Source organism: Sander lucioperca, chromosome 9, assembly GCF_008315115.2.
Source record: "Sander lucioperca isolate FBNREF2018 chromosome 9, SLUC_FBN_1.2, whole genome shotgun sequence".
Taxonomy (NCBI): Eukaryota; Metazoa; Chordata; class Actinopteri; order Perciformes; family Percidae; genus Sander; species Sander lucioperca.
This window is the reverse complement of record NC_050181.1, coordinates 21655130-21727218: the sequence shown is the minus strand read 5'-3', so window position 1 is coordinate 21727218 and position 72089 is coordinate 21655130. Positions and strand designations below refer to the sequence as shown.

Genomic DNA, 72089 nt, shown 5'->3' with positions numbered 1-72089 from the left:
ACGGAGAACTTTCCTCTGAAAACGCAAACGGAGAACTTTCCTCTGAAAACACAAACGGAGAACTTTCCTCTGAAAACGCAAGTGGAGAACTCTCCTCTGAAAACGCAAACGGAGAACTCTCCTCTGAAAACGCAAGCGGAGAACTCTCCTCTGAAAACGCAAACGGAGAACTCTCCTCTGAAAACGCAAACGGAGAACTCTCCTCTGAAAACGATTCTTTCTAAAAACTCCGGCCAGAGTGGAGATTTTGGAAAACTTCGTCTGCACGTTTGCATGTAAACTGAGAAAAATGGAGGTTTCATCTTTGTTCAAAAGAGAAAGAGGAAATGATTTGTTGCGGTTGTTGCTATTTTCGGGATTCTGATTGGCTAACGTGGGCTTGAGCTTCTCGTAAAAGCAGCTACACACCGGGCTGATAATCGGCCGTTGGACAGTCTGGCGAGGTCAGTGACTCGAGTCTGTTCGGTGTGTTCGTGCCGTCGTCCGTTGGAGGAGCTGTCGGCCTTCATTTTGGCCGACCTGACGTGCTCAGTCAGAGAAAGGACAATCAGAGACAGGACAGTCAGAGACAGGGCAGTCGGAGACAGGGCAGTCGGAGACAGGACAGTCAGAGACAGGACAGTCAGAGACAGGACAGTAGGAGACAGGGCAGTAGGAGACAGGACAGTCAGAGACAGGGCAGTCGGAGACAGGACAGTCGGAGACAGGGCAGTCGGAGACAGGACAGTCGGAGACAGGGTAGTCGGAGACAGGGCAGTCGGAGACAGGACAGTCGGAGACAGGACAGTCAGAGACAGGGTAGTCGGGACTCACCCAGAAATGGCAAACGGATGAGTCTCTCAAAATCTGATGAAAATCTTTTAAACTGACCTTTGTTGATCTGAAATGAAGACAGATTCAGCAACTGCACGGCCTATTTCTCGCTTAAAATGTTTTCAGAAACACGTTTCAGTGAACTATTTTAGTCCAATATGAGATCATAATCTGAATGAGTCGCCAGTAATGGCAGTTCGAAAAATCCCAAATCTGGAAGCAGCAGCCAGATCATCAGCTGCTGGTTTTCATATTTTGGGTGACAGTACAGATTAGCGCCGTCTGCTGTTATGAAGACGTATTACGTCTGGTCTCTTCGGTGTTCTGAGGAACTTTTTGGACCAACTCGGGGAGACTGATCAGTCACACTGGCTTTTCTGCTGACGGTCGGCCATATGGTTGGTGTGTAAATGCCTTTACACTGCCACCTATAGGTTTGGCGTGCTATTGACGGCATATATATATATATATATATATATATATATATATATATATATATATATATATATATATATATATATATATATATATTAGTGGATAGACACGGGAACTGAGCCGCGGGCCAGGTTCGGACAGATATTTAGAAATGATGTTGGGGTTCGGGTCGGGCTCGGTCACATCAGTGTGATATGGCATTGAACTTTTTACATTTAAAAAAGCTTATTATGTAGGTTTGCGCCTGTGTTAACGTGCGCTTGTTGCCCCGTGTGCGCTGATACAACTCATCTGTTGACATTTCCGAATGCCTTTCTACAAACATATAGACGTGTTATTAGTATGAGAAAAAAAATTTATTTTAACTGTGTCGGGCTCGGGTCGGGCTCAGACAGAAATATCTTAATGCCTGTCGGACGTGGGCCGGGCTCGGACAGAAAAATGTGGCCCAATCCGCACTCCAGGACTCTCAGGAAGCACAACCTGGACTCCAACCTGCTGCTGATCTTCTACCACTCGTCCATGGAGAGCCTGCTAACGTACTGTATCACAGTATGGTACGGCAGCTGCACCGTGACAGACAGGGAGAGGCTTCAGAGGGTAGTAAAGGCAGCATGGAAGATCATTGGCTGCCCTCTCCCCTCCCTGATGGACATCTACACCTCCTGCTGCCTCAGCAGAGCAGAACACATCACCAAGGACAGCTCCCACCCTGCTCTGATCAGTTAGACCTGCTGCCCTCAGGGAGGAGCTACAGCTGCATCAGAACAAGGACCAACACATTCAACAACAGTTTCTTCCCAAAAGCCATAACCACTTAGAACTCACACATGCACTGACTTCACTTCACAGTCTACCCCCAACCCCCGGACTTTCTTCTACCCACCTACTGGCCAATATTAATATTTAATATTTAATACTTTTGATAATATTGATAATTCTGTACAGTTTCATTACTGTGCAATATCATTACTTTACACTGTATATAAAACCATATCTATCTTTATATGTTTTATATATGTACATTAGGGCTTTGACTTTTGCCCAAAAATCATATTCGAAGTTTGTTTGTTTATGAATATTAATATTCGAATATATTCAAATATTTATTAATAATATTTTGACCATTAAATGCCTTCAGTAAGGCTTATATTGGTATCAAACTTATGTTCTGTCCACCAGGGGGCAGTGTATCAGTCAGTAGACGTGCAATGATGTTGTCAGAAGAAGAACACACTGCCACCACTGGTTTTTATTTTTAAATTAAAAGTCAGACCCTGGATTAAACACAAACAATATGCTTTCAACAGGAAGGTCGGATATTTCACCGTAGCCTACGTAAGTGGTCTGATGGGATACTTTTGCGCTGGTGTGTGCGTCGAGCCGCGCGTGTGTGTGTGTGTGTGTGTGTGTGTGTGTGTGTGTTGTGAGAGAGTGACGGTGATTACCGGTAGCTTCAGAGCGAGTAGCGACTCTATAATTTTAGTGAGAGAAACTAAGTGTCTCCTCTGTTCTTTCTGACCACGGTGGGACATCTGGAGCAGGAGAAGTTAACCCTCTCCTTGATTTCATGTTGTTATAGAGAAGGAGAACCAGGAGAAGTTAACCCTCTCCTTGATTTTACGTTGTTTATGGAGAAGGAGAACCAGGAAATGAGTCGGGGGGGAAATGCGCTACCAAGCCATGGCCGAGCGACGTGCGTCGCCGCGACGTCTAGTTACATTTTGAAATGCGTGAAAAAGCCTCGAAATCTGAATTGAAAACAAGGTTTACAAGCAAACACATTTACAAAAAAATAATGCCCATAACAGGTTCGAAATTCGAATATTAAGGGCTGCCTAATATTCGTTTGAATATCAATTTTTTTTTTAATATTCGAATTATATTCGAATATCGAAGTTCGGCGTCAAAGCCCTAATGTACATAGCGTCTCAGAATTGTCCAACTTTTCTTCTTTTGCACTACTTATTTTATTACATTGTTGACACTGGAAAGGAGTTGCTTTTAATCTTGTTGTACATGTGTATAATGACAATAAATGGCATTATATTCTATTCTATTCTATTCTATCTACCGCTCTGGTGTGATAATGTGGGGCTGGAATGATTCAGAACATTTTTATAATTGTAACGAGTAACGATGCAGCACATAAAAAATGTATCGGAGTAAAAGTATTAAACTCATTGAAAATATGTACTGAAGTAAAAGTGGAAGTAGGAGAAAAAAATAATACTCCAGTAGAGTACAGATACAGCCTTTTAGTACTTAAGTACAGTAGTGAAGTAGTTCTACTTCGTTCCTACTGTATACATCTCTGGGTACTGATAGAAGTCACCTTCACTTATTATGTTACCAGATCATACATTGATGTCCCAATTGGTTCATGTTATAAACTTTGCATTTTCTTTAATGTAGAATTTATTCAGAATTATAACCTTTCTTTTGGAGACAGCTCTCATCAGCTGCTGCTCTTTTCCTGTTTTTATCAAACATGACTTCTTTATCTCATCATCAGAGGAAAGTTTGCATCATCAGCTCTCTATCCAGTAGTCAACATCCTTTACACCAGTCTCAAACCACAGAGGTTGACGTGTCTTCACACTCACACTCACACTCACCCCTTCTCTCTTATCTCTGATATGTGTATGAAGACACGTCAGGATGTTGTAAAGGATGTTGACTACTGGATAGAGAGCAGATGCTGCAAACTTTCCTCTGATGATGAGATAAAGAAGTCATGTTTGTTAAAAACAGGAAAAGATCAGCTGCTGATGAGGGTTGGTGTAGAGAGTATATGAGCTGAGTGGTGTCAGTATTTGTCGACCTCGGAGCAGAATGGCTGCAGTCACAGAGCTCTCCTTCCTGCTGTTTGCTCTCATCAACAACATCCATGCACAAGAACTGATCATCATCCAAAAGGAATGGACCTCTTACACCTTCAACCTCCCCAACAACACCAACTCCTGCCTGATCTCCAGATCTGTTGGTGAGGAGAAGCTGGTCCTGTGGAACACCTCTGACCTCTGGTCCAACAGGCCCTCAGTACCTGAACACCTGAAACTACGACTTGACAACTCGGTGGAAACTTCTTCTTACACCATCCTCAACCTGACCCATTCAGACTCCGGCCCGTACCGAGAGGAGTGTTGGACTGAGGGCAACGTGACGCATGAGAACAACATCACTATTACTGTTTGTACTTCAAAAGGTTTGAGAGTTATCACAGCGAGACTTGGAGAAACAGTGGACCTGCCATGTGAGGGAGCAGCTGATAATCTGGATGTCCAGTGGCTCAAACAGGACTCTAGATATGAGCAGGTAACATGGAGCAGAGTTTTTGGGGACAATACGACATCAGTGATGGACAATGTTAGAGGAAGATACCAAGTGGTGACAAACACATCAGCTCTTCGTGTTTCCAACCTCACAGCAACAGACTTTACACGGTACAACTGTCTGGTGATGAACCAACAGCAGTGTGTTAGCAGTCACACTGTACGGTTGGAACTACAGTTGGAGATGATCTACCGCTCAGTGGGAGAGACCGCTGTGTTGCCGTGCACTATCACTGACTCCACTGATGAACAGCCCCCACGTTGGTCTAATGGGTTCTCCACTGACCTAGAACTACTAAACCAGACTGATCCTTCAGTAAACCAAAACTACTCGCTGGTGTTTTCATCTCTGATGTTAAATCACTCTATGAGAGAGCAACATTATGTGCTGATGGTGTGTCCCAAATTTGGCCCCCCTGCTGTAGAGCTCTTCTCAGAGGGAGAAGAAGTCACTCTCAGATGCACAGATAGGGGAGAGGGTACGGCCCATCTTTGGTTTATCAAGTCAAACCGAACAGAGGGAAGAATCTTTGGTGTAACGTTTGATCAGAGAATGAGCAGAGTGAGCTGGTACTATAATAAAGGTATCCTGGTTATCTCTAATATCTCAGTGGGAGACGCAGGAGAGTACTGGTGTGTAGTTACTGACCGAGATAACCAGTGTCTGTCAACAGTCAGAACTGTGTTAGTGTACATGGAGCCCTTTGGGATTTACTCCACCTTCTTCAAAGTGCGATGCTCAGTGCTCAGTGTCCTGCTGCTGATGCTCTGTGCTGCTGTAGTCGCTGTGAACCTGAGGACACGGAGAGGAGCGCAGCTTTCAGCTCACACACACACTTAATATGCATATATGATCATTTCATCATTGGCTTTAATACAGCCTGGTATACACTGGCTTTAATACAGCCTGGTATACACTGGCTTTAATACAGCCTGGTATACACTGGCTTTAATACAGCCTGGTATACACTGGCTTTAAAACAAGGGATGGGACACATTCATGCAGAGAAAATATTTAAAGTAGAACACAAAGACAGACAGAGAGATTACAGAAACAACAAACAGAAATGATGGGAAATAAGATATAAATACCCAATAATTATTATTATAATAATATAAAATAAGTTTTAAATGTTAGAAGTGAACTTTTGATCCTGACAGGGTGCAGATGTTCCCTTATCATTTGTATTAGTATGTTGTATATATATATATATATATATAGATTATATTATATTGTATATATATTGAGCTAGTTGATCTTTTCTTGATGTTGTTGTGGATGTGTGTGATCGTAGGGATCACTGCATCTGGCTGCACCCTGACCCACAGGAGGGTGTGTGTGTGTGTGTGTGTGTGTGTGTGTGTGTGTGTGTGTGTGTGTGTGTGTGTGTGTGTGTGTGTGTGTGTGTGTGTGTGTGTGTGTGTGTGTGTGTGTGTGTGTGTGTGTGTGTGTGTGTGTGTGTGTGTGTGTGTGTGTGTGTGTGTGTGTGTGTTCCAGATGTTGTATTTTAAATCTAAAGATTATGTGATGTTGTATATTATATATGAAGGAATATGAATTGTCTTTAATGCATTTATAATAGTTGTATCTTGCAGTGTTGTCAGTGTTATAAACGTGTTATTATATCTTGGTCTATATCTATAATCTATCATCTGTATAATAAACATTATTAATGAACTATACAACTTGTTCTGATTGTGATTTCTGATTAATTATTAATAGCAACATATCTCTGGGTCTGTAAAATATTTCTTATGTTAACTTATTACTTAGAGTAATATAAATTAAATATAAATATGTGCAGTGTATTAGCAGTTACCTTATAAGAGCAGCATAAATATGGATATGTAATATGATCAATGTATGAACAACATGTACAGATATGTGCAATGTAGCAGTAACATTATAATAGTAGTAAGAATATTATAGATATATGCAGTCTATTAACAGACTATCTTATAAGAAAAACAGAATAAATATGGGTATTCAGTATGAACCATATAGACAGATATGTACAGTATGTACAGCTATGTGCAGTGTGGTAACAGTACCATCGTAGTGCAGAAACAGTAACATTATAAGAGTATAGTGAGAATAAGTGTATGTGCAGGATGAATAGTATGAAGAGCAGTAGAATATGGCTATGTATAAGTATAGTTACAGTATGTACATTTGTTATTTATTTGGCAGTTTGCAGATGATCTGTATCTGTGTTTTATTATAAAGTTAATGAAATAAAAGGTGTTGTACTTTGTCTCAGCTACAGCTCTGAGTCTCTCCCTCTGCTCCCGTTTACCTCACCACTGATCTCACTTCATGTCCCGCCCACAGCACTATCTGGTTGGTAGATGGTAGACGTGTATCAGCCAATCACCACTCACCACTGACTCTCACTTCATGTCCCGCCCACAGCACTATCTGGTTGGTAGATGGTAGACGTGTATCAGCCAATCACCACTCACCACTGATCTCACTTCATGTCCCGCCCACAGCACTATCTGGTTGGTAGATGGTAGACGTGTATCAGCCAATCAGCACTCATCATGACATGCAGCAGCCTCATGCAGACTCAGGGCGAGTCCCCCCCCCCCTCCTTTAATGATTAAATCTAGAGCGCTCCTTTAACCCTTGAAAATCAACTCTTTTTTCAGTACATTTTTCAATGCTTTTTTTCAACATTTTTGACAGGGTTTTTTTAAACGTTTTTGTCGTCTTTTAAAACATTGTTAGTGCTTATTGTTTGCTGCTTTTTTCAAAGCTTAATTCTGCTGTTTTTCTAGGCTTTCAATGCCTTTAGTCGCTTTTTTCAATGTTTTTGGTGCTTTTGTCACTTTTATGTCATTATAACCGTGGATTTCCACAGGATGCAGAACGTCTGCGACCGGCTCCGCTGTGGAACGGCTGCGTGCTCCGCCGTCCGTCAATACCCACCAGGTCCAGATTCGTTGCGTAACGGCTGCGGCCAGCCGACCACGAGATCTCGCAAGTTTACGTATGTTTGCGCGATATAACAGGATGTAGTTTCTATAAACAGAACCACAAAACCAACAACATTTAGTTTCCATCCAGAGGAGTGGAGGGGAAACTACTCTGAGCTGTGTTTTCAAGGTGTAGTGCAGGAAATATGATCCGCCGTGAGCACGCTGGATTTTACTTTGAAAATTACCCGGATGTTTTATTTTGTTTCTGTGCTCGACTTCCTGTCCCTCACTATCTGCCGTGTGCTGAGTTGCTGCGGAGCTCTCCGGCGTCCGGCAACAATAGCAGCTCTGGGATCTGCTCCGGAGGGCTGGGACCGCCGGAGCTGGGACGGAGTCGGGACGCAGACGTTCTGCAGTCAGTGGAAATACACACACTGACTTTAATGGAAACATAATGACTCCGCCGACGTTCCGCATCCAGTGGAAATTGCCGGTAAGGGGCTTTCTGACCGGAGGGATTGTTGCAGTTCTTAGAACTAAACGTTCCTAGAACACTTTCTTCGTCGTGTTCCGACAGGAAAAATTTGGGGATTTTTAAGTTCCTCTGGCCTCAGTAGCGTACTTTTTTAGCTCCTACTTCAGAGCAGGGTCTTTTCCCTTTTCCTAGGTGTACTTGATTGGTCGAACTTATAAGTCCCGCCCACTGCCAACTCAGAACTTGCAGACAGAGCAGCAACCAACAACGGGACATTTTTAACAATATTCACCATCTTATTCATCATTAAATTCACTTCTGACAACGTTTTAGGCGAGAAATTAACTGTTTAGATTTCGAATATAGGCAGTGTTGCGAAAATTGATGCCGAATTGACAATTAGCTTCAAAGTTTTCGTAGTTGAGAAGCTCCATGAAGTGAGGCGACACTGCACACACACAGCAGGCGCCTGCCCCGGCCTCTAGCTCGCCGCTGGGCCAGTCATGCTCAGAGACCTCGCTGTGAGCTGGAGGTCTCTCAGACCACACACACACACACACACACACACACACACACACACACACACACACACACACACATCCACAGCGCAGCAGGCAGAGGCGGGGTCTGTTCCGAGTATAATAAAGCCCTGTCTGTGTTGAGTAAAACATTACGTGAATTACTACGAGAATGGACGTGCATTTAATAAAGGAAAAGTGCACAAGTATTAGCATCATTTGTTGTTGTTGTATGTGACGCTAAGGTCTAGTGACGATGCTATAAAGACCGTTGCCGTGCTTGCGTCGCTCCCTTACCCCTCCTACCAGTCCCTATGGCAACTTGGCCAGTGGGAATGCAAACGTGAAAAAAGGACAGGACAGCTCCCACCCTGCTCTGATCAGTTAGACCTGCTGCCCTCAGGGAGGAGCTACAGCTGCATCAGAACAAGGACCAACACATTCAACAACAGTTTCTTCCCAAAAGCCATAACCACTTAGAACTCACACATGCACTGACTTCACTTCACAGTCTACCCCCAACCCCCGGACTTTCTTCTACCCACCTACTGGGCAACATTAATATTTAATATTGAATACTTTTGATAATATTGATAATTCTGTACAATTTCATTACGGTGCAATATCATTACTTTACACTGAATATAAAACCATATCTATCTTTATATGTTTTATATATGTACATAGCGTCTCAGAATTGTCCAACTTTTCTTCTTTTGCACTACTTATTTTATTACATTGTTGACACTGGAAAGGAGTTGCTTTTAATCTTGTTGTACATGTGTATAATGACAATAAATGGCATTATATTCTATTCTATTCTATTCTATTCTATCTACCGCTCTGGCGTGATAATGTGGGGCTGGAATGATTCAGAACATTTTTATAATTGTAACGAGTAACGATGCAGCACATAAAAAATGTATCGGAGTAAAAGTATTAAACTCATTGAAAATATGTACTGAAGTAAAAGTGGAAGTAGGAGAAAAAAATAATACTCCAGTAGAGTACAGATACAGCCTTTTAGTACTTAAGTACAGTAGTGAAGTAGTTCTACTTCGTTCCTACTGTATACATCTCTGGGTACTGATAGAAGTCACCTTCACTTATTATGTTACCAGATCATACATTGATGTCCCAATTGGTTCATGTTATAAACTTTGCATTTTCTTTAATGTAGAATTTATTCAGAATTATAACCTTTCTTTTGGAGACAGCTCTCATCAGCTGCTGCTCTTTATCTCATCATCAGAGGAAAGTTTGACACATCAGCTCTCTATCCAGTAGTCAACATCCTTTATACCAGTCTCAAACCACAGAGGTTGACGTGTCTTCACACTCACACTCACACTCTCCCCTTCTCTCTTATCTCTGATGTGTGTATGAAGACACGTCAGGATGTTGTAAAGGATGTTGACTACTGGATAGAGAGCAGATGCTGCAAACTTTCCTCTGATGATGAGATAAAGAAGTCATGTTTGTTAAAAACAGGAAAAGATCAGCTGCTGATGAGGGTTGGTGTAGAGAGTATATGAGCTGAGTGGTGTCAGTATTTGTCGACCTCGGAGCAGAATGGCTGCAGTCACAGAGCTCTCCTTCCTGCTGTTTGCTCTCATCAACAACATCCATGCACAAGAACAGATCATCATCCAAAAGGAAAGGACCAATTACACCTTCAACCTCCCCAACAACACCAACTCCTGCCTGATCTCCAGATCTGTTGGTGAGGAGAAGCTGGTCCTGTGGAACACCTCTGACCTCTGGTCCAACAGGCCCTCAGTACCTGAACACCTGAAACTACGACTTGACAACTCGGTGGAAACTTCTTCTTACACCATCCTCAACCTGACCCATTCAGACTCCGGCCTGTACCGAGAGGAGTGTTGGACTGAGGGCAACGTGACGCATGAGAACAACTTCACTATTACTGTTTGTACTTCAATTGGTTGGAGATTTATCAGAGTGAGACTTGGAGAACCAGTGGACCTGCCATGTGAGGGAGCAGCTGATAATCTGGATGTCCAGTGGCTCAAACGGAACTTTAGATATGAGCAAGAACCATGGAGCAGAGTTTTTGGGGACAATACGACATCAGTGATGGACAATGTTAGAGGAAGATACCAAGTGGTGACAAACACATCAGCTCTTCATGTTTCCAACGTCACAGCAACAGAATTTACACGGTACAACTGTCTGGTGATGAACCAACAGCAGTGTGTTAGTAGTAGCACTGTACAATTGTTCCTACAGTATGAGGTGATCTACCGCTCAGTGGGAGAGACCGCTGTGTTGCCGTGCACTATCACTGACTCCACTGATGAACAGCCGCCACGTTGGTCTAAAGGGTTCTCCACTGACCTAGAACTACTAAACCAGACTGATCCTTCAGTAGACCAAAACTACTCGCTAGTGTTTTCATCTCTGATGTTAAATCACTCAGGTCTGTACTACTGTGAAGCCTCTACGAGGATGCAACATCATGTGCTGATGGTGTGTCCCAAATTTGGCCCCCCTGCTGTAGAGCTCTTCTCAGAGGGAGAAGAAGTCACTCTCAGAAGCACAGATTGGGGAGAGGGTACGGTGCATGTTTGGTTTATCAAGTCAAACCGAACAGAGGGAAGAATCTATAGTGTAGAGTCTGATCAGAGAATGAGCAGAGTGAGCTGGTACGAAAATAATGGGAGTCTGGTTATCTCTAATATCTCAGTGGGAGACGCAGGAGAGTACTGGTGTGTAGTTTATGACCCAGATGGTAACCAGTGTCTGTCAACAGTCAGAACTGTGTTAGTGTACATGGAGCCCTTTGGGATTTACTCCACCTTCTTCAAAGTGCGATGCTCAGTGCTCAGTGTCCTGCTGCTGATGCTCTGTGCTGCTGTAGTCGCTGTGAACCTGAGGACACGGAGAGGAGCGCAGCTTTCAGCTCACACACACACTTAATATGATATATGATCATTTCATCACTGGCTTTAATACAGCCTGGTATACACTGGCTTTAATACAGCCTGGTATACACTGGCTTTAAAACAAGGGATGGGACACATTCATGCAGAGAAAATATTTAAAGTAGAACACAAAGACAGACAGAGAGATTACAGAAACAACAAACAGAAATGATGGGAAATAAGACATAAATACCCAATAATTATTATTATAATAATATAAAATAAGTTTTAAATGTTAGAAGTGAACTTTTGATCCTGACAGGGTGCAGATGTTCCCTTATCATTTGTATTAGTATGTTGTATATATATATATATATATTATATTATATTGTATATATATATTGAGCTAGTTGATCTTTTCTTGATGTTGTTATGGATGTGTGTGATCGTAGGGATCACTGCTTCGGGCTGCACCCTGACCCACAGGAGGGTGTGTGTGTGTGTGTGTGTGTGTGTGTGTGTGTGTGTGTGTGTGTGTGTGTGTTCCAGATGTTGTATTTTAAATCTAGAGATTATGTGATGTTGTATATTATATTTGAAGGAATATGAATTGTCTTTAATGCATTTATAATAGTTGTATCTTGCAGTGTTGTCAGTGTTATAAACATGTAATTATATCTTGGTCTATATCTATAATCTATCATCTGTATAATAAACATTATTAATGAACTATACAACTTGTTCTGATTGTGATTTCTGATTAATTATTAATAGCAACATATCTCTGGGTCTGTAAAATGTTTCTTATGTTAACTTATTACTTAGAGTAATATAAATTAAATATAAATATGTGCAGTGTATTAGCAGTTACCTTATAAGAGCAGCATACATATGGATATGTAATATGATCAATGTATGAACAACATGTACAGATATGTGCAATGTAGCAGTAACATTATAATAGTAGTAAGAATATTATAGATATATGCAGTCTATTAACAGACTATCTTATAAGAAAAACAGAATAAATATGGGTATTCAGTATGAACCATATAGACAGATATGTACAGTATGTACAGCTATGTGCAGTGTGGTAACAGTACCATCGTAGTGCAGAAACAGTAACATTATAAGAGTATAGTGAGAATAAGTGTATGTGCAGGATGAATAGTATGAAGAGCAGTAGAATATGGCTATGTATAAGTGTAGTTACAGTATGTACATTTGTTATTTATTTGGCAGTTTGCAGATGATCTGTATCTGTGTTTTATTATAAAGTTAATGAAATAAAAGGTGTTGTACTTTGTCTCAGCTACAGCTCTGAGTCTCTCCCTCTGCTCCCATTTACCTCACCACTGATCTCACTTCATGTCCCGCCCACAGCACTATCTGGTTGGTAGATGGTAGACGTGTATCAGCCAATCAGCACTCATCATGACATGCAGCAGCCTCATGCAGACTCAGGGCGAGTCCCCCCCCCTCCTTTAATGATTAAATCTAGAGCGCTCCTTTAACCCTTGTTTTGTCCTCCCAGGTCAAAAAATCAAAAAAATCAGAAAATCAACTCTTTTTTCGGCACATTTTTCGATGTTTATTTTCAACATTTTTTGACGTTGTTTTTTTGTCGTCTTTTAAAACAATGTTAGTGCTTGTTTGACGCTTTTTTCAATGCTTAATTCTCCTGTTTTTCTAGGCTTTCAATGCCTTTAGTCGCTTTTTTCAATGTTTTTGTCACTTTTATGTCATCTTAGTCATCATTCTCTGTTTTATTAAACATTTTAATTGCAAAGAGCGCTGCGTTGAACCATCCGTGTTATTCTTGGGCATTTTTGTTGAAAGAAACCCACATTTCTGATATAGAGAACTTTGAAAAGGGGTCAGACTTGACCCGAGGACACCAGATGTACATCAACGGGGAGTGTGTAGAGCAGGGGCGGAGCCAGACAATATAAACATTCGGGGCTTAGCCCAAACCTAGGGGGGTCCGGGGGCATGCTTCCCCGGTGGAGATTTTTTTCCCAATTACGTCAGCTAAATGCACTATTTTTCAGGATGTTTGAGATAATAGAATGCCTAAAATTCTATACACTATCTGGGAAAATGATGATAGTTACTCAGTAAAAAAAAAAAAATCACCCAGTAGAGCCTCCAACCTATTTTGTATTTAATTGTTCTCCAGCTGTAGTGAATCCAAAACACCAACTCTGTTAAGGATGACTCATTTTCACCCCTGGCAACTAAAAAGAGGAAACCATTATCTGACTATTTTGAAGTTAGCCTAAAATTGGAATTTGGTGTAAACATCATTACTAATCTTAAGAGTTAAGTTCTGTTTAGTTTGTGCTTAGCTGATAAATTCTCCATCAGAATCCATGAAATGGAAAAAAGAACAGTTAAAGCTTTAACTGCACAACAAGGTTCATCGTGTATTTTTAAACAATACACAAGTATTAATAATGTAATATAATAAAACAATAAAAATCTGTTTTAAAACAAGAACAATTTATTAATTCATGCATTTCAATTTATTTTAGGCCAGGTGAGGATGAAGGCCAGGTGAGGATGGAGGCCAGGTGAGGATGGAGGCCAGGTGAGGATGGAGGCCAGGTGAGGATGGAGGCCAGGTGAGGAGGGTAGTGATGGTGTCGAGAGGAAGAAGAGCGGCAGCACTTCTGATAATCCTGCAAGAAATGATAAGCACAAATCAATCAGAGGCAAAACATACAACTAACAATCAAACAAACCTAACCTACCACCTTTTTAGGGGACATTTTTTGGCCTATGGTATCTACCTTATTATTCACCGAAGAGTGGCACGGACATTTGTAAATGGAATGTGTCTGGCGTCCGATGTCATCTGCTTACAGTTATTTCTAGCTGTACAAAAAAGCTTGTTATGCTTCTTGATATTGGAAACTGGTATTTTTCTACCCTACCCTATTATTTTGATGTATTGAATTTGTCATAATTGTAAACACTAGTTTGTAGCACAAATACTTTTATCATTAATAGCACTTTGTTATTCATCTCGTTATTTCCCTATGAACCGGAAGTCTCTCACATTCACAGAAAATAGCTTACTTAGCTTCAAAGTTGAAAAATAAGGTGGATATATAAAGCCCTTATCATCAAGATTAAAACAATAAAAGGCTTTAAAAATATTTTACTTTTTATCAATCAATCAATCAACTTTACTCAAGACACAACGGACGATAGAAACAACACAATACAGATATATACATATATATAAATATAAAACAATACAAAACATTTAAGAATGGTGCCGGTGAGGCATCATTTATAAGAACATATACAGGCTTCGAGTTCAATGTTTCCAAAAGCAAGATGTGTACCTTGTGTCACTCTTAGAAACATCAACTATGGACACAATGATCATATTCTTAGACCCTGTCAGTCTGCACATGAATCTATACATAACATTTCTTAAAACAGCGTTAAAAGTGGGCACATTGTTAGACACAAACAGTTCACTGGCACTACTCCACCTAGGGATTTTAAGCACAATTCTCAGTGCATCATTGTAAGCCACTTGAAGTTTTTTAATTTTCGACTCACTAAAATTACACCACAGGTGGGCAGTATACAGTGAAGTACAATAGGTAAAAAAGGTTTTTATGTAATGAATGTAGAACATATTAAATATTTACTATTTAAATTAAAGTATGGGGGGGAAAAAAATCACTTTTCCCGTGATATTGATGCATCTGTACTTGGAATTGTTGTCATCAGGAGGAGGAAATAAACTCTCATGTCTTTCTGATCTTCTTTATCACTATATTTCTCAATTAGTCTCCCTTCTTATCCCACTAATGTGCCGAGATTAGCTGTAAAACATGCCCTGAGATAACTTTCAGGTTAAGCATTTGATACAAGCTGTGTATGTCACGATTCTCTAGGGCTGAACCCAGAAGCAGACCAGGACAAGGTGAGTTGAGAAAAGGTGAGTATTTATTTACAGACTTAAATGTGGTTGCAGGAGAATCCAGGTGACGAAGCAGGCAGTGGAGGTGAGTAGGTGGAAGAGAATGAGTTGATCCAATCTTGATACGGCAGAGGTGGAGTGAATCTTCCGGGGGGGTAACTGCTGACAGAAGAGACGGAGGTAAGTGAATGGCACAAACAAATAACAGAGCAGCAAAACTGACTTTAAGCAAACTGAGGCTGAGACGCTGGCACAACATACTGTTAGTGGCTAACGATCCGGCAGGGAATGGATGTCAGGTCAGCGCTTAAGTAGTGGAGAGGTGGTGATCAGGACCAGGTGTGCAGGTAGCAGATGAGATGCAGGTGTGGGTAGTAGAGAGGTCTCCCGCCTTGCAATGTTGCCAGGCAACCGGACAGGGTGCGTTCAGGAAAACAGGAAAACAGGCTCCAGGGCAGAATACGGGCAACTCAAGCAGAAAACAGACTCAAACAGCGGGATTCATGACAGTACCCCCCCTCCGACGAACGCCACCGGGCGGACTACCCGGAGCACCAGTATGAAGGCGGTAGAAGTCACGCAGAAGGTCATCATCCAGGATTTGACGTCGAGGAATCCAACTCCTCTCTTCAGGACCATAACCCTCCCAGTCTACGAAATACTGGAAACCCCGACCCCGTCGCCTAGAATCCATGATGCGGCGCACCATGTAGACAGGACCACCTCCGATCATCCGAGGAGGAGGAGGACGAGGAGGAGGGGGCAACAGAGGACTGAGAAGAACAGGCTTGAGGCAGGAGACATGAAAGGCGGGATGGACTCGGAGTGTCTTGGGCAATTTGAGTCGAACCACAGCAGGATTAATGACCTTCTCCACAACAAACGGACCAATGAACTTAGGTGCCAATTTTCTTGATTCTGTCTGCAGAGGAAGATCCCGTGTTGCCAACCAGACCTTATCTCCAATGGCATAAACGGGAGCAGGGATACGGCGACGATTAGCCTGGAGCTGATACCGATCAGAAACTCTGAGGAGGGACCGTCTGGCCCGATGCCAGGTCCGGTGGCAACGGTGAATATGGGCTTGGACAGAGGGAACCGAGAGATCCTTTTCCTGAGATGGGAACAATGGAGGTTGGCAACCGTAAAGGCACTGGAAGGGAGACATCCCAGCGGCAGATGTAGGAAGAGTATTATGGGCATACTCGACCCATGGCAACTGAGAAGCCCAAGAGGTGGGGTTGGAGGAGACCAGGCAGCGAAGTGTGGATTCCATCTTCTGGTTGGCTCTCTCTGCTTGTCCATTAGATTGGGGGTGAAATCCAGACATGAGACTGACAGTTGCTCCAATGGCCAAACAAAAGGATTTCCAGACAGCAGATGTAAACTGAGGACCACGGTCAGAAACAATGTCACTGGGCAGACCGTGGACCCTGAAAATCTCCCTAACGAGGATTTCGGACGTCTCAGTGGCAGAGGGAAGTTTGGAGACGGGAACAAAGTGGGCGAACTTGCTGAATCTGTCCACAATAGTCAGAATGACCGTGTTCCCATCAGATGAGGGCAACCCAGTGACAAAGTCCAGAGCCAGATGCGACCATGGTCGCCGGGGAATAGGTAGAGGATGAAGAAGTCCAGAGCTGGGCCGATTGGCGCTCTTGTTCTGCGCACAAACTGGACAGGCAGCAACAAAACTCCGGGTATCTTCACCCATAGCAGGCCACCAAAATCGTCTGCGTAGTAATGCCATTGTCCGAGCCACGCCAGGGTGACAAGCCATCTTGTTGGCGTGGGCCCACTGGAGAACTGCAGACCGGACAGATTCAGGTACAAATAACCGACCGGGTGGACCATTACCGGGACCGGGCTGCGTCCGAAGGGCTGCCATGACTTCCTCCTCAATCCTCCAAGTAACTGCTCCAACGACTAACTCCCGGGGAAGAATAGTCTCAGTTTTGGCCCCACTCTCCTCCGTCTTGGAGAACATCCGTGACAAGGCGTCCGCCTTGCTGTTCTTGGAGCCAGGTCTGAAAGTCAGGGAAAAATTAAAACGTCCAAAAAACAAAGCCCACCTGGCCTGACGGGAGTTGAGGCGTCTAGCAGATTGTACATAAGCAAGATTCTTGTGGTCAGTCCAGACAATAAACGGTTGCTCTGCCCCCTCCAACCAGTGGCGCCACTCCTCCAAGGCGAGTTTAACCGCGAGGAGCTCCCGATTTCCCACATCGTAATTTCTTTCAGCAGGCGAAAGACGGTGAGGGTAGAAGGCACAGGGGTGGAGTTTACTGTCAGTGGAGCTACGCTGGGACAAGATGGCGCCAACCCCCACATCAGAAGCGTCCACTTCCACAACAAACTGACGGGAAGTGTCAGGTTGAGAGAGAATAGGGGCGTTAGTGAATCGGCTCTTCAACTCCAGGAATGCTCGGTCCGCCTCAGGGTTCCAACAGAATGTTCTGGTGCTTGAAGTCAGGGTAGTCAAAGGAGCCGCCACACGGCTGTAGTCACGGATGAATCTTCGATAGAAGTTCGCAAATCCCAGGAACCGCTGGAGCTGCAATCTCGAACCGGGCTGGGGCCAATCAAGAACCGCTCTGACCTTCTCTTGGTCCATCCTTATCTCCCCCTTGGAGATGATGTATCCGAGGAAGGAAGTGGTGTGGGCATGGAAGTCACACTTCTCTGCTTTAACAAACAGACGGTTCTCCAATAACCGCTGCAGGACCTGCTTGACATGCTGGATGTGACTGGAAAGTTCCTTAGAAAAAATGAGAATGTCATCCAGATAAACAAATACAAAAAGACCGATCATATCTCTCAGGACGTCATTCACCATACTCTGGAAAACGGCTGGAGCATTGGTCAGTCCAAACGGCATCACTTGGTACTCGAAATGTCCCATAGGTGTGTTGAATCCAGTCAACCACTCGTCCCCCTCTCTGATACGGACCAGATGATATGCATTGCGTAAATCAAGCTTAGTGAACACAGTAGCACCCTGTAAGGAGTCGAAAGCAGAGTTCATCAAAGGCAGGGGATACTTGTTCTTGACCGTGATATCATTCAAACCCCGATAATCAATACAAGGTCGAAGAGAGCCATCCTTCTTACTCACGAAAAAGAATCCAGCTCCCAGGGGTGATGAGGAGGGACGAATGAGACCGGCAGCAAGAGATTCCTTTATGTAGGTCTCCATGGCTTCGCGTTCAGGTCGAGAGATACTGTATAACCGTCCTTTAGGATAGGCAGCTCCAGGGATCAGATTTATCGCACAGTCATAAGGTCGGTGGGGAGGAAGTGACAGCGCCCTCTGTTTGCTGAAAACTTCACCCAAATCATGATAGGTTTCAGGAACTAGGGACAAATCTGGAGAAGCAGAATCACTGGCCAGACTGGGAACAGAGTGAGAATAGGCAGTTTTCAGGCAGTTAGCATGACATTCGATACTCCAACTATTTACCTTGCCAGTCACCCAGTCAATTGTGGGATTGTGTTCCTTAAGCCAGGGATAACCAAGAACCAGAGGGGCACGGGGAGATGGCAGAATAAAGAAAGAGATGAATTCAGAATGGTTACCTGACAGCAGCATCTTAACAGGTTCAGTCCTCATAGTAATACGTGCCAACAGTCTGCCGTTCAGAGTAGTTGCTTCAATGGCTTCCGGTAATTGCTCCTTGGAAAGCCCCAGCTGTTCCACCAAGTCGGCATCCATAAAACTGTCGTCAGCACCTGAATCGATTAAAACGTTTATCTCTAAAATCTGATTATTGTTCATGAGGGTAGCAGGAAAACGGGGTCTGACAGGATTATCGGGAGACTGAAACTGGCTCGCTAAAAGTCCTCCCAAACTTAGCGAGCCGGGCCGTTTAACGGGCGCTGAGGACAGGTGGAGATGTAATGCCCCGAGTCACCACAGTAAAGGCAGCTGTTGGTCTCACGTCTACGTTGGCGCTCCTCCGTGGTTAACCCGTGCCGCCCCACTTGCATGGGTTCAGGATCTGAAGCCAGAAATTCTCCTTTAATCTCGTGTGGTGAAGAATGATTAGCTTTTTCTGGTCTATTACCCGCCTTGGATGGTAACAGAGAACGTGATTGGTTGGAAGACCCCCATCGTTTCTCCCTCCTTCTCTCTCGGATTCTGTTAATCACCCGAATAGATAACGCTATCACTGTCCAGGTCACTGGGCTCAGGGTAAGAAATCAGTTCATCTTTAAGTTGCTCGGACAACCCCTGATAAAAAGCCGTTTGTAGTGATTTCTCATTCCACTCACTCTCCACCGCCAATGTTCTGAATTCAATTACAAAATCTGCCACACTGCGAGCTCCTTGTTGAAGAGAAAACAGACGATTAGCTGCGTCCCTACCTCGGACGGGGTGGTCAAACAGCTTCCTCATCTCTGCCGTGAACTCCTGGTAAGACGCCATACAGATGTCCTGTCGTTCCCATAAGGCCGAAGCCCAGTCCAGAGCTCTTCGACGCAGCAATTCAATCACGAAGGCAATCCTGGCCTTGTCTGTGGCGTATGAGTTGGGCTGCAAGTCAAACACTAATCCACACTGCATGACAAATGAACGACATCTTCCTAAATCCCCGTCGTACTTATCTGGCGTCGGTACCTTGGGTTCACGGAAGGAAACAGCTCCAGAAGTGGCAGGCGAGGGGGGTGAAACAGGTGGTGGATTCTCAGCCGGCAAACTGAGCTGATCCTGGATCCTCGTCAGACTGGCAGAAAGGTTCCGAACTGAAGACGGTATCTCCTGTAGCGCCGTGCTGTGTTGTCCCAACATATTCCCTTGTTGGGAAATGGCATGGCGAACGGAGTCCAAGTCCGCTGGGTTCATTCTTGGCCGGATCGTTCTGTCACGATTCTCTAGGGCTGAACCCAGAAGCAGACCAGGACAAGGTGAGTTGAGAAAAGGTGAGTATTTATTTACAGACTTAAATGTGGTTGCAGGAGAATCCAGGTGACGAAGCAGGCAGTGGAGGTGAGTAGGTGGAAGAGAATGAGTTGATCCAATCTTGATACGGCAGAGGTGGAGTGAATCTTCCGGGGGGGTAACTGCTGACAGAAGAGACGGAGGTAAGTGAATGGCACAAACAAATAACAGAGCAGCAAAACTGACTTTAAGCAAACTGAGGCTGAGACGCTGGCACAACATACTGTTAGTGGCTAACGATCCGGCAGGGAATGGATGTCAGGTCAGCGCTTAAGTAGTGGAGAGGTGGTGATCAGGACCAGGTGTGCAGGTAGCAGATGAGATGCAGGTGTGGGTAGTAGAGAGGTCTCCCACCTTGCAATGTTGCCAGGCAACCGGACAGGGTGCGTTCAGGAAAACAGGAAAACAGGCTCCAGGGCAGAATACGGGCAACTCAAGCAGAAAACAGACTCAAACAGCGGGATTCATGACAGTGTATCCCTCCCCTACCCCCCTGTGTACATGACAAATCATCAGATAAATCATCCACCCATCTCTATTAGCAACTAATTTCTCTTAATAACAACTAATAATGTTAACTCGCTAGCTAGCCAGCAATACAGTCACTTAACTCAAGTGTTACAACAGCGGATTCACAAACCTGCAGCACTTGTCCGCGGTTCGTCTGATGCTGCTCCTGAATCTCTCCGGCCGGTGAGGTCTGTTACTATGGTTACTAGTGTTCCTGTTCCGTATAAAAAACGTTGTTATATCCATAACTTCAGCCGGTTAGCCAGTAAGCTCGCGACACCGATGAAACATACAACATGACAACAGCCCGCCAGCCCCTGATGACAAGTTAACGACGAAGAAGAAGATTTATATTCTTCTTCGTTAGTTTTTATTGGCAGTTGGCAAACAAGCTGAGTGATGCGCGATGCGTTACCGTCCGCCACCACGCACGGTAACAGAGCTTTTGTTTCATTTTTTGCCGCTCCAGTCAGAAAGACTGAGAGAGGAAATGAAACAAAGTTGAAGTTATTTTAAAAAACCTAAAAGATTCGGGGCTTTTGACAAAACATTCGGGGCTTAAGCCCAATTAGCCACCCCCCCGCTCCACCATTGGTGTGGAGAGGGTCCACATCTTCCGGTTTCTCGGCGTCCTTATCTCCACTGACATCTCCTGGTCAGACAACATCACAGCGGTCATCAAGAAGGCTCAACAATGGCTACACTTCCTGAGAGTCCTCAGGAAGCACAACCTGGACTCCAACCTGCTGCTGATCTTCTACCACTCGTCCATGGAGAGCCTGCTGACGTACTGTATCACAGTATGGTACGGCAGCTGCACCGTGACAGACAGGGAGAGGCTTCAGAGGGTAGTAAAGGCAGCATGGAAGATCATTGGCTGCCCTCTCCCCTCCCTGATGGACATCTACACCTCCTGCTGCCTCAGCAGAGCAGAACACATCACCAAGGACAGCTCCCACCCTGCTCTGATCAGTTAGACCTGCTGCCCTCAGGGAGGAGCTACAGCTGCATCAGAACAAGGACCAGCACATTCAACAACAGTTTCTTCCCAAAAGCCATAACCACTTAGAACTCACACATGCACTGACTTCACTTCACAGTCTACCCCCAACCCCCGGACTTTCTTCTACCCACCTACTGTGCAATATTAATATTTAATACTTTTGATAATATGGATAATTCTGTACAATTTCATTACGGTGCAATATCATTACTTTACACTGTATATAAAACCATATCTATCTTTATATGTTTTATATATGTACATAGCGTCTCAGAATTGTCCACCTTTTCTTCTTTTGCACTACGTATTTTATTACATTGTTGACACTGGAAAGGAGTTGCTTTTAATCTTGTTGTACATGTGTATAATGACAATAAATGGCATTATATTCTATTCTATTCTATTCTATTCTATCTACTGCTCTGGTGTGATAATGTGGGGCTGGAATGCAAAGCAAATCTCGCGCAAACTTGAAAGTCAATGGCGTTCCACCAAACTGGAAGAATCTCGTTTAGACTGGCAAGACAGTCTGAAAACCTATAGGAAGACCCTAAGAAAGGCCAGATCAGACTATTATTCATCACTAATAGAAGAAAATAAGAACAACCCAAGGTTTCTTTTCAGCACTGTAGCCAGGCTGACAGATAGCCACAGTTCTATTGAGCCATCTATTCCTATAGCTCTGAGTAGTGATGACTTCATGAGTTTCTTTAATGATAAAATCATAACAATTAGAGATACTATTCATCACCTCTTTCCCCCAACCTCTTATGGGTCACCTTTAACTGACAGAATGCTAGAAAGAACGACTAGACCTGACATATACTTCGATTGCTTTTATCCTATAAACCCTCAACAATTAATGCTAAAGATCTCTTCAGCTAAGCCATCTACCTGTCTCTTGGACCCCATCCCAACGAGGCTACTTAAAGAAGCGTTACCCGTGGTTAACACTTCATTGCTAGATATGATAAATATGTCTTTATTGACAGGTTATGTACCGCAGTCATTTAAAGTAGCTGTGATAAAACCTCTACTGAAAAAACCCACCCTCGATCCTGAGGTCTTAGCCAACTATAGACCTATATCTAACCTTCCCTTTCTGTCCAAGATCCTTGAGAAAGTAGTCGCTAACCAGTTATGTGATTTTCTACATAGCAATAGCTTATTTGAGGACTTTCAGTCAGGATTTAGAAAGCATCATAGCACAGAGACGGCACTGGTGAAAATCACTAACGATCTTCTAACTGCATCAGACAAAGGACTTGTCTCCATACTTGTCTTATTAGATCTTAGTGCTGCATTCGATACTATTGACCATACCATCCTCTTACAGAGACTGGAACATTTAGTTGGCATTAAAGGAATCGCACTAAACTGGTTTAAGTCCTACTTCTCTGATCGATCGCAATTTGTTAATGTTAACAATAAACCCTCCAATTACGCTAAAATTAACCATGGCGTTCCTCAAGGCTCAGTGCTTGGACCAATTCTATTCTCCTTATATATGCTTCCTCTAGGCAATATTATTAGGAAACACTCAATTAACTTTCACTGTTATGCGGATGACACCCAATTATATCTGTCAATCAAGCCAGACGAAACCAGTCAGTTAGCTAAACTTCAAGCTTGCATCAAAGATATAAAATCATGGATGACCCACAATTTCCTGATGTTAAACTCAAACAAAACCGAAGTTATTGTGCTGGGCTCCAAACCCCTACGAACCTCATTAGCCGAAGATATAATTACTCTGGATGGCATTGCCCTGGCCTCCAGCACTACTGTCAGAAATCTAGGAGTTATTTTTGATCAGGATCTATCCTTTAACGCCCATCTAAAACAAACCTCTAGAACAGCCTTTTTCCATCTTCGTAACATTGCTAAAATTAGGAACATCCTGTCTCAAAACGATGCAGAAAAACTAGTCCATGCATTCGTTACTTCCCGGCTGGACTACTGTAATTCCTTATTATCAGGATGCTCAAATAAGTCCGTTAGGACTCTCCAGCTGATCCAGAATGCTGCAGCGCGTGTTCTGACAAGAACTAAGAAAAGAGATCATATTTCTCCTGTATTAGCTTCTCTCCATTGGCTTCCTGTAAAATCCAGGATTGAATTTAAAATCCTTCTTCTGACCTATAAAGCTCTAAATGGTCAAGCTCCTTCATATCTTGAGGACCTCTTAGTACCTTATTGTCCCACTAGAGCACTACGCTCCCAGAATGCAAAGTTACTTGTGGTTCCTAGAGTCTCTAAAAGTAGGATGGGAGCCAGAGCCTTCAGCTATCAGGCTCCTCTCCTGTGGAACCAGCTCCCAATCTGGGTTCGGGGGGCTGACACCGTCGCTACATTTAAGACTAAACTGAAAACTCTCCTCTTTGATAAAGCTTATAGTTAGGGAGCGAGGAGTTGCAATGAACGCCTAGACCGGCGGGCAGGGTGTATAGCTGCAGACACAGCACCCCTGCTTTTCTCTGCTTCTCTTTACAGTCATCAGATTTACCTATCGTACAATCAATAATATAGTGCCTCTCCTAGTTATGCTGTTATAATTCTAGACTGCCGAGGAAGTTCCTTCTTATGACACGCTGTTTTCTTTTGTTTCCTTTTATGCACATCCTGTCTCAGAAGTGCTTGTTTCTCACCTGGCTCTGGGGAGTTTACTCCCCGGAGTCCTTATGTTTCTTCTTCACCCAGAACATCGCCTCGGATTAGGGCGACACCAAGACCTGGGTCTTGGGTGCAGCTGTGGCTATGGACCTGCTACACCCTGCTACGCTCTGCGATTCCCTGCAATGCCCGGCTACGTCCTGCTGCGTCCACCGTGTCCACCCATGCTCTGCTGTGCCACGCTACATCCTGTACCGTCATAACCCCAACCGTCAGACACCGCCCACCAAGAGTCTGGGTCTGCCGAGGTTTCTTCCTAAAAGGGAGTTTTTCCTCGCCACTGTCGCAATAGCCACTGCTAATGCTTGCTCTTGGGGGAACTATTGGAATATTTGGGGCTTTATAGAGTGTGGTCTAGACCTACTCTATCTGTAAAGTGTCTCGAGATAACTCTTGTTATGATTTGATACTATAAATAAAATTGAATTGAATTGAATTGAATTGAATGATTCAGAACATTTTTATAATTGTAACGAGTAACGATGCAGCACATAAAAAATGTATCGGAGTAAAAGTATTAAACTCATTGAAAATATGTACTGAAGTAAAAGTGGAAGTAGGAGAAAAAAATAATATTCCAGTAGAGTACAGATACAGCCTTTTAGTACTTAAGTACAGTAGTGAAGTAGTTCTACTTCGTTCCTACTGTATACATCTCTGGGTACTGATAGAAGTCACCTTCACTTATTATGTTACCAGATCATACATTGATGTCCCAATTGGTTCATGTTATAAACTTTGCATTTTCTTTAATGTAGAATTTATTCAGAATTATAACCTTTCTTTTGGAGACAGCTCTCATCAGCTGCTGCTCTTTTCCTGTTTTTATCAAACATGACTTCTTTATCTCATCATCAGAGGAAAGTTTGCATCATCAGCTCTCTATCCAGTAGTCAACATCCTTTATACCAGTCTAAAACCACAGAGGTTGACGTGTCTTCACACTCACACTCACACTCACACCTTCTCTCTTATCTCTGATGTGTGTATGAAGACACGTCAGGATGTTATAAAGGACATTGACTACTGGATAGAGAGCAGATGCTGCAAACTTTCCTCTGATGATGAGATAAAGATCAGCTGCTGATGAGGGTTGGTGTAGAGAGTATATGAGCTGAGTGGTGTCAGTGTTTGTCGACCTCGGAGCAGAATGGCTGCAGTCACAGAGCTCTCCTTCCTGCTGTTTGCTCTCATAAACAACATCCATGCACAAGAACAGCTCATCATCCAAGAGGGAAGGACCAATTACACCTTCAACCTCCCCAACAACACCAACTCCTGCCTGATCTCCAGATCTGTTGGTGAGGAGAAGCTGATCCTGTGGAACACCTCTGACCTCTGGTCCAACAGCTCCTCAGTACCTGAACACCTGAAACTACGACTTGTCAGCACGGTGGATACTTCTTCGTACACCATCCTCAACCTGACCCATTCAGACTCCGGCCCGTACCGAGAGGAGTGTTGGACTGAGGGCAACGTGACGCATGAGAACAACTTCACTATTACTGTTTGTACTACTTTAATAGATCGGAGATTTATCAGAGTGAGACTTGGAGAAACAGTGGACCTGCCATGTGAGGGAGCAGCTGATAATCTGGATGTCCAGTGGATCAAATGGGACTCTAGATATGAGCAAGAAACATGGAGCAGAGTTTTTGGGGACAATACGACATCAGTGATGGACAATGTTAGAGGAAGATACCAAGTGGTGACAAACACATCAGCTCTTCGTGTTTCCAACGTTACAGCAACAGACTTTACAGAGTACACCTGTCTGGTGATGAACCAACAGCAGTGTGTTAGCAGTCACTCTGTACGGTTGTACCTACAGTCTGAGATGATCTACGGCTCAGTGGGAGAGACCGCTGTGTTGCCGTGCACTATCACTGACTCCACTGATGAACAGCCCCCACGTTGGTCTAAAGGGTTCTCCACTGACCTAGAACAACTAAACCAGAATGATCCTTCAGTAAACCAAAACTACTCGCTGGTGTTTTCATCTCTGATGTTAAATCACTCAGGTCTGTACTACTGTAAAGCCTCTATGAGAGAGCAACATTATGTGCTGATGGTGTGTCCCAAATTTGGCCCCCCTGCTGTAGAGCTCTTCTCAGAGGGAGAAGAAGTCACTCTCAGATGCAGAGATAGGGGAGAGGGTAAGGACCATGTTTGGTTTATCAAGTCAAAACGAACAGAGGGAAGAATCTTTAGTGTAGAGTCTGATCAGAGCATGAGCAGAGTGAGCTTGTACTATAATAATGGGAGCCTGGTTATCTCTAATATCTCATTGGGAGATGCAGGAGAGTACTGGTGTGCAGTTTATAATGATAATCAGTGTGCATCAACAGTCAGAACTGTGTTAGTGTACATGGAGCCCTTTGGGATTTACTCCACCTTCTTCAAAGTACGATGCTCAGTGCTCAGTGTCCTGCTGCTGATGCTCTGTGCTGCTGTAGTCGCTGTGAACCTGAGGACACGGAGAGGAGCGCAGCTTTCAGATCACACACACACTTAATATGATATATGATCATTTCATCATTGGCGTTAATACAGCCTGGTATACACTGGCTTTAATACAGCCTGGTATACACTGGCTTTAATACAGCCTGGTATACACTGGCTTTAAAACAAGGGATGGGACACATTCATGCAGAGAAAATATTTAAACTAGAACACAAAGACAGAGAGAGAGATTACAGAAACAACAAACAGAAATGATGGGAAATAAGATATAAATACCCAATGATTATTATTATAATAATATAAAATAAGTTTTAAATGTTAGAAGTGAACTTTTGATCCTGACAGCGTGCAGATGTTCACATATCATTTGTATTAGTATGATGTATATATATATATATATATATATATATATATATATATATATATATATATATATATATATATTATATTATATTGTATATATATATTGAGCTAGTTGATCTTTTCTTGATGTTGTTATGGATGTGTGTGATCGTAGGGATCACTGCTTCGGGCTGCACCCTGACCCACAGGAGGGTGTGTGTGTGTGTGTGTGTGTGTGTGTGTGTGTGTGTGTGTGTGTGTGTGTGTGTGTGTGTGTTCCAGATGTTGTATTTTAAATCTAAAGATTATGTGATGTTGTATATTATATTTGAAGGAATATATATTGTCTTTAATGCATTTATAATAGTTGTATCTTGCAGTGTTGTCAGTGTTATAAACTTGTTATTATATCTTGGTCTATATCTATAATCTATCATCTGTATAATAAACATTATTAATGAACTATACAACTTGTTCTGATTGTGATTTCTGATTAATTATTAATAGCAACATATCTCTCGGTCCTTAAAATATTTCTTATGTTAACTTATTACTTAGAGTAATATAAATTAAATATAAATATGTGCAGTGTATTAGCAGTTACCTTATAAGAGCAGCATAAATATGGATATGTAATATGATCAATGTATGAACAACATGTACAGATATGTGCAATGTAGCAGTAACATTATAATAGTAGTAAGAATATTATAGATATATGCAGTCTATTAACAGACTATCTTATAAGAAAAACAGAATAAATATGGGTATTCAGTATGAACCATATAGACAGATATGTACAGTATGTACAGCTATGTGCAGTGTGGTAACAGTACCATCGTAGTGCAGAAACAGTAACATTATAAGAGTATAGTGAGAATAAGTGTATGTGCAGGATGAATAGTATGAAGAGCAGTATAATATGGCTATGTATAAGTGTAGTTACAGTATGTACATTTGTTATTTATTTGGCAGTTTGCAGATGATCTGTATCTGTGTTTTATTATAAAGTTAATGAAATAAAAGGTGTTGTACTTTGTCTCAGCTACAGCTCTGAGTCTCTCCCTCTGCTCCCATTTACCTCACCACTGATCTCACTTCATGTCCCGCCCACAGCACTATCTGGTTGGTAGATGGTAGACGTGTATCAGCCAATCACCACTCACCACTGATCTCACTTCATGTCCCGCCCACAGCACTATCTGGTTAGTAGATGTTAGACGTGTATCAGCCAATCACCACTCACCACTGAGTCTCACTTCATGTCCCGCCCACAGCACTATCTGGTTGGTAGATGTTAGACGTGTATCAGCCAATCACCACTCACCACTGAGTCTCACTTCATGTCCCGCCCACAACACTATCTGGTTGGTAGATGTTAGACGTGTATCAGCCAATCACCACTCACCACTGAGTCTCACTTCATGTCCCGCCCACAACACTATCTGGTTGGTAGATGTTAGACGTGATGTCTGAAATCTTGCTCTGTTGTTCCCTACGTAGTTCCCTCTTTAAGAAACGCTGTAGAGGGAATGGAGAGATTAGTCCCTGATGTGTCTCACCTGTTCATCATGTCTCACCTGTCTCTCGTTACGCCTCGTTACCTCCAGGATTTAGTCTGTGTGCTTACATTAACCCTTGTGTTGTCCTCCTTCTCCATGGTTAGTGCTTATTGTTTGACGCTTTTTTCAAAGCTTAATTCTGCTGTTTTTCTAGGCTTTCAATGCCTTTAGTCGCTTTTTTCAATGTTTTTGTCACTTTTATGTCATTTTAGTCATCATTCTCTGACATTTTTTTAAACATTTTAATTGCAAAGAGCGCTGCGTTGAACCATCCATGTTATTTTTGGGCATTTTTGTTGAAAGAAACCCACATTTCTGATATAGAGAACTTTGAAAAGGGGTCAGATTTGACCCGAGGACAACAGGAGGGTTAACCCTTGTATGGTGTTCGGGTCTGTGGGACCCGTCTTCAATGTTTGCTAAAAGAAAAATTATGCTATTTATTATTTCTTCTAATTCAAACTCATTGGCCTCATTTTCTGTGAAGAACATTAAATAATAACTTATTTTCAATGACCGAACATAAATGTGATCTCATAGGGGTAAATGGCAAATATGAACCATAAATGATGTATATATCATTGGTAATTGAGCTAAAGTAAGTAAAGTTTTACATAATTTGTTATGGTTATATTGATTTAAAAGCCTAATAATGTGGTGGGTCCACATTGGGAACATTGGCTGTGTGACAAAAATATGAACACCACACAAGGGTTTAGCCTACCAGACACTAGAAGACTCTGAACTTTAAACCTACATTGTGTAATTTTTTTAGTTGATTCTTAGCAAAAACCCCTTTGTTCTTTCACAAATATATACTCATTCATGTGTAATTACTTCCACCAACTAATCAAAGTATTCTCATAAGCGTAGAATCTGACTTTCAGAATCATTCAGAATACATACGAGCAAGTCGCTCGATTGACGGCCACCATGTAGCGCCTCCATCTTTATAATACATTAGCCAAAGAGGGACATACCTCCATCTTTATAATACATTAGCCAAAGAGGGACATACCTCTATCTTTATAATACATTAGCCAAAGAGGGACATACCTCTATCTTTATAATACATTAACCAAAGAGGGACATACCTCCATCTTTATAATACATTAGCCAAAGAGGGACATACCTCCATCTTTAAAATACATTAGCCAAAGAGGGACATACCTCTATCTTTATAATACATTAGCCAAAGAGGGACATACCTCCATCTTTATAATACATTAGCCAAAGAGGGACATACCTCTATCTTTATAATACATTAACCAAAGAGGGACATACCTCCATCTTTATAATACATTAACCAAAGAGGGACATACCTCTATCTTTATAATACATTAGTCAAAGAGGGACATACCTCTATCTTTATAATACATTAACCAAAGAGGGACATACCTCCATCTTTATAATACATTAACCAAAGAGGGACATACCTCCATCTTTATAATACATTAACCAAAGAGGGACATACCTCTATCTTTATAATACATTAACCAAAGAGGGACATACCTCCATCTTTATAATACATTAACCAAAGAGGGACATACCTCCATCTTTATAATACATTAACCAAAGAGGGACATACCTCTATCTTTATAATACATTAACCAAAGAGGGACATACCTCCATCTTTATAATACATTAACCAAAGAGGGACATACCTCCATCTTTATAATACATTAACCAAAGAGGGACATACCTCCATCTTTATAATACATTAACCAAAGAGGGACATACCTCCATCTTTATAATACATTAACCAAAGAGGGACATACCTCCATCTTTATAATACATTAACCAAAGAGGGACATACCTCCATCTTTATAATACATTAACCAAAGAGGGACATACCTCCATCTTTATAATACATTAGCCAAAGAGGGACATACCACCATCTTTATAATACATTAACCAAAGAGGGACATACCTCCATCTTTATAATACATTAACCAAAGAGGGACATACCTCCATCTTTATAATACATTAACCAAAGAGGGACATACCTCCATCTTTATAATACATTAGCCAAAGAGGGACATACCACCATCTTTATAATACATTAACCAAAGAGGGACATACCTCCATCTTTATAATACATTAACCAAAGAGGACCATACCTCCGCCTTTCGCCCTCTTACACTCAGTGTCACCGTGATGAATGCCAGGGGGAGATTACTCGCCAGGGAAGCGAAAAAGAGAATTAAAACGACAACGCGACAGGCAAAGTAACAAGACCAAAGTTAATTTTGGAGTGGCTAGAACAGCTGCGTGGAAACGATGGAGATACTAAGAGATCATTTCGGGTTCAGCCACCGTAGGAGGAAGGGCTAGAAAGTAATATTCAGTTGGTTGTCATATACAATTTCACCGCTAGATGGGAGAAATTCTTACACAATGGAGCTTTAAGCATCTTTAACCCTTGTGTTGTCTTCCATTCAACCATGCACTTACCAGGAAAAAAAAAACTGAAAATCAACACTTTTTCTGACGTTTTAGTCTTCTTTTGGCGCTTTTAAAAAATGTATAAACACCACTAACACCAACTTACTACATCCAGTTTTACACTTATTTTTGGAATTCATGGTCAATATTCCTTATTTATAGGATATTATACCTAATTCTCGAGTTGCAAAAGCAGAAATTATTAATTATTTAGACTAATATTAAAGGAAGGATAATCACATAATTGTATATGTCAACATCCTTTCGGGATTATTCTGGACGACGAGGAGTTCATTTTATTGTGTTGATGAAATATTTTATTTAAGCAGCATAGGAGGGTGTTAAGAGCTTAATGTAACCAAACTTTTAAGTCATTTTAAAATCAGTAGTGAGGCCCAAAAAACAGCTTTAAAATCCTAATTCAGTTTAGTTTGTCTGTTTCGTGTGAGCTCAGTTGGGTCTTCAGTTATATAAAAAGTTATTTAACTTTAAATTAACACACACACACACACACACACACACACACGTTAAAAATGACACGTCATGGTTAAGAGTGCATCACAGTTTACAATCAAAAGAAGTCAGAGCAACAAAAGGCAAAAGATTAATACAGAAAACAAGATTCTTTTTTTTTTTAGCTACATGGCTGAACAAAAAGTTACCGACACACACGCACGCACACACACACACACACACACACACACACACACACACACACACACACACACACACACTCACACACACACACACACACACAAATAAATGTACAAATCATTGCAAACTAATTCCACATTAATGAGGCGTTGATCTTCGGTACATACAGATCTGTACATTCACAGAGTGAAGAGAAAATGGACAGAAGTGGGTGATGACGGTCCCCACTGTATATATACTTATATATAAGTATATATATTTATATACATATATATATACTTATATATATATTTACTTTTGGTGTTTCTTTTTTATGCAAACACGTTCACAACAGATCATTTTCTACCAAGGGATGAACATTCATGCCAGAACCAAACTGTCTAAGCATGCAGTCTACGAAGAGCTAACAGGAGTACATGAACAAGAAAAGAAAACAACAACAACACTGCTGCTGAGGATTTGTTTTACAAAAGTTCGTCATCATCATCATCATCATCATCATCATCATCATCATCATCATGTCAAACTATTTTCAATGCCTAAAATCTCAGGATGTCCTGATATAAGACAATATTGGAGTCCACTCTGTGTTCAAATCCTCCACCCGTGTTTAAAAGTGTGTCTCAACGCGTTCTCTCTCCCAACTCGTAAAGTACTGACACTTGGTCAGAGAGTCTCTCAGAGTCAGATACCGACGCAAAAATCACCCTTTAGCATCTGTACGGGACGCACAGGGCAGAACAGCAGCTCGACTTGTAAGATGATGTAGTATTAAAAGAGACAACAGTAGAGAGTAGTATGTAGAGAGACAGCAGTAGAGAGTAGTATGTAGAGAGACAGCAGTAGAGAGTAGTATGTAGAGAGACAACAGTAGAGAGTAGTATGTAGAGAGACAGCAGTAGAGAGTAGTATGTAGAGAGACAATGGTAGAGAGTAGTATGTAGAGAGACAACGGTAGAGAGTAGTATGTAGAGAGACAGCAGTAGAGAGTAGTATGTAGAGAGACAATGGTAGAGAGTAGTATGTAGAGAGACAACGGTAGAGAGTAGTATGTAGAGAGACAACAGTAGAGAGTAGTATGTAGAGAGACAACAGTAGAGAGTAGTATGTAGAGAGACAGCAGTAGAGAGTAGTATGTAGAGAGACAGCAGTAGAGAGTAGTATGTAGAGAGACAGCGGTAGAGAGTAGTATGTAGAGAGACAACGGTAGAGAGTAGTATGTAGAGAGACAACGGTAGAGAGTAGTATGTAGAGAGACAGCAGTAGAAAGTAGTATGTAAAGAGACAACAGCAGAGAGTAGTGTGTAGAGAGACAGCAGTAGAGAGTAGTATGTAGAGAGACAGCAGTAGAGAGTAGTATGTAGAGAGACAGCAGTAGAGAGTAGTATGTAGAGAGAAAACGGTAGAGAGTAGTATGTAGAGAGACAACGGTAGAGAGTAGTATGTAGAGAGACAGCAGTAGAAAGTAGTATGTAAAGAGACAACAGCAGAGAGTAGTGTGTAGAGAGACAGCAGTAGAGAGTAGTATGTAGAGAGACATCAGTAGAGAGTAGTATGTAGAGAGACAACAGTAGAGAGTAGTATGTAGAGAGACAACAGTAGAGAGTAGTATGAGTAGTATGAAAGACAGAAAATCAGCGTAAGGACGCAGACAACACCCTGAAGCGAGGTTTATGGTAGCCGCGTGTTCCCGGCGCAAGGTGCACGAGCCATAAAATGACGTCACCACAGCTGTCATTTCCAGCGTGAAGGCACTGCAAGTTGTTACGGCGCGTGGTTGTGCACCTCTGAATTTCTAACTTGTCGAGCGCTGCTCTTTCCGTTCAACACAGTCGGCTGGGAAGAGCAGGTTCGCCTCTACAAACATCTGTATGATTCTTCACGTACAGACCACAGAGTAAAACAGCCTTAAATCATTGGTCAGAGAGAGACACCACACCACTGGGAAAAGAAGACAGTGTTACAGGCAGACAGTCATTTAGATTTGGAGATAAATGACAGTCCCGTTAATGATAAGAGTAGATAAATGTAATTTTTAGCGGCACGCTGGTGTTTATCATGGATGTGTTTACTACTGTTGTTAGGCGCCCAGCTTGCCTTTACTTCTGCTCTCTTCTTTCCTACTACTTTTTGCCTATTCACAGATTATTTTGTTCGTACGCCCCCTGGTGTTTCAGAGAATACTGCAACAAACAATGCGTTGAGCATGAACGTCTCCGTGCATGCTCGTAGCGCACGCCTTCTACGGAGGCCCGCGCACGGCATCGCGTTCAAGTATTACCAAGCCTTAACCCTAACCCACCCACAATCTTTTCCTAAACTGTCACTTAAACATAACTCCACCCACTAACTCCACTAAAGATGTCCCGTTCTTGTGCAGCATGCCACTTAAACATACATTTTTTAAATGACTCCAAGACTCCTGACCAAGTGTGAATTAATTGAAAGCCCCGCTGCGCCTGACTGAGTAAAGGAGACTTTTTGAGTCAGAAACAAACACCAAAGGCACCTGACCAAACGTCCCTTTTTGACGCGCTGGGAGTGAGAATGTGTTGGTTTGGAGTTAGTTTACCGGTTAGGTTATGTAAACCACAAACAGAGCCTGAAGCATCGGTACTGTTGCTATGTTTACCTGCAGGTTATTATACCTTTAGCTCGGAGGTTAAACTGTTGCCCTGAACTACGATCGTGTGTCACTATGTACAGTTTTAGATACAGCTACAGCAGGACAGACAGTGACGGACGGTAGCTGGGAGAATTTGTTGTCAAACTCGAGATCCTCAAGTTAAACTTCCTTCAAAACATCTGACAAAATGAAAACGGGCCTCATGCAAGAACGTTCCCATTTGATTGTGAACAAATCTTATGTTGTGTTCAGAGAGAACGTACAGTCGAAAGACGCATCCGAGCAAGTTTATGTTTCAACGCTTTTAGATGCACTTTTACTTTCTGGGTTTCAACTTGTTTCTATTCAAATTTGGTTATCTTTCCACCACATGTATATATGTATATTTGTGTGTTTTATAATTGTATACATATGTTTTTGTCTTTGTGAAGCAAGTGCAAAACGTGTTTGCTTTTTAAAGTGCTTTATAAATGAAATAAGTTGAATTTGAAAACTTGAAACTCTCGGTGGCTACGTTAGCTGTCAATACCTTTTCTGAAAAAGGTATAAAACAACTTTAATATCAGTGCTTCAGACTATGAGGTCACCCCATGACCATATTGGACTTACAAAGACAAGATTTACAACAAAGGTTTTATCGGAAAAGAATTCGAAATTTTGTCGGCATATAACATTGGACGCCATGAGAAATGGCTTCAGGTATGTTAACGATGAATCTTCCAGGCGCGCTAAAGTTAGTCATGGTGTTCCACAAGGCTCTGTGCTTGGCCCAATTGTTTTCAACTTATAGATATGCTTCCTTTAGGCAGTATAATCAGTAAACACTATAAACGTTCACTGTTATGTTATGCAGATGATACCCATTTATATCTATCAATTAAGCCAGAAAAAACTATACAGTTTAACTTCAAGCATTACTCTGTAAATTACAGAGACAGACATCTGTGAAGTGTCCTGAGATAACTTTTCTATGATTTAACACTTTAAATGAAACTAAATTGAAAACTTTCTGGCGCACAAAACATCTTTGGAGCAACTTTAACCAAGTTAAATAATTAAGTTGGACAACTATGACCTGGACAAGTTGTTTTGGGAGAGAAAGGACCACTTATTTATTTCAAACATAAAAGAGAACACTATAAAGTATTGGGGGAAAAAATGACTTTTTCTTACGAATCTGTTTGTATGAGCAGATCTTGCATGAGGCCCAATAACCCTGCAGATAAAAGTCAAGGGCGACTTAATTAAAGGTGCTCCGAAGCCTTTTTGTCTCTCATCCGAGAAAATTCTTCAGTTCCGACTGAATGAACAAAGCGGTTTCGATCATCTTGACAACGACCACACAGAGGTTAAATAGCTGGGTTTCCCAACCGTTCGCTGAAGAAGTCTCTGGAATGAGACACGAAAAACCATCAGAGCACCTTTAAAAAAGTCTGGTTGCCCTTGATGTGAACCCTTCCCAGAATAACTATGACATGGACAAGTTGTTTTGGGAGAGAAAAGACCACTTGTTTATTTCATACATATAAAAGAGAAGACTATAAATTGGGGGCAATTTGGGAATTTCAAACTTTTACTTACGAATCTGTCAGTACGATTGGTTCTTGCGTGAGGCCCAATGACCCTGTCGCCTTTTAGCTAAATGCTACCCTGATACAGAAGTTTTTTTTCCCATCAGACCCTGGTACACTGAGCATGCCTGGTTGTGTGTCATGCAACCCCAAACTTTTAATAAAGACATAACAAACAGAGAAAACACTGCTGTTACCACTGCAGTGAAAATACATTGATGACACCCCTGCAGCCCTTAAAGATGACCTCCATACTTGCTCAACAACACCCCAATCTCATCCCAAAATTGCTGCCACCCACCCTGGCCCCCTCCCTGATGGTAACGTCATGACACAGACAGAAGTAGGGACACTAATGCTCCGGTTTGGAAAAGCTCAAAGAAGAGTATATGTTTGACACAGAAGACAAAGAAGGACGTTTTGGGGTTTCTTTGCAGGCAGGTTGTTGTGTCTATCCAGAGGCGTTGATGTAGAGCTGACTCTGTAGGATGTAGTCAATGACGGGCTGACTCAGGTAGTCCACAACATGGCCATCACCGTGCTGCAGGGCCAGTCTGATGGATGGGGTGAGGGAGGGACATACATTCACTCAGTTTTTACATTTTATATTTTACATTTAACCTGCTAAACTCTTCATCACTGTACTATATCAAACATATATCTCCAAAACATCAACATTCCATGAGCCAAAAAAATACAAACGTGCTTTCAGCTTCATGGCATCTTTCAGCTAACCCGTTGGGCACATAAACGTATTCTCAAACAACGGTCCGTATGATATCTTACAAAATATGACAGTTCTATTTAACGTTGTAAAACGGCATTAAAGTTTAGAGGGATCTTTGTCCCTTTCTGCCCTTTCAGTTGTCATTTGGGTTGAACCATTGTACAGCATTTGGTTATTTATGTACAAAACTCAAGAACATCTATTTGTAAAGAGGACTTTCTACAAGCTAAAAGCCAGTGCCTGAATTGCTCCAAAAAAGGTGTCGGTACCCTAATTCAGCAGTTGCATGACATGATCATTGCATGTGTCTTGGATGCATTTGTAATCATCTTGTAGGTGTCAACCTGAATAGTCGACTATTCAACAATTTAAGGAGCCTGTTCTAATCGTTCCAATCTCACAGTATATACATATATATATATATATATATATATATATATATATATATATATATATATATATATATATATATATATATATATATGCTTCCTTTAGGCAGTATAATTAGTAAACACTATAAACTTTCACTGTTATGTTATGCAGATGATCCCCATTTATATCTATCTATCTAAAAAACTAAACAGTTAAACTTCAATCATCAGTCTGTAAATTACAGAGTGGGGTCTAGACTGACTCTATCTGTGAAGTGTCCTGAGATAACTTCTCTTTGATTTGACAAAAACTAAAATGAAAACTTTCTGGGGCACGAAACATCTTTGGAACACCTTTAACCAAGTCGAGTTGGTTAAAGGTGTTTATCATTGTCATTCCACAAAATGTACACAAGGAAATTGGTAGTTGAAATGTGTACTTGCAAATCCCTCATTTTGCACACACAGCACACACATGCATTTTAAGGGTGTGAAGCTGGGTCAGCCATGATAGGGCTGACACCTTCTCCAGCTGCCAGTCCAACTCCATACTTGCCACGTATGGTGACTTGAACTGGCGACCCTCCGGTTCCTAAGCTAAGTCCCCATAGACTGAGCTACATCCGCCCCAATTTGTCTTAAGGATCATTCCATCGGGGCTACATGGGGGTGCTGTCTGATTTTACATTGAATTGCTTGGTTTCTCCCAATGACTCATGATATATGGCATATGTTAGTATATCAGCCAATTAACAATACTGTTAAAAACAATTAGAAGTAAGGGTACTCATATGGACAAAAATCAGAAGTGCTTGTACTAAGCATTCAGACGTTTAGAATGGAGTAGTCCTCTCAGACATCTGATGGACACAATCAAGCTCTGTGGCAGCAACTTTCGACAGTTACATCACCAAAGATTAACTTTAAGGCCTCCTGCACACTGGCTGCGTGGCGTGAGCGTGTCAGCTGCGTGGCGTGTCCGTTTTTATTTGGGCTCCCATGGTTACAGGTTAGAGCGTGCACACTGGCTGCGTGACACGCACGTCTCAGGCGGCCGAAAACGCATGCATGTTAGAAATAGGACGCCTATTTTTCACGCGACGCGCAAGCGTGTTGGAAGCGTTTCCAGGAAAAATAGAATACGAAAAGATATTTATATGTCATTTTGACACAAATACATTTAATAAATGACATGTTGATGTTTGAAAGTCTCGAGGTTTTGACATAAATGCAGATATAAATGTAATTTAATAAAATAATAATAAATAATTATCGATTTTCAAGTATTGCACCTGTCAATACAGAAGGAAATATTCTGTAGCCTTTTTTGCCGTCAATACTGCCGACGTCGCTATTATTTCATTGTATCAATGGGAAACATGCATGTGTACAGACAAGGCTAGCAGCAGCAGCGCCGCGCCAGACACCTTTCTGGTGTGCAAAGACATAGAAAACGCCACGCCTTATCCCCACCTGCTCTTGGTTGAGCTGACGATGGACATCGGGTGGCTCATCCCGTCTTTCACCACGGTGATGTTGTCCTGAAAACAACATATGAGATATGAGATATATGAGATATGAGATGAGGCAAAGAAGGTGGAAGTTTCTCTTCCTTACAGGGTAAACTATCCAGAGTTTAACTGTGATATTAACCTTGAACTTGCGGAGAATGGAGGAGTGATTCATGATCTTCTCTGTGTCGGCTCCATCACGAGGAACAACCACGATCCCAAAATCCCCCACGATCACCTCCATCTGATACCCACAGAAACAGTCAGTCAGTCACTTTGCAGGCAGCGCTACGTAGCAGTCTGAAGGAATAACACTGGCATTCATGACAAAAGCTAGACTGAATCAATTTTGCCGCTGACAGGCTCAGATTATTGTTCTAAGTGTCTGACAATATTATGAAAAGGATCCCTACAGAGATAGACCTTTTTGTTAAAGAGTAAGATCCTTTTAGTTTAACATGAAACAGCCCCAAAATCCCCATCACCAAACCCACCAGACTCCATGTAAATAATCAGGACTTTCAGCATGTATAGAGCCAGCATATCTCCACCAGACTCCATGTAAATAATCAGGACTTTTAGCGTGTATAGAGCCAGCATATTTCCACCAGACTCCATGTAAATAATCAGGACTTTTAGCGTGTATAGAGCCAGCATATCTCCACCAGACTCCATGTAAATAATCAGGACTTTTAGCGTGTATAGAGCCAGCATATCTCCACATGTAAATGGGTGAATTAAGGGTTTATTTCAACCAAACCAGAGTGGTGATTGTTGGAACAGTGGAAAGATGAACCAAGACGGCTTTTGATAGTTTTATTTAGTTTCTGTCCACTTTGAATGAAGTGTGTTTTACGATGATAAAAGTACTGATTATTTACATGGAGTCTGGTGGGTTTGGTGATGGTGATTTCGGGGCTGTTTCATGTTAAACAAAAGAAGGATCTTACTCTTTAACTAAAAGGTCTATCTCTGTAGGGATCCTTTCCATAATGTTGTCAGACACTCAATTACATAATTCAAACCCTTGAATTCCTTCACTGTCTCTTGCTAACAGCTAGCATTCATATTAGCATGATGTTTCGCTCGTTAGCAGTGTGAGAGAAGAATAACGCTGCATGCTAACGCTTTCTTTTTGCAGGTGTTTCCTTTGTCATGGCCATCGAAATGACCTGTCGGGTTATTAGAATGGCATTCAAAGGAAATAGAGAAGGGGCGGGGCTACATGTTGGGTAGGGGGCGGAGCTACATTGTGCTTACATCACTGTCCTTCCACAGGCCAGGGATGCAGAAGGACTCCAGGAGATCACTGCCACACAGGAGCAAGATGCGTAACTCTACAGACGACAAACAGGCAGGAGGAAAGAGACACGTTCTCAGTAAACTACACGTTTACCGGATACAAACAAACCAGAAGGAGGCCAGACACAGCAGGAAGGAAACCCAGAGGACACGACACGAGTCTGTTCAGGTTTACAGAGACGACTCACCGATCTCCTCGTATCTCATGGCGGTGCCCAGGTTTGCGTTTTCATCTGACAACAATGAAACAGAATACAAATGGGATTCAATAATACATCTTCAGTGTCGACAAGAAAGGGACAGGGCGAGAATAATTACATACTTTTACAACTTTTCAATTAAACAACTTTAAAAAGATATTATATCTGAATAAGTCTTGCAATGCCAGCCCAGGTCTGGCAAGTCCACCCAGCATTCCTGGATGGGAGAAAAACATTGGCATTTCTTTAAACCAATCACAATCGTCTTGGGCGGAGCTAAGCACCGGACGGAGCCACGGTGCCTCTGCTAAATGTCGCTCAGCGTAAATTCATTCAGGAAGACCTAACTTTTTATCAATGCTCTCTTCTTAAATCAATCAGCTATTGAAGGCGCATTCACCTTTCCGTTAAACCAATCAGAATCGGCCACGAATTCCAAGGGCCAATCACAGCCTCACAACCCTGCTTTAAATCTGCTCTCTCCCTGTGCTATTAGCTGTCGTTTCAGGCAAAGCGTACAACCCTCCACCTCCCCTTCCACCTCCAGTCATCGTCTTTCTCCAGCTGACCGCTCTGGAGCCTCTTTCGCTCTGGTCTTCGGCCACCACCGGTGTCTGGATTCCATCGTATGATGGTTCTCTACCCCGATAAGAAAACTATTAGTATAAACGATGGAGTCTAATCTCCTAAGACTCTGTGCTTATGTACACTAAACCTTTGCATATCTGCAAACAAGTCTCTCCTGATTGAAATAGTCTCAGCAAGGAACTTGTTTTGGTGGAACATGTGTACTTTCAAAAGTAGTTTTAGTCGTGCAACAGAAAACTCAGATTGGACAGATAGTCTAGCTAGCTGTCTGGATTTACCCTGCAGAGATCTGAGGAGCAGTTAACCATAGTCCTCACAAATCCACCGGAGGTTAGAACGCCAACACAGAGAAAGAGGAAGGGGACGGACATCTGGCCGAAAAGAGGGACATCTGGCAGGAACTTCCGGGAACGGAGGAACTACATTTTCTGATGATACTTACAGACTTTTACAAGTAAAATTAGGTGCTTTCCGACCAGACAGTACTTGTGCTTTTTAGAGGAAAAGTACACTTCTAAGCAGTTCTAAGAACTACTCTCCCCCAAAATCTTTTTTTCCGTTTGCATTCCCACTGGCCAAGTGGCCATAGGGACTGGTAGGAGGGGTAAGGGAGTGACGCAAGCACGGCAACGGTCTTTATAGCATCGTCACTAGACCTTAGCGCCACATACAACAACAACAAAGCAGCATGGAGGAGGCCGTACATGGCCAGCAGTGCCTGCACCTCTGCATCAGTCCACTTTTCAGAGTTCTGCATTCCGTCCATTCTCGTAGTAATTCACGTAATGTTTGGTCAACACAGACGGGGCTTCATTATACTCGGAACAGACCCCACCTCTGCCTGCTGCGCTGTGGACGTGTGTGTGTGTGTGTGTGTGTGTGTGTGTGTGTGTGTGTATGTGTGTGTGTGTGTGAGACGGCCGGCGAGCCACAGGACACGCTTGTGGAGTTTAACTCCGAAAAGACAGTTAACCACAGGTTCCCGTTAATCTTATGATGGACATGTGTTGTGATATTTAAACAACGAACCGTCAACGGTGAAATAAAAGCCTCTTATTTACGAGAGCGGTCTGAGAGACCTCCAGCTCACAGCGGGGTGTGTGTAGGTGTGTGTGTGTGTGTGTGTGTGTGTGTGTGTGTGGTCTGAGAGACCTCCAGCTCACAGCGAGGTCTCTGAGCATGACTGGCCCAGCGGCGAGCTAGAGGCCGGGGCAGGCGCCTGCTGGCTGTCGCCTCACTTCATGGAGCTTCTCAACTCTGAAAACTTTGAAGCAAATTGTCAATTCGGCATCAATTTTCGCAACACTGCCTATATTCGAAATCTAAACAGTTAATTTCTTGCCTAAAACGTTGTCAGAAGTGAATTTAATGATGAATAAGAATAATAAAATAATAATAAATAAATAATAATAAATAATAAAAAATGTCCCGTTGTTGGTTGTTGCTCTGTCTGCAAGTTCCGAGTTGGCAGTGGGCGGGACTTATAAGTTCGACCAATCAAGTACACCTAGGAAAAGGGAAAAGACCCTGCTCTGAAGTAGGAGCTAAAAAAGTACGCTACTGCGGCCAGATGAACTTAAAATTCCCCAAATTTTTCCTGTCGGAACACGACGAAAAAAGTGTTCTAGGAACGTTTAGTTCTAAGAACTGCAAAAACCCCTCCGGTCGGAAAGCCCCTATTTTCACTGCAGGACTTTTACTTGTAACAGAGTATTTTTCAGTGTGGTGTTGGCACTTTTACTGTAGTAAAGGATCTGAATACTTCTTCCACCGCTGGAACTTGTTTCTACTCTCTTCGTCGTGTTTACTCACCGACGAAGGTGAAGCGTTCGATGTGAGGGCGGACGCAGCAGATCTTCCCCAAATTCTCGCTGATCTTCCCCCACAGTTTGACTTAAAGTAAGAAAGAGAGTGGTTTACATTTATTACATTCATAATAATCTGAAGGTACGCTTTTCTTTGTGTGAGTATTGCTGTGTGTAGTATGGAGGAAGGTGACTCACTGGCTGTGGGCTTGTGATTCATGTTGTTGTGGTTCTGGTAGATGGGCGGAGTCTCGTTCTGTGGCTGACCAATCACAGGAGTCGTCAACGGCGTGTTGACGTTGGACAGAATGCAGCCGGTGACTCTCTGAGGAACAGAAACATCACAATATCTCAGACATTTTTCACATTTCTCCTGTGCTACAGCGACTACGTAGACTGGGTAAAGCCAGCCCGATTCCAGCTCAGGCTGGAAACCTGTACGTGATAGGTGATATAATCAAACCAAATGTATTTTCATATTTCATATTTTGTAATGTGTTATTGAAAGAATCTAGGTAAAAGTTCAGAATGGTGTTATGCAGTCTTATGCGTGAGAAGCTGGATCTGATCCAGATGTTGGCACAGGAGAATAACAGATACAGGAGAGGCCCTGATTGAACAGCTGTCAAGATGTGTTATGTTTTCTGTCATTCTATAGTGAATAACAACTTTAGGCACAGTTAACCTATGACCTGAGAAGAGGCCTACAGGAACTGTGTGTCTCTTAGTTTATGGGAATATATCGTTGTTATGATGAGATCATGTAAGGGTTTCCAGATGTGAAGGTTTTCAAGATCTATAAGACGGTCAGGTTGAGAAGATTCGAAGAGAGTACTTGGTCTGTGCCATGCTGCATGTACCTTGTGTTCTCGCTCATGAGAATTTGTTCAAAATTTCGGAAATGGGTTGTTGATGTACTCAAAATGTAAATAAATAAACAAAAGGGTTTGGTATGTGAAGAATTAGAGATGTATTGTTGTGTATATTCATTATCATGTTGTAAAAATATATGATATATAAAGAAAGGACTTAAAGTGAATCAGGGGTAGGAAACTTTACAAGCTTCGGCTTCATCCTGCTCCTTTTCGGACAAATTTTTTAAATCAAAAATGGTAATAGTATTTTTAATATTACTTGTAAACACTGGATGGAGATTGTTCCTTTTCCTTTGGTGTGTTGCTACACACTTTTATTTTATAGATATATATATATATATATATATATATATATATATATATATATATGTGTATTTGTATATATATGCATATGTATGTATGTATGTATATGTATATATGGGTACATGCTGTATGTGTATATGTATTTTTAATTTTGTTCGAAATAAAAATAAATGAAATGAAATGAAATGAAATATTGAATAAAGCTGCATATATCTGAAATCATCGAAGTCGTCATCTTTGAGCATCTCCATCATCATTTCCAGAGAGCACCATCTCTCAGTACGTTTATCTATCCTGTTTCCGTTACAAATCTACGGGGACCAATCACAAACTGGCTTACCCACCTGGCGCGCTATTGGTGGGTTTAACGCGATGACGACAGAGAAGCGACCAAGCTGCTTCTTGTTTACATTGTTGTATCTTTAGTTGCAGCGCTGCGTTGCCGATGTGTGAAAGAGGAACTTCGCTGACACTGATCTTGATTATAAAAAGGTTTATTACATCAAAGATTTCAGCATCAATTTACAGACTCCTGCAGAGAGCTTGGAGAGACGACCGACCCAATCTTCAGGAATTGTCGCTCTGAAGTTCTGCTGTTAAAACATGATATATATCTGTGCATTTATGTAACCTAAAGTGGGTGTGAGTATATGCTTGGAGTAGGGAACTGACCATTTAAGGCCTTATACATGGTATAGCTCCTACAGAATATCTTCTGTCTTAAGCCTGGTTCACACGGGACGATTTTAAAATTGTCGGCCGATTTTTTCCAATCCTGAGAGACTCCACACACGGCGATAAAAAATCACGGTCTACCAGTTTTGGTCGTACAGCGTGTGGTACAACACATCACACACGAACTGATCTGACTCCCGAGCATTCCCAGGTCAGACGGGAAATCTCGTAAAATCCCTCGAGATCAAACGTGACTTCAGAGTAAACAATCATGGCGGATGAAGAGGATGCAGTGGCGATAGTTTGTAGTTTGTTTTTAACCAAAAAAACGTTATCAAAAGAAAAGGCGATGGTCAAAGAAGTGGAGACAACGCGAGCATGGACTATACTTGCTCTACTTCTCTCCGACGTCCACCGGACTTTCTGGTGCGCCGTGCCGCCGGCTGTTTTGATGTTGTTTCCCGGTGCTTTCCTCGCCGCCTCGTCACCTCGCTTTCTGATTGGCTACACGCCACAGTCCACAGACTGCGTGCTCGTTTGTCCCCGGGGGGACACCACACACAAGGAGGAATCGGGCCAAAACAATCCAACATGTTGGATATCCCCGATTTGAGATGGGAGCGGTCCCGACGTCCTTCCGAGCAGACGAGAGCAGTCTTAACACACCACACACGGCAGGAACATCTGATCAGATTATTTTACCATAATCAGAGCATCCTTAGATTGTCAGAAGGGGGGAATCGGGGCTAAAATCAGCCTAATTATCCTGCCGTGTGAACCAGGCTTTAGGGGGCCGCTTCTAATGTTAACAGTTTCCAAATGTTTCAGCAACAGTAGGGTAAAGTTCATAGGAATTCCCTTATATGGCAAACCTTAAGTCAAAGTTGTAAACCTTCAGCTACCACAACAATCAACATGGCGGCCACTGAAGCGCAGCAATCACTTGATGCCGCTGTCGCTGCTGTTTTAAAGGATCTCAAAGGCAAGTTTTCTCAGAAAATGGAAGAGAAACTTGCCCTGGAACAGTTCCTACAGAAGAAGGATGTGTTTGCCTTACTACCGACCGGCTTTGGTAAAAGCCTAATTTACCAGCTAGCCTCGCCGGTGGCCAAAAGAATGGAGCTCAGCTCAAACCCCCTTGTTGCGGTCGTGTCACCGTTGGTCGCGCTCTGATTGGTTGAAGGACTATCCAGTTGCGTACAGAGGCATTTCAACTATGCCCGTTGGTCACGCCTCTTGTGCAGTAGAAAATCCAGAGCAGACTCCCCAGACTAATGTTCAATCTTAACAGATTGAGCTTGGTCTGCTGATAGCCAGACTCGCGACTACGTCTACATGCACATATTTCTACGGTTCTTGCCTTTATTTCCGAACAAGACGATATTCCGAATAAGCTGTTTCCATGGCTAATGAAAGAGAATATTCCTTTAATATTCCCGTTTACGTGCAGCCGTGCAAAACCGGAAGTTTTCCAGATATGAGGCAATATGTTGATATCTGAGTCTTTGATAATGTCTAAAAGTAGCTGTGTTTCTCCTTTTTTTTCTTTTGGCCGTGCATCTCTACCACAGCCCTGCAAACTGTCAGCTGGATGGTTTGTGTACAGTAACCATAGCAACGCAAAGAGCTGCCCGTAAGCCGCCAACAGGCGAGAGTGCGTAAACTGTCACAAACTGCTGTAAAAACCCTGATTGAGACGCAGATTCTGAATGCGCTGTATACATGTCTGAAGAATGTTTCTAACCCCTGAATAATACCAGAATATCACACATGTTGGAATGAGAGGGGGAAACGCCAGAGCAGGGGGAATGAGAGGGGGAAACACCAGAGCAGGGGGAATGAGAGGGGGAAGCGCCAGAGCAGGGGGAATGAGAGGGGGAAACACTAGGGCAGGGGGAATGAGAGGTGGAAACGCCAGAGCAGGGGGAATGAGAGGGGGAAACGCCAGAGCAGGGGGAATGAGAGGGGGAAACACCAGAGCAGGGGGAATGAGAGGGGGAAACACTAGGGCAGGGGGAATGAGAGGTGGAAACGCCAGAGCAGGGGGAATGAGAGGGGGAAACGCCAGAGCAGGGGGAATGAGAGGGGGAAACACCAGAGCAGGGGGAATGAGAGGGGGAAGCGCCAGAGCAGGGGGAATGAGAGGGGGAAACACTAGAGCAGGGGGAATGAGAGGTGGAAATGCCAGAGCAGGGGGAATGAGAGGGGGAAACGTAGAGCAGGGGGAATGAGAGGTGGAAACACCAGAGCAGGGGGAATGAGAGGGGGAAACGCCAGAGCAGGGGGAATGAGAGGGGGAAACACCAGAGCAGGGGGAATGAGAGGGGGAAACACCAGAGCAGGGGGAATGAGAGGTGGAAACACCAGAGCAGGGGGAATGAGAGGGGGAAACGCCAGAGCAGGGGGAATGAGAGGGGGAAACATAGACACCAGAGCAGGGGGAATGAGAGGTGGAAACGTAGAGCAGGGGCAATGAGAGGGGGAAATGTAGAGCAGGGGGAATGAGAGGGGGAAACGCCAGAGCAGGGGGAATGGGAGGGGGAAACGCCAGAGCAGGGGGAATGAGAGGGGGAAACACCAGAGCAGGGGGAATGAGAGGGGGAAACACCAGAGCAGGGGGAATGAGAGGGGTAAACGTAGAGCAGGGGGTATGAGAGGGGGAAACACCAGAGCAGGGGGAATGAGAGGGGGAAACGTAGACACCAGAGCAGGGAGAATGAGAGGTGGAAACACCAGAGCAGGGGGAATGAGAGGGGGAAACGTAGACACCAGAGCAGGGAGAATGAGAGGTGGAAACACCAGAGCAGGGGGAATGAGAGGGGGAAACGTAGAGCAGGAGGAATGAGAGGGGGAAACGCCCGAGCAGGGGGAATGAGAGGGGGAAACACCAGAGCAGGGGGAATGAGAGGGGGAAGCGCCAGAGCAGGAGGAATGAGAGGGGGAAACACTAGAGCAGGGGGAATGAGAGGGGGAAAAACTAGAGCAGGGGGAATGAGAGGGGGAAACACCAGAGCAGGGGGAATGAGAGGGGGAAGCGCCAGAGCAGGGGGAATGAGAGGGGGAAACACTAGAGCAGGGGGAATGAGAGGGGGAAACGCCAGAGCAGGGGGAATGAGAGGGGGAAACGTAGACACCAGAGCAGGGGGAATGAGAGTTGGAAACGTAGAGCAGGGGCAATGAGAGGGGGAAATGTAGAGCAGGGGGAATGAGAGGGGGAAACGCCAGAGCAGGGGGAATGAGAGGGGGAAACGCCAGAGCAGGGGGAATGAGAGGGGGAAACACCAGAGCAGGGGGAATGAGAGGGGGAAACACCAGAGCAGGGGGAATGAGAGGGGTAAACGTAGAGCAGGGGGTATGAGAGGGGGAAACACCAGAGCAGGGGGAATGAGAGGGGGAAACGTAGACACCAGAGCAGGGAGAATGAGAGGTGGAAACACCAGAGCAGGGGGAATGAGAGGGGGAAACGTAGACACCAGAGCAGGGAGAATGAGAGGTGGAAACGCCCGAGCAGGGGGAATGAGAGGGGGAAACACCAGAGCAGGGGGAATGAGAGGGGGAAACACCAGAGCAGGGGGAATGAGAGGGGGAAACACCAGAGCAGGGGGAATGAGAGGTGGAAACACCAGAGCAGGGGGAATGAGAGGGGGAAACGCCAGAGCAGGGGGAATGAGAGGGGGAAACGTAGACACCAGAGCAGGGGGAATGAGAGGGGGAAACGTAGACACCAGAGCAGGGGGAATGAGAGGTGGAAACGTAGAGCAGGGGCAATGAGAGGGGGAAATGTAGAGCAGGGGGAATGAGAGGGGGAAACGCCAGAGCAGGGGGAATGAGAGGGGGAAACGCCAGAGCAGGGGGAATGAGAGGGGGAAACACCAGAGCAGGGGGAATGAGAGGGGGAAACGTAGAGCAGGGGGTATGAGAGGGGGAAACACCAGAGCAGGGGGAATGAGAGGGGGAAACGTAGACACCAGAGCAGGGAGAATGAGAGGTGGAAACACCAGAGCAGGGGGAATGAGAGGGGGAAACGTAGACACCAGAGCAGGGAGAATGAGAGGTGGAAACACCAGAGCAGGGGGAATGAGAGGGGGAAACGTAGAGCAGGAGGAATGAGAGGGGGAAACGCCCGAGCAGGGGGAATGAGAGGGGGAAACACCAGAGCAGGGGGAATGAGAGGGGGAAACACCAGAGCAGGGGGAATGAGAGGGGGAAACACCAGAGCAGGGGGAATGAGAGGTGGAAACACCAGATCAGGGGGAATGAGAGGGGGAAACGTAGACACCAGAGCAGGGGGAATGAGAGGTGGAAACGCAGAGCAGGGGGAATGAGAGGGGGAAATGTAGAGCAGGGGGAATGAGAGGGGGAAACGCCAGAGCAGGGGGAATGAGAGGGGGAAACACCAGAGCAGGGGGAATGAGAGGGGGAAACACCAGAGCAGGGGGAATGAGAGGGGGAAACACCAGAGCAGGGGGAATGAGAGGGGGAAACGTAGAGCAGGGGGAATGAGAGGGGGAAACACCAGAGCAGGGGGAATGAGAGGGGGAAACGCCCGAGCAGGGGGAATGAGAGGGGGAAACGCCAGAGCAGGGGAATGAGAGGGGGAAACACCAGAGCAGGGGGAATGAGAGGTGGAAACACCAGAGCAGGGGGAATGAGAGGGGGAAACGTAGACACCAGCGCAGGGGGAATGAGAGGTGGAAACACCAGAGCAGGGGGAATGAGAGGGGGAAACGTAGAGCAGGGGGAATGAGAGGGGGAAACACCAGAGCAGGGGGAATGAGAGGGGGAAACGCCAGAGCAGGGGGAATGAGAGGGGGAAACGCCTGAGCAGGGGGAATGAGAGGGGGAAACACCAGAGCAGGGGCAAACACCAGAGCAGGGGGAATGAGAGGGGGAAACGCCAGAGCAGGGGAATGAGAGGGGGAAACACCAGAGCAGGGGGAATGAGAGGTGGAAACGCCAGAGCAGGGGGAATGAGAGGGGTAAACACCAGAGCAGGGGGAATGAGAGGTGGAAACGCCAGAGCAGGGGAATGAGAGGGGGAAACGCCAGAGCAGGGGGAATGAGAGGGGGAAACGCCCGAGCAGGGGGAATGAGAGGGGGAAACACCAGAGCAGTATTCCTTTTTAAACCGAAACGTAGCGATGCAAATGTAGCCTGTGTGTAAATGTGTGTAGTATTTTAAAAACTAAGCTGACAGAGAGAAGCATGTTGTCACCTTCATGAGGTCGCGGTGATGCTCCAGCACGCTGCAGGTCGTCTGCCAGGTGTCCTGGTAACACTCCCAGGGGTCCACCCTGCACCAAGGTTACAATCGTTAACCAAAACTAACAAAATAACGAAAACTAGGTGGGAAAAAAACATTAAAAAATAAATAACAAAGCATTACAAAAAATGATAACCAAGTAAACTAAACTCTGTTTGCAAAACTAACTAAAATAAAATACAATTATTGAGTAAATGTCCTTAGTTGTCCTCTTTGTCCATGTCTTTCATAGAGTAAATAACGTTATATCTTTCAGAGTTGACATTTCCGACAATAGACCTGTTTTGTGCAGTCTGTGCCCTGGACGTGGACAGTTTCTGACTTCAGGAACCCAGAAATTCTGCTGAACTTCAGAAGAGAGCTAAAAGTTTTGTCAGTAACCAAAGGTGTCTCACCTGATCCAATCAGAGGACTGGACGGCCAGCTGACACATGGTGAGACGATGTCTGCTGGGAACTAGACCCTACACACACACACACACACACACACACACACACACACACACACACACACACACACACACACACACACACACACACACACACACACACACACACACACACACACACACACACACACACAGAGACACACACACACACACACACACACACATACACACACACACACACACACACACACACACACACATACAGACAGACACACACACACACAGACACACATACACACACACATGTACAGACAGACACACACACACACACACACATACACACAGACATGTACAGACAAACACACACACACACACACACAGACAGACAGACACACACACACACGCATGCACACACGCACACACACACACACACACACACACACACACACACATCCATAGAGACACACACACACACACACACACACACACACACACACACACACACATCCATAGAGACACACACACACACACACACACACACACACACACACACACACACACACACACACACACACACACACACACACACACACACACACACACACACACACACATACAGACAGACACACACACACAGACACACATACACACACACATGTACAGACAGACACACACACACACACACACATACACACAGACATGTACAGACAAACACACACACACACACACACACACACACACACACACACACACACACACACACATACAGACAGACACACACACACACAGACACACATACACACACACATGTACAGACAGACACACACACACACACACACATACACACAGACATGTACAGACAAACACACACACACACACACACACAGACAGACAGACACACACACACACGCATGCACACACGCACACACACACACACACACACACACACACACACATCCATAGAGACACACACACACACACACACACACACACACACACACACACACACACATCCATAGAGACACACACACACACACACACACACACACACACACACACACACACACACACACACACACACACACACACACACACACACACACACACACACACACACACACACACACACACACACACACACACACATACAGACAGACACACACACACACACACACACAGACACACATACACACACATGTACAGACAAACACACACACACACACACACACACACACACAGACAGACAGACACACACACACACGCATGCACACACGCACACGCACACACACACACACACACACACACACAGAAACACACACGCACGCACACACGCACGCACACACGCACACACACACACACACACACACACACACACACAGACAAACAGACACACACATTCACACACACACACACACACACACACAAATTCATACACACAGACACACAAATACACACACACAGACACACACAGACACACACACACACACTGCATTAGTTACACAAAGGATCTGATTACTTCCCATCCACCCCCCCAACCTGCCTCCTCACCAGGACATTTGGCCCGTTATAACCACTACGGCCACTAGAGGGCGCCGCCACTGGAAATCTAAATATAGCTCAGAATGATGCTGGAACATACCACCTATGGGGGCGGTTTTTTTAGGGAGGACAGTCTCGAATCAGGACTTTGTGAATCAGAACGGAATCGTTTCGGGGGAAATCATTGGCGATACGCGGCCCTAATAACGAGGTCTTAATAACTGATGTGAATAATCTCCAACATTAAAAAACCATCAGCTGAAAATCACAGATTCCTGAGGTGGCTGAACAAGCATGTATTATTCATGGTGCATGTGTGTTTCTTTAGAGGCAGAGAGAAAGTAGGACAAGAGCTTCACTAACTCCTGAGGGAACAACAGCAGAGAGCTGCAGCTGCACGCCATCTTATCTGTGCTTTGTCTTCAGCATCATAATAATAATATAATCAAATACAACAGAGGCTGCTAATATAAGAGCCAAGACCAATGTCACTGCCCAATGTGAGTCGAGTGCAGACGTGAGTTGCGCATGCTCAGATTTAAACGGTTTATGATTTCTTTGATTGCTAACGTTAGCTCAAAACGCCGTTCAAGTGACAGGGCGCGTCTGTGTCATACTGAAATTTGTGAAATCCATAAAATAATAAACTTTTCTCATTACAAACAATAACAGAAGATGGAAATCATTTTAAAAACAGTCATGAAAAAATTAGGACACCCATGGTAAAGTTGACTAACAAGAGGAATAAAAGAGCGTCTTTAGGAAATTGATCTTAATGCCTTAATTAAAAAAATTAGGAAAAATCCAACCTTTAAGGACACCAATTTTCTTTGTGAATGAATAATGTATCGTAAATAAATAAATGTTCTTCCTTAAAATACAGGGGGCATAAGTCAGTACACCCCTATGTTAAATCCCCATACACTCTCAGAAATAAAGGTACAGAAAAGTAAAAAAAAAGTACAAATGCTCGTCGCTGGGGCAGTACCCCCAACGGGAAGAAACTTGTACCATATTAATGGGTACAAAGAAGTACCCCTACAGTTTGTGTCTTTTAGGTACACAGGTTTAGGTACATTTAGTCTTAGAAAAGGCACGTATAAGTAGCTGCTACCCCAGAGGATTGTGTACCCTGTCACTTGAAAGGTACTTCTTAGTACCCCACAGGAAGTGTACCCTTTGACTTAAATAAGGTACTTTTTTGTACCCTACAGGATGTGTACCCAAAAGGTACTTCTTTGTACCCCATGAGAACACAATAGGACCTTTAATGGTACATTTGTGAATGTTGTACCTTAACTATTACTTTATATATGACAATGTACCTTTTCAAAGGGTACCTATATGTACCTTTCACCATGCATATTTCATTGTGTACCTTTTTCTTTGGAAAGGTACTTTTTGGTACTCAACCAAGACATGTTTGTACCTTTGCTGGCACATTTGTGAAATTTGTACCTTAAAGTACTTAATTGTACGCTCACTGTACCTTTATTTCTGAGAGTGTAGAGGCAGGCAGACTTTTATTTTGAAAGGCCAGTTATTTCATGGATCCAGGATACTATGCATCCTGATAAAGTTCCCTTGGTCCCCACATCATCAGATACCCTTCACCATACCCCCACATCATCACATACCCTTCACCATACCCCCACATCATCAGATACCCTTCACCATACCCCCACATCATCACATACCCTTCACCATACCCCCACATCATCACATACCCTTCACCATACCCCCACATCATCACATACCCTTCACCATACCCCCACATCATCACATACCCTTCACCATACCCCCACATCATCACATACCCTTCACCATACCCCTACCCTGATGATTTTTTTAGTCAACTTTAGCATGGGTGTCCTAATTCTTTCACATGACTGTATGATTGTTTGATTGCTAACGTTAGCTCAAAACACCATTCAACTTACAGCCCCAAATAATCAAAACTGGGCTTTCTTTTTTTTTTAAATTTTACAGCTTTTAACGACAATTTTGCTTGCTTTTTGTTGCTTATTTTGGAGTTTTTCGAGCCTTTTTCACACAAAAATTAGACGATGTTTTTGTGTCATTTTTGTCGCTTTTATGAGGGTTTTTTTTGTTGAAGTTTTTGTTGCATTTTGGGAGATTTTGTCGCCATTAACAAGGTTTTTTGTAAAAAAAAATTTTTAAAGGTTTTTGACGCCTTTTTAGAGGGTTTATTTCGTGACATTTTTGCCGTTTTTTTTAATGTTTCTGTTCCTTGTTTAGGAGTTTTTGTAGCCTTTTAAAAAAAAGAATTAGAAGATTTTTTTGTCGATTTGTCACCTTTTTCTAGGGTTTTTTGGACAATTTATTTTGATGTTTTTGTCGCCTTTTAGAAGGTCTTACCGTTTGATAATAAAGCCAACGAGTGACAATAATTAATAGCAACTAGTGCTGAAAAAAATAGGTTTTAAAAATTGTCCACGGAGCTTGTATCGAGTATTTGTATTTGTGCGATAGTTGGCTTTTAAAACTCCGGCAGCAGAAGATCTGAGAGGCGGTTGAGGACTTTAAAAGGACTAATAACTATACTCAGGTTTACTCTGATTACTCTGCCGCTCACACAAGTACTCTGACATTTTGTTGAGGACTCACAGGTTTCCCGTAGGAGTCGTGCACCGGGGAGATGATTCCTCCGATCACGATGAAGCGACCCGTTTTGTGCAGATATTCTCGGGCTTTTTCTGCAAAACACAAACAGACGGAGAGCACGTTTAAAACACGCAGCCTTGAGTTGATTCTATCTGTTTAGCACAACAACAACAACAACAACAACAACAACAACAACAACAATGACACATTTATAAGACATTAAATACAACTAGGACATGCATGGGGGGGGCTCGGCAGGTTAGGAAAGAGAAACGTCATTCATCTGTTACAGTTTTAGTTACTAGTTACTTTAGTTACTAGTTACTTTAGTTACTCCACTACATTCATCTGTTCCAGCTTTAGTTACTAGTTACTTTAGTTACTAGTTACTTTAGTTACTCCACTACATTCATCTGTTCCAGCTTTAGTTACTAGTTACTTTAGTTACTAGTTACTTTAGTTACTCCGTTAAATTCATCTGTTCCAGCTTTAGTTACTAGTTACTTTAGTTACTAGTTACTTTAGTTACTCCGCTACATTCATCTGTTACAGCTTTAGTTACTAGTAACTTTAGTTACTAGTTACTTTAGTTACTCCGCTACATTCATCTGTTCCAGCTTTAGTTACTAGTTACTTTAGTTACTAGTTACTTTAGTTACTCCGCTACATTCATCTGTTCCAGCTTTAGTTACTAGTTACTTTAGTTACTAGTTACTTTAGTTACTCCGCTACATTCATCTGTTCCAGCTTTAGTTACTAGTTACTTTAGTTACTAGTTACTTTAGTTACTCCGCTAAATTCATCTGTTCCAGCTTTAGTTACTAGTTACTTTAGTTACTAGTTACTTTAGTTACTCCACTACATTCATCTGTTACAGCTTTAGTTACTAGTAACTTTAGTTACTAGTTACTTTAGTTACTCCGCTACATTCATCTGTTCCAGCTTTAGTTACTAGTAACTTTAGTTACTAGTTACTTTAGTTACTCCGCTACATTCATCTGTTCCAGCTTTAGTTACTAGTTACTTTAGTTACTAGTTACTTTAGTTACTCCGCTACATTCATCTGTTCCAGCTTTAGTTACTAGTTACTTTAGTTACTAGTTACTTTAGTTACTCCGCTACATTCATCTGTTCCAGCTTTAGTTACTAGTTACTTTAGTTACTAGTTACTTTAGTTACTCCGCTAAATTCATCTGTTCCAGCTTTAGTTACTAGTTACTTTAGTTACTAGTTACTTTAGTTACTCCGCTACATTCATCTGTTACAGCTTTAGTTACTAGTAACTTTAGTTACTAGTTACTTTAGTTACTCCGCTACATTCATCTGTTCCAGCTTTAGTTACTAGTAACTTTAGTTACTAGTTACTTTAGTTACTCCGCTACATTCATCTGTTCCAGCTTTAGTTACTAGTTACTTTAGTTACTAGTTACTTTAGTTACTCCGCTACATTCATCTGTTCCAGCTTTAGTTACTAGTTACTTTAGTTACTAGTTACTTTAGTTACTCCGTTACATTCATCTGTTCCAGCTTTAGTTACTAGTTACTTTAGTTACTAGTTACTTTAGTTACTAGTTACTTTAGTTACTCCACTACATTCATCTGTTCCAGCTTTAGTTACTAGTTACTTTAGTTACTTTAGTTACTCCACTACATTCATCTGTTCCAGCTTTAGTTACTAGTTACTTTAGTTACTTTAGTTACTTTAGTTACTCCGCTACATTCATCTGTTCCAGCTTTAGTTACTAGTTACTTTAGTTACTAGTTACTTTAGTTACTCCACTACATTCATCTGTTCCAGCTTTAGTTACTAGTTACTTTAGTTACTTTAGTTACTCCGCTACATTCATCTGTTCCAGCTTTAGTTACTAGTTACTTTAGTTACTAGTTACTTTAGTTACTAGTTACTTTAGTTACTCCACTACATTCATCTGTTACAGCTTAGTTACTAGTTACTTTAGTTACTAGTTACTTTAGTTACTAGTTACTTTAGTTACTCCGCTACATTCATCTGTTCCAGCTTTAGTTACTAGTTACTTTAGTTACTCCACTACATTCATCTGTTACAGCTTAGTTACTAGTTACTTTAGTTACTAGTTACTTTAGTTACTCCGCTACATTCATCTCTTCCAGCTTTAGTTACTAGTTACTTTAGTTACTAGTTACTTTAGTTACTCCACTAACTAGTTACTTTAGTTACTCCACTACATTCATCTGTTCCAGCTTTAGTTACTAGTTACTTTAGTTACTCCACTACATTCATCTGTTACAGCTTAGTTACTAGTTACTTTAGTTACTAGTTACTTTAGTTACTCCGCTACATTCATCTCTTCCAGCTTTAGTTACTAGTTACTTTAGTTACTAGTTACTTTAGTTACTCCGCTACATTCATCTGTTCCAGCTTTAGTTACTAGTTACTTTAGTTACTAGTTACTTTAGTTACTCCGCTACATTTCAGAGAGAGAGGGACAACAAAAGATCCCAAAATGAGAGAGCGAGAGACAGAGATAGAGAGAAAACTACTTTTAAACATACACGTTCCTTCCTGAGACTATTTAGCAGAGGCACCGTGGCTCCGTCCGGAGCTTAGCTCCTCCCTTCTTAGTGGTCCCTAATACTGTATCTGAAGTCTCTTTATATAGACCTTAGTGGTCCCCTAATACTGTATCTGAAGTCTCTTTATATAGACCTTAGTGGTCCCCTAATACTGTATCTGAAGTCTCTTTATATAGACCTTAGTGGTCCCCTAATACTGGATCTGAACTCATATTAACGTTAAAAAAAACCTCATAAAGTGACATTTTCATGCCATGAGACCTTTAAAGAAATGCCAACAAACCAGAGCTAGACAGACCCTCCTCTGCAGCGCTGTGGAGGAAGGTCTAGCGATGCGAGACTACTGCAAAGAAGTACTCAGAGCTCAGTGAGTAATAGGACTGTTCCATGGAGACAGCAAGATCTAAATCATTTTGACGTCACATTGTCGCGCAAGAGGTCAGGAACGGCAGATGTCAATCTCATAACCATCCATGACTATCATTATAAACTGTTAAAACACCCGGAGCTGTTTATTTGGATACAACACTGAGAGTTTATTTTGTATAAATGCAGAAATGTGAATAATAATTCATGTGTTTCACTGTGCAGATTATGCTTTAAAACCTTCATCATTTATCCATTCAATATCATCTTAAATAGCTTAATTACATTATTTTAAACGTGTAACTCAGTTTCATTTTGAGATGATGATCTTCAGAGAGGATAACTATCCTGATGAACTCGCTGTGAGTTTATTTTGTAACAGCAGAGATGTGAATAATTCATGTTTCAGTGTGCAGATTATCTACTAAAACCTTCTTATATTCGTGGATCCTTCCAGTATCAGAAATGTGAATAATTCACGTGTACCCTGCAGCTTTGCTTCCTCTCATTAGCTGCTGTTTAAACCTCATATTCTCCTCCTACAGTACAAAGCATAAAGTATAATGTACCATGTGTTACACCTTCTTAGCCAACCTTTACCTAACTTATTATTATTATATGCTCAGTGGAGATCTGGTGTCTACCTTTGACTGTTGAAACTGGACGATATGTTAAAGGTCTCATGGCATGAAAATGTCACTTTCTGAGGTTTTTTAACATTAATATGAGTTCCCCCAGCCTGCCTATGGTCCCCCAGTGCAGTGGTTCCCAACCTGGGGTCCGGGGACCCCTAAGGGGGGCGGCAAAGATCACAGGGGGGGGGCGCAAGTCTTTATCTGGTTTGAGGTTGAGGTAAAAAAAAAATATTTGCACGTTAAACAAATTATGATATTACACTAGAATATATAATGTATACAAAGGTCTGTATGAAAAATATATATTTTTGTTCTCACTTAAACTTGTAGGCAGGCTACTTAGTAGGTCAAACCTCCGGGACCTCTTAACCTGGGACCCTGCTGTCATCAGGTCAGCTGCTAGCTGCTAGCTGCTATCTGATAGCTGCTATCTGCTAGCTGCTATCTGCTAGCTGCTACGACACGCGTTCGTCCAATCAGCTGCCGGTCAGGGGCGTGGAGCATCAACCGTGGATCTATGACGTCGCGACACCACGCTTCGGTCGTGTCGGACATATGGATCTGTCCCGTTAGGCCTCCTGCACACTGGCTGCGTGGCGTGAGCGTGGCGTCTCAGCTGCGTGGCGGCTGCGTGGCGTTTTCTATGTCTTTACACACCAGAAATATGTCTGACGCGGCGGAGTGGGGGTGTGGCCTTGACCAACTGCCACTTTGCTCATTTGAAAGCCATGATGTCTCTCTCTCTCTCATGGGTGGGCCAAATTCTCTGGGCGGGCAAATCAGAGAAAGGGGAGGTAACCTTTCCCCTTATGACGTCATAAAGGGAAGATTCCAGATCGGCCCATCTGAGCTTTCATTTTCTCAAAGGCAGAGCAGGATACCCAGGGCTCGGTTTACACCTGTCACCATTTCTAGGTGGTTCCCAACCTTTTTTCCTTGGCGCCCCCCCTACTTATGTCTAAGAAAAGCTGAGCCCCCCCCTCCGAAACCGAAGGTGAGGTAACTTTCCCTTACTTTCTTTTTTGATACAGAGGAGTTATCAGCACTTTTACGTTTCTCCGCCATGTTTCGTTCATAAAATAGTGATGCCGTGGCGGCAGGAAAAACGAGGATGATAGCAGCTAGCAGCTAGCAGATAGCAGCTAGCAGATAGCAGCTATCAGATAGCAGCTAGCAGATAGCAGCTAGCAGCTAGCAGATAGCAGCTAGCAGCTAGCAGCTATCAGATAGCAGCTAGCAGATAGCAGATAGCAGCTAGCAGATAGCAGCTAGCAGATAGCAGCTATCAGATAGCAGCTAGCAGATAGCAGATAGCAGCTAGCAGATAGCAGCTAGCAGCTAGCAGATAGCAGCTATCAGATAGCAGATAGCAGCTATCAGATAGCAGCTAGCAGCTAGCAGCTAGCAGCTAGCAGCTAGCAGCTGACCTGATGACAGCAGGGTCCCAGGTTAAGAGGTCCCGGAGGTTTGACCTACTAAGTAGCCTGCCTACAAGTTTAAGTGAGAACAAAAATATATATTTTTCATACAGACCTTTGTATACATTATATATTCTAGTGTAATATCATAATTTGTTTAACGTGCAAATATTTTTTTTTTACCTCAACCTCAAACCAGATAAAGACTTGCGCCCCCCCCCTGTGATCTTTGCCGCCCCCCTTAGGGGTCCCCGGACCCCAGGTTGGGAACCACTGCACTGGGGGACCATAGGCAGGCTGGGGGAACTCATATTAATGTTAAAAAACCTCAGAAAGTTACATTTTCATGCCATGAGACCTTTAACATATCGTCCAGTTTCAACAGTCAAAGGTAGACACCAGATCTCCACTGAGCATATAATAATAATAAGTTAGGTAAAGGTTGGCTAAGAAGGTGTAACACATGGTACATTATACTTTATGCTTTGTACTGTAGGAGGAGAATATGAGGTTTAAACAGCAGCTAATGAGAGGAAGCAAAGCTGCAGGGTACACGTGAATTATTCACATTTCTGATACTGGAAGGATCCACGAATATAAGAAGGTTTTAGTAGATAATCTGCACACTGAAACATGAATTATTCACATCTCTGCTGTTACAAAATAAACTCACAGCGAGTTCATCAGGATAGTTATCCTCTCTGAAGATCATCATCTCAAAATGAAACTGAGTTACACGTTTAAAATAATGTAATTAAGCTATTTAAGATGATATTGAATGGATAAATGATGAAGGTTTTAAAGCATAATCTGCACAGTGAAACACATGAATTATTATTCACATTTCTGCATTTATACAAAATAAACTCTCAGTGTTGTATCCAAATAAACAGCTCCCGGTGTTTTAACAGTTTATAATGATAGTCATGGATGGTTATGAGATTGACATCTGCCGTTCCTGACCTCTTGCGCGACAATGTGACGTCAAAATGATTTAGATCTTGCTGTCTCCATGGAACAGTCCTATTACTCACTGAGCTCTGAGTACTTCTTTGCAGTAGTCTCGCATCGCTAGACCTTCCTCCACAGCGCTGCAGAGGAGGGTCTGTCTAGCTCTGGTTTGTTGGCATTTCTTTAAAGGTCTCATGGCATGAAAATGTCTCTTTATGAGGTTTTTTAACATTAATGTGAGTTCCCCCAGCCTGCCTATGGTCCCCCAGTGGCTAGAAATGGTGATAGGTGTAAACCGAGCCCTGGGTATCCTGCTCTGCCTTTGAGAAAATGAAAGCTCAGATGGGCCAATCAGGAATCTTCCCTTTATGACGTCATAAGGGGAAAGGTTACCTCCCCTTTCTCTGCTTTGCCCGCCCAGAGAATTTGGCCCACCCATGAGAGAGAGAGAGACATCATGGCTTTCAAATGAGCAAAGTGGCAGTTGGTCAAGGCCACACCCCCACTCCGCCGTGTCAGACATGTTTCTGGTGTGTAAAGACATAGAAAACGCCACGCAGCCGCCACGCAGCTGAGACGCCACGCTCACGCCACGCAGCCAGTGTGCAGGAGGCCTAACGGGACAGATCCATATGTCCGACACGACTGAAGCGTGGTGTCGCGACGTCATAGATCCACGGTTGATGCTCCACGCCCCTGACCGGCAGCTGATTGGACGAACGCGTGTCGTGGGTTTGGCTTCTCGTCATGGCGGCTCGTTGAGAATACTGTCGGTACACGATCCGTTCTGCCTGCACGATCCGTTCTGCATATGCGCAAGATAATACTGTTTTACCGAGGATACGACCTGCACGATCTGTTCCACGCTAGCCTATGGCTAGCCTCCACCGGGAAGCTAACGTTAGTTTAGCTAACAGCTAATTCGGCTAACCGCTAGCTGACAGCTAGATTCAGTCTAAAATAACGTTAACTCAAACGTAATGGGAAAAGCAGCTACAGCTAAATTAAGACTTCACAGTAATAACAATAAAGACAAGTATTGAGTGATTGTATTTTAAATGAGCACAAGTAAAGTAGAACTGACGTAACAGCTGTTATATATGTTAGGTGTTTGTTATATATGTCAACGTTTATTTTCAAGTTTTATTTTGAGGGTCTTTTAAAGTTATTACATGCTGTCTCAGCTAGCGGTTAGCCGAATTAGCTGTTAGCTAAACTAACGTTAGCTTGCCTGTGGAGGCTAATGGCAGACCGCTACAATCAGCTAGCGGTTAGCTGAATTAGCTGTTAGCTAAACTAACGTTAGCTTGCCTGTGGAGGCTAACGGCAGACCGCTACAATCAGCTAGCGGTTAGCCGAATTAGCTGTTAGCTAAACTAACGTTAGCTTGGCTGTCGACCGGAAGCGTGGAACAGATCGTGCAGTGTCGTAAATCCTCGAACATTTTGCGCATGTGCAGAACGGATCGTGCAGGCAGAACGGATCGTGTACCGACAAATACGATCTAGTATTTTACGAAAATAGTTCACCGAAACGTGTTTCTGAAAACATTTGAAGAGAGAAATAGGCCGTGCAGTTGCTGAATCTGTCTTCATTTCAGATCAACAAAGGTCAGTTTAAAAGACTTCCGTCTACTTCTACTGGATAGTCGCGTCGCGTTCAACGGATTAATTTGCATAAAGATGGGCATCGGCCAGCTTTTGGACGCGCAGCATTTTCTCAAATGCAGCGCTGCCTTCCCAGGATGCTTTGCGTGCACGTTAAGCCGCTTGACGTCACCCAGAGGAACAGAGTGGAGCGCGGCGCGACAGAAGCGTCACACGGCGAGGTGGACCTGCACCGTTAGTCCGACTCAGTGGTGAGTAAAACCGAAGCAGAGGGACAGACACAGAGCTGTAGCCGAGCCAAAGTACAACGCTTTTTAATTCATTCACTTTATCAGTTATCAGGAAAATTAAACGCTGATACAGATAATCTGCAAACTGCCAAAAAACCTGATCGATAATCAGCCAGGGCCAATAATCGGTGTATCGCTAGTTTAAATGATATAGAACATGAGTTTAATTTTGGTTTCTACTGTCCTTTTTCACTGGGAACAGTGTGTTGCCTTGTTTGGTTAGGTAACAACAGATTATATTAACAACTAAATATATTTGGATGATGCTCAAACATTGAGATGTCTGTTCACATTAACCTTTTTAGAAAGCCTGAGATGGGCACCTGGGTAGCTCACATGGTAGAGCAGGCGCCCATATGAAGAGGAGGCTCAGTCCTCAACGCAGCAGCTCAGGGTTTGAGTCTGACTTGTGGCCATTTGCTGCATGTCTTACCCCCTCACCCCCCCCCCTTTCCTGTCTACAGCTGTCCTGTCTATTAAAGGCTAAAATGCCCAAAGAATTATCTTAAAAAAAAAAGAGAAAGCCTGAGATATTTGTCTGCATATACGGTTTGGGTCTTTTTTCATATATCTTTTTTCTTAATTTATTTATTTAATAATCTGTGTAATTAACTTTTATTTTATTTTTTATTTTTTTATTTTTCTAAGATGATTTATTTGGGGCTTTTCCGCCTTTAATTTGAATTAATTTAATTAATTTTTTAAATTTTGACAGGACAGCTAGGTGAGAAAGGGGAGAGAGGGAGGGAGAGGGGGAAGACATGCAGGAAATCATCACAGGTCGGATTCTAACCCTGGACCTCTGTGTCCTCTCAGTATATGTGCGCCTGCTTTACCCACTGAACCAACCCGGCCACAAACTAACTAACTTTTACCACTAGTTTTACACTCATCTTTGAAATTCATGCTCAATGAGCCTCGTTTATTTGGAATTATATTTAATATTTGAGTAAAAAAAAGCAGAAATTACTAATTGTTTTGGCTAATAGTTCAGATCAGATGAAGGTTTGTTGATGGATAATCACAGACAAAGTTTGATCAGGAAACAGTGTTGAAACCATTTCAAATTCACACCTGTTGTCTTCCTTGTCTTGCCTGTTTGTCAAGCATAAAAATATCCTAAATTATCAACCAATTCTGTGTTAAACCTAAAGGCTTCTAGCCAACTTCATTCAGTTATTTTCGCAGCAGTTTGGTTAACAGAAACCCAAATTTAAGATAAAGGAACTTTGAAAATGGGTCAGATGTGACCCGAAGACAACAGGAGGGCCTCTGAGCAAGGCACTGTGTGTGTTTGTTTGTGTGTGTCCGGAGGGAGGCTTGTTTTCTGGGCTGCGCCACACGCCGCGCAAAGGCCTGCGCAGCTTCAACACGGAACATTTCCGTCTTTCTCCTCCCTAACGTGGCTTCAGACTGCGATGATCCGGGTAACATTAGGTCCCTAACGTGTCATTGTTCTGCTCTGGGTTTGTGGCGTCTGTATATTTCTCCCGAAGTGGAGCCGTCGCCCATTTCAGCACCACCCCACCGGACAGCGACCGCGCAGCGCACACCAAACCTCATTCACATTTAGCTGTTTTTTAGCGCAGATTCTATGCGAGATGTTATTGATTGTTTGGGAGGTTTCAAAGGATCTTTATCTTTTATAAAACACACATTCTTATACCCAACCGCCCTTTACTTTGACATACAAGTTCAAAACCCTTTTGTAATTATTTGTTGAGTGTTTATTTCTTTCTATGTGCGTTTATATTCTCTCTCTCTCCCTCTCTCTCTCTCTCTCTCTCTCTCTCTCTCTCTCCCTCTCTCTCTTCGTCTTTTCTTGTCTGGTGAAGACTCTAGGCCATGTCTCATGAATGTGTGCTCTTAGCCTGTTAATGATGCTGTCTGTGTAGACTTACATGTGTTATGAATCAGTGTTCTTGATTTGTGTGTAAACATATCGACAGAAACATAAGAATTGTGTATATTACGCGCTTATTTCCTGTAACATTATGCCTGGTGAACGCCACTTTTCAAGCCTCTGGAGCGTTTTTTTATGCCTCTTACAAATGATAGGCTATACTGTGTCTTCTTAATATGTATATATGTGTGTAAATAAAGAAGCCAAACGAAAGGGAACAGCGTCCCATCCACCCCCGACTCACCGAACATATGGATGTGTCCCTTGGTGATGGGGTTGAAGCTGCCGCAGGACAGCAGGATGACGTGCGTTTTGGTGTTTTCTGTCATGGTTCCTGTCGTTTCTTCTTTTTTGCTTCTTCTGTTGTCTGTCCTGTGAGTATGTTGTGTCCCGGTCCGGTCCGGTCCCGGTCTCTGTTTGTGTTCGGGTCTGTAGGTCCGCAGAAGGAGAGAGAGCGAGAGACAGAGAGAGAGAGAGAGAGAGAGAGAGAGAGAGAGAGAGGGAGAGAGAGAGAGAGAGAGAGAGAGAGAGAGAGAGAGAGAGAGAGAGAGAGGTGTGTCTGCTGCAGCGCGTTAAAGAGACAGTCACACAGCAGTCTGCTGAAATATGTAGGCTACAATTTGCAATAGTGAACCTGAAACTACAGCTGGGCGATACAAAATATTAAAGGTCCCATGACATGGTGCTCTTTGGATGCTTTTATATAGACCTTAGTGGTCCCCTAATACTGTATCTGAAGTCTCTTTATATAGACCTTAGTGGTCCCCTAATACTGTATCTGAAGTCTCTTTATATAGACCTTAGTGGTCCCCTAATACTGTATCTGAAGTCTCTTTTATATAGACCTTAGTGGTCCCCTAATACTGTATCTGAAGTCTCTTTATATAGGCCTTAGTGGTCCCCTAATACTGTATCTGAAGTCTCTTTATATAGACCTTAGTGGTCCCCTAATACTGTATCTGAAGTCTCTTTATATAGACCTTAGTGGTCCTCTAATACTGTATCTGAAGTCTCTTTATATAGACCTTAGTGGTCCCCTAATACTGTATCTGAAGTCTCTTTATATAGGCCTTAGTGGTCCCCTAATACTGTATCTGAAGTCTCTTTATATAGACCTTAGTGGTCCTCTAATACTGTATCTGAAGTCTTTTATTATTATTATTTATTTGGATATAATGACTAAGTGGGTAAAGACAATTAATAGAACAGATAGTAAGTCTGGTATGCTTAAAGAGCCTTTAAATCCAGGAAGAGACAACACTGTCATATTATGAATCTAAGAAGATATCTAACATCAGGGCTTCTGAAAGTGGACTTGGGCAGACAGCTTAAGTTCCCCCAGCATGTCGTCAAGACCACCCTGAGACCTGACATTGTCTTGGTATCTGAGGCAACAAAGAACCTGGTCATGTTGGAGCTCACTGTGCCATGGGAAGACCGAATGGAGGAAGCTTTTGAGAGGAAGAGGAAGAAATATGATGGCCTCGTCAGCCACTGCCACAACCAAGGCTGGAAGGCAAGGTGCTTACCTGCGGAGGTGGGGTGCAGAGGCTTAGCAGGGAAGTCCCTCTACGGGGCCTACACCGCACTCGGCATCACAGGTGAGAGAAGGAGAAGGGCTACTGGACAAATACTGCTTACTGTTACTGTTACTGGTTCAAGTCCCCATACAGACCAAAGTATGGAGGTGGACTGGTAGCTGGAGAGGGGCCAGTTCACCTCCTGGGGACTGCCAAGGTGGTCTTGAGCAAGGCACCGAACCCCCAACTGCTCAGGGTGCCTTTCCATGGGCAGCCCCCCCACTCTGACATCTCTCCATTAGTGCATGGTACTGAGCATGTGTGTGTAATTCAGGCCTGTGTGTAATGTGTGAAAATATTGTAATTTCCCCTTGCAGGATTAATAAAGTATACATTATTATTATTATTATTATTATAGAACTGGCTCAGGTTTGCCTTGCACCAGCTCTTAATTATGCTGTCATAGTTTTAGACTGCCGGGGGACTTCCTTTGACACACTGAGCTCCTCTCTTTCTCTTTCCATCGGTGTGCATCCATGTCCCAGAAATGCTTGTTACTAACTTAGCTCTGGGGAGCTTATTCCCCGGAGGCATTATGTTTTTTTTGGCCCAGCAGTCGCTGTGGTCCTGCTCCGCGCCCTGCTACACTCTGCTACACTCTGCTACACCCTGCTATGCCCTGCAGTGCCCTGTTACACCTTGCTACGTCCTGCTACACCCTGCAGTGCCCTGCTATGCCCTGCTACGTCCTGCTATGCCCTGCTATGCCCTTCTACACCTTGCTACGTCCTGCCAGCCTTGTAGCACAGAATTCTGTGAAATGATCACAAATTGTTAACAGCGCATTACGTGGTGGTGGCACGGAATGAGTGAAAAATCCGTGTGGCCACCACGGAAAACAATGGCAATGTAAAGTCAATGAAAAGATGACGTAGCATTAAGAGCGACTACGGTAGTGAGTAGTATGTAAGGCCGAAATTCTGCGTAAGGAGGTTGGTTGGGGGGGTGGATGGGTCAAACACAGGACCTTCACCCAGGAGACCGGGGTTTGTGTCCTGCATGTCAAGTTTCCTAAAGTTGCTTTCTTCTTTTCTCTCCCGTTCTTCCTGCTATGTCCTGCTATGCCCTGCTATGTCCTGCAGTGTCCTGCTATGTCCTGTAGTGCCCTGCTATGTCCTGCTATGTCCTGCTATGTCCTGCAGTGTCCTGCTATGTCCTGTAGTGCCCTGCTATGTCCTGCTATGCCCTGCTATGTCCTGCAGTGTCCTGCTATGTCCTGTAGTGCCCTGCTATGTCCTGCTATGCCCTGCTATGTCCTGCAGTGTCCTGCTATGTCCTGTAGTGCCCTGCTATGTCCTGCTATGTCCTGCTATGTCCTGCTATGTCCTGCTACGCCCTGCTATGTCCTGCTACGCCCTGCTATGTCCTGCTACGCCCTGCAGTGCCCTGCTATGTCCTGCTATGCCCTGCTATGTCCTGCTATGCCCTGCAGTGACCTGCTACATCCTGCAGTGCCCTGCTATGTCCTGCTATGCCCTGTAGTGCCCTGCTATGTCCTGCAGTGTCCTGCTATGCCCTGCAGTGACCTGCTATGTCCTGCTATGCCCTGTAACGCCCTGCTATGTCCTGCTATGCCCTGCAGTGCCCTGCTACGCCCTGCAGTGCCCTGCTATGTCCTGCTACGTCCTGCTATGCCCTGCAGCGCCCTGCTATGTCCTCCTATGCCCTGCTATGTCCTGCTATGCCCTGCAGTGACCTGCTACGTCCTGCTATGTCCTGCAGTGCCCTGCTATGCCCTGCAGTGCCCTGCTATGTCCTGCAGTGCCCTGCTACGCCCTGCTATGTCCTGCTATGCCCTGCAGTGCCCTGCTATGTCCTGCAGTGCCCTGCTATGTCCTGCTATGCCCTGCTATGTCCTGCAGTGCCCTGCTATGTCCTGCTATGCCCTGCAGTGCCCTGCTATGTCCTGCCATGCCCTGTAGTGCCATGCCATGCCCTGCTACGTCCTGCTACGCCCTGCTATGACCTGTAACGCCCTGCTATGCCCTGTAATGCCAGGCCATGAACTACTACAACTATTTCTAGTCATAGTTCCATTATATTTATTGTGACTATTATTGCCACTGTTCATCACACCCCCAACCGGTACCGTCAGACACCTCCTACCAAGAGCCTGGGTCTGTCCCAGGTTTCTCCCTAAAAGGGAGTTTATCCTCGCCACAGGAAACTTTTATGGAAACCTTTTAATTTAATTAAAATGGGTCAAATTTGACCCCAAGACAACAGGATGGTTAGGTTTCCATATCAGAAATTTGGGTTTCTTTTAACCAAATTGTCAAAGAAACTAACGTGGATGGTTTCATACAACCATTACTCTTCACAGGTAAAATAAATGATCAGTTCACTACTTTTATTGAATTTGGGTGTTTTATTTTATTTTATAACATTTGAAAAAAAAAAAGAAAATTACAAAAGAACGTTGAAAAAAAAAAGATAAAATGTTGGAAAAAAAAATCGACAAAAACATAAAAAAAAATGACAAAAACATTTAAAAAATTGCTGAAAAAAATCGACAAAAAAATCGACAAAAACATAAAAAAAAAAAAAATGCTGAAAAAAATCGACAAAAACATTTTAAAAAATCGCTGAAAAAAAAACTAAAACATTAAAAGAAATCAACAAAAACATTACAAAAAATCGCTGGAAAAAAAATCGACAATAAAGTCAAATACTGACAAAAAACTTGGGGAAAAATCGACAAAAAAATCGGGAAAAGTGACAAGTGTCGAAAAAAATGTTGACTAAGAAAAAACAAATAGTTGCGTGGTCGACGGGAAGACAAAACAAGGGTTAAAAAACCACCTAACGCGAGTAATAAGTAATATAATTGTAACTCGTTACTTGGTACCTCCTCCTCTCCTCCTCTCAGACTCTCGGCCCTCTGTGGGTCAGATAGGAACAAGATGGCGCCGGGAAGAGCGTTAGCTTCTGGACCAGTCGTTGCCTGAGAGACTGGTGCTGATCCGGCAGGATGAACCTCTGTGCGCAGTACTTACGGTAGGCTCGGTTCTGTTGGCTCCTCCGCCGGGTCACGCAGCGGTACAGCCGTTGCTCAGAAACGGACATTTTAAACCCAAACGGCTGAATTGTTTTGTTCGGATGCTAACGCTAATGCTAGCAGGTTGAAGGCTAATCGTTGGCGCTAGCTAGCTTCATATATCAACAAACAATCGATACTGCCACCTGCCGCCATTTTATCACATTTAATCAGATATATATCATGTTTTATTCAAATTGTTGGCGTTGTAGACGGATTTAATGTTTGTATTCCGCCGCTGGGGTGAATTTAAAAGCCACACAGAGGCGTGTTACTCGTTGTGTTATTGCTAGTTAGCTTTAGCTTGCTAGCGCCTTTCTGCCGTGTGTTAGGTTTATCGAGCCGTTTCTGTAACATTAACATCATCATTAACAGCGGCCACTTTCATCTGTCACAGCCCATTCGGCTGCGTGTTTTAACTGGTCTGTGATTTAAACGTGGAGGTGGTTGGTTAGCAGCGGGCTGCTAGCTCGGATCCAGGGATTAGTCTGAGCCCGATGTCAGCAGCAACATTTGATACGAGCTGTTGAATGTTTTAATGAGGCGAATGGACAGGTGACGTCGTTGTCAGGTGTCCGCCTCTGATAGCTCGGTTAGTCATCTGTGTACTGTGAGAAAATATGAAGTGTGTTGATAATGTCAAGTGCATGTGTGTGTGTGTGTGTGTGTCTCTGTGTAGCTATGTGTGTCTCTAACTCTGTGTGTGTGTGTGTCTCTGTGTATGTGTGTCTCTAACTCTGTGTGTGTGTCTGACTCTGTGTGTCTCTGTGTGTAACTTTGTGTGTGTGTGTGTGTGTGTGTGTTTGACTCTGTGTGTGTCTCTCTCTCTCTCTCTGTGTGTGTGTGTCTGACTCTGTATGTGTGTGTGTGTGTGTGTGTCTGACTGTGTGTGTGTGTGTGTGTGTCTCTGTGTGTGTGTGTGTGTGTGTGTGTGTCTGACTGTGTGTGTGTGTGTCTCTCTGACTCTGTGTGTGTGTGTGTCTCTGACTCTGTGTGTGTGTGTCTGTGTGTGTGTGTGTGTGTGTCTCTGTGTGTGTGTGTGTGTCTGACTCTGTGTGTCTCTCTCTGTGTGTGTGTGTCTCTGTGTGTGTGTGTGTCTGACTCTCTGCGTGTGTGTGTGTGTGTGTCTGACTCTCTGCGTGTGTGTGTCTCTTACTCTCTGTGTGTGTGTGTGTGTGTCTCTGTGTGTGTGTGTGTCTGACTCTCTGCGTGTGTGTGTGTGTGTGTGTGTGTGTCTGACTCTCTGCGTGTGTGTGTCTCTTACTCTCTGTGTGTGTGTGTGTGTGTCTCTGTGTGTGTGTGTGTGTGTCTCTGACTCTCTGCGTGTGTGTCTCTTACTCTGTGTGTGTGTGTGTGTGTGTGTGTGTGTGTGTGTGTGTGTGTGTGTGTGTGTGTTGGACCCGTCTAACCTCCTCCTCTCTGTTTACATCCGAGCAGACAGGCAGAGGCCCTGAAGGCGGACATGACAGGTAGGTTTCCTCCATCAACTCAAACATCTTCCTCAGTGAAAGCTAACCCTAACCCCTAACCCACCAACCTCAAATACATCAGGATCAGTTTGTTTTCATTTATTTTAGAGATCTTCCAAATTAGGACTGAGTATCGCCAACGATTCACACGGCTCCGTTTCGATTACATTTCTAATTCAAAATCAGTTACCAGGGTTGGGACGATATCATTTTGTCCCGATTCAATTCTTCCACAATGTCTAATTGCGGCTCATTAAATGTGAATATGTTCTAGTATCTTCTCTCCTCGAAGACAGTAAACTGAATATCTTGTTGAGTTGTGGACAAAACAAGACATTTGAGGACGTTTGTCTTGAGCTTTTTGGGAAACACTGATCCACATTTTTTCACCATTTCCTGATATTTTAGAGACCAAACAACTAATCTATTCATCCAGGAAATAATCCACAATGAAAATATTTAGTTGCAGCCGTAACTACACTTATACATAGCCATATTCTACTGCTCTTCATACTATTCATCCTGCACATACACTTATTCTCACTATACTCTTATAATGTTACTGTTTCTGCACTACGATGGTACTGTTACCACACTGCACATAGCTGTACATATCTGCACATAGCTGTACATATCTGTCTATATGGTTCACACTGAATACCCATATCTGGTAACTGCTAATACACTGCACATATTTATATTTAATTTATATTATTCTAAACCACGTTCTGTAAACCAACTGTATACTACTCTCTACACTGCACTATAGTTCTCGTGTTGTCTATACCTGTCTACACATTTTTGCTCTTTTTGCACTGGTTGGACACAAACTGCATTTCGTTGTCTTTGTACTTGTACTCTGCACAATGACAATACAGTTGAATCTAGTCTAATCTAAAGTTAATTTAGTATAGTTTAATCCTAGAGCAAAGCCACCCAATTTGGCCCGTGCTCTCTTTGATTTGGCCCGCCATGGATTTGACATGCTCATGCTTATTCTCCTCTTATTTTAAAAGTAATAACTACGAAATGTACATTTTGTGCAGTTAAAAAGTACGTAATCTGAGTTTAACGGCAATGTAATGCACAGTGCTGGTAAACTTCCCATTTAAATTACATAGGGACGTTTTATCTATGGAGAATGGCAAGAATTACGGTATTCTTCAACATTTATTTTGTGCCCGTGGCCTTCCATCCAGATACATTTTGGCCCTTCATATGAAAGAATTTGGGCACCTCTGTCCTAGAGCATATTTAAACACAGCTTAAGCTGACTTTTGGGTTCTGTCTCCCTCTCTGTCGGCGTGCGTCAGATTCGAAGCTGGGGGCGGCGGAGGTGTGGACGTCCCGGCAGGCGCTGCAGGATCTGTACCAGAAGATGCTGGTGACCGATCTGGAGTACGCTCTGGACAAGAAGGTGGAGCAAGACCTGTAAGCTGCTCCGCCTCTCAGACAGACAGACACAGAGACACAGACAGACAGACAGACACAGACAGACAGACAGACACAGAGACACAGACAGACAGACAGACACAGAGACACAGACAGACAGACAGACACAGAGACACAGACAGACAGACACAGAGACACAGACAGACAGACAGACAGACAGAGACACATACAGACACAGACAGAGACACAGACACAGACACAGACAGACAGACAGACAGATGCATGCATGCATGCACAGACACACACGCAGACAGACACACGCAGAGACACAGACAGACAGATAGACAGACAGAGAGACAGACAGACACAGAGACAGACAGACAGACGCATGCACGCACAGACACACACACACAGACAGACACAGAGAGACAGACAGACAGACGCATGCACACACAGACACACACACGCAGACAGACAGACGCACACACACACACACACGCAGACAGACGCACACACACACACACAGACAGACAGACGCACACACACACACACACACACACACACACAGACAGACAGACAGACGCACACACACACACGCAGAC

At 43.3% G+C, this 72089-nt stretch overlaps 2 protein-coding genes across 4 annotated transcripts in view; one reads left to right on the top strand and one right to left on the bottom strand.

Annotated features, from left to right (window-relative positions):
* Positions 1 to 36205: 36205 nt before the first annotated feature.
* Positions 36206 to 64474, bottom strand: nmnat2 (nicotinamide nucleotide adenylyltransferase 2). The gene is made up of 11 exons (XM_031303521.2): positions 64254 to 64474; positions 54290 to 54378; positions 50130 to 50197; positions 49687 to 49765; positions 42817 to 42943; positions 42626 to 42706; positions 40214 to 40258; positions 39984 to 40060; positions 38866 to 38967; positions 38686 to 38753; positions 36206 to 36668 (listed from the first exon to the last, which is right to left on the bottom strand). The coding sequence occupies exons 1-11, from the start codon at positions 64336 to 64338 to the stop codon at positions 36566 to 36568; spliced, it is 924 nt and encodes a 307-aa protein (XP_031159381.1). The 5' UTR covers positions 64339 to 64474; the 3' UTR covers positions 36206 to 36565.
* A 3956-nt stretch (positions 64475 to 68430) lies between these two features.
* The window catches only part of smg7 (SMG7 nonsense mediated mRNA decay factor), a 50341-nt gene continuing 46682 nt past the window's right edge, over positions 68431 to 72089 (top strand). For all 3 annotated transcript variants that reach the window (XM_031303520.2, XM_036005200.1, XM_036005199.1), the window contains exons 1-3: positions 68431 to 68586; positions 70064 to 70095; positions 71409 to 71526. In XM_031303520.2, the coding sequence (XP_031159380.1) occupies positions 68561 to 68586; positions 70064 to 70095; positions 71409 to 71526 (176 nt within the window). In that variant the 5' untranslated portion in view covers positions 68431 to 68560. The remainder of the gene's footprint in view (positions 68587 to 70063; positions 70096 to 71408; positions 71527 to 72089) is intronic.

What these genes read in the sequence shown, in the direction of transcription:
- nmnat2 (XM_031303521.2), bottom strand. Translation starts at nt 64,338, where the DNA reads ATGACAGAAAACACCAAAACGCACGTCATCCTGCTGTCCTGCGGCAGC. An exon ending in ACGACTCCTACGGGAAACCT is followed by an intron (nt 50,198 to 54,289) that starts GTGAGTCCTCAA and finishes GTGTGTGTGTAG; the next exon opens with GGTCTAGTTCCCAGCAGACA. An exon ending in CGAACGCTTCACCTTCGTCG is followed by an intron (nt 40,259 to 42,625) that starts GTGAGTAAACAC and finishes CATTGTTGTCAG; the next exon opens with ATGAAAACGCAAACCTGGGC.